The 70,575-nt window shown below is 51.1% G+C and overlaps 1 protein-coding gene across 1 annotated transcript; it reads right to left on the reverse strand.

The window, feature by feature from the left end:
• Positions 1-2,235: 2,235 nt before the first annotated feature.
• WNT4 (Wnt family member 4) lies at positions 2,236-27,324 on the reverse strand. Its single transcript, XM_039854633.1, has 5 exons — positions 27,035-27,324; positions 12,702-12,937; positions 3,736-3,867; positions 3,505-3,647; positions 2,236-2,780 (listed from the first exon to the last, which is right to left on the reverse strand). The coding sequence occupies exons 1-5, from the start codon at positions 27,109-27,111 to the stop codon at positions 2,313-2,315; spliced, it is 1,056 nt and encodes a 351-aa protein (XP_039710567.1). The 5' UTR covers positions 27,112-27,324; the 3' UTR covers positions 2,236-2,312.
• Between the last annotated feature and the right edge of the window lie 43,251 nt (positions 27,325-70,575).

Below are 70,575 nucleotides of genomic sequence, written 5' to 3' on the forward strand. Positions count from 1 at the left end.
TGGGCTATGTCAGGCCTATTGGTTCTTCCTTTTTATTTGAGAGAACTTGGAGGAGGGCGCGTCCAAGGAAGCTCCATTTTCCTGCAGCTGTGGATCCTTTGGCCTTTGGGTTGCTGGTGATAGTGGTGGTAGGGCTGGGCTGAGGTTCCTAGAATCTAGTTAGCTTCACTGAGGTCACACCCTTCAGAACCCCAAGGGGATCAACTTTGAGAAGCCCCCTGGCAGGTGGAACAGTGAAGCCTGTGAAAGGGCACAGACGCTCTCACTTCTTACTGGGGGCAGTGCCCATAACGCCAGCACCTAGCTTGGACCTACTATTCCCCTGATTCTAGGGATAGGACTTGGGGTGGGGGAGAGTGGCTCAGCCCTGTCTCTGGAAGGGGAGAGGTCTCCACTGCTTCCTGTTTCTGGGTCTGGCCTCTGCCAGTGAGGGATAGTATTTTCCCTGGCGCTGAGCGGACAGCTGAACAGAGCCCGCCAGGAGAGCAGTGAGCCCAGCTGGGCAGCTGTGGGGACACTTAGTCGGCTCAGCTTTCATCCACATCAGAGCCTGCCTGCCCCAAGATTATCCCCACATTCAAATATGGCTCCAGCATCTCACTTGGTTTTGGCCTTCTTGGATGGACATTGAGCAGAGCGCTTGGCTGGAGGCCAAGGGTGTTGACTTCTTCGTGAAGGAGCCAACACCAGGAGGCACAAACCACAAGGCCTGAAGGAGAGCTTCAGGCCGGAGCCTGTATTCTGAATCTGGTACTTTGAATTCAGATGCAGAGCTCTGGAGCCAAGAGCTTGGGTCTGAGAACCTTCAATGGGGATCCCAGAGCTCGAGACCTCAAACCAGCAGCCTAGAGCCCCAATGTGGGGGCAGTTTGGAGACGGCTGACAGCGAGAACCTCTGGTGCTTGGGAGTCCACCCTAGAAGCAGTTGGGTTAGGCTGGATCTCGTATACTCGTCTTGCTCCCAGAAGTTTGGGCTGGGCTCCTGATGGCTGGTTCACAGGGCCAGGGCCGGGTGCTGGTGCTGACTCTTCAGTACCCACGGTACCCCGGGGGCAGGGGCGCCTCAGCTACCTCTCCTCGTCAGCCTTTCAGCAGTCCCTTGTCCCTCAGAGCCCGTTCTGCCCTCAGGAACTGTGTGGACTCTAGCTCAGCCTGTGGTCTGTGCCTCTGGTTGCCTCACAGCTCTTCTTCTAGCCAGAGCCCCTTCCCCAAGGCTCAAACCCAAGATGACCAGAAGTTCCTGGGTCTTTGGGTACAGGAGCCCAGGAGGAGCCTGGCTGGAGGGCTCTCTTGGCTCTGCCTCTGTCTGCATCTAGTTCGCTCCGGGACCCGGCTGGGCATTGCCCTCTCTGCTGTAAAATGGGCATAAAACATCCCTGTCTTGTCCATCATCCAGTGAGATGGCCCAGTGCAGGGCCTAGAACATAGTATTTGTTCAGTAAATTTGGCTGAGTGAAATAATGGTTGGGAGAAGGTGTTTTTACACAGCCCTTTCCTTGGTGTGTGTGTGAGTGATTACCATTCTTAGTCTTATGGAGGAGCAGCACTGTGACTCACGGGGCCATCACCGCAAAGGCCCAGCTGGGATCTCTGATCCAGGGTGACAGCCTATGCTCCCACCTGGGAGGGACCAGGGAATGGGGGGTTTCCCTCGGCGAGGGGGAGGCCAGGCAGGCTGGGCTCTGGGGTGGGACTGTAGTCTTCTCTTGCCTTCATCTCACCTGCTCTTCCTGCCTGGAAGGTCCCACAGAAATTCAGCTTCCAGCTGCTCATGGAGGCTGAAATTAACCCTTTGCCTCTGACCTGGTAGCTAGCTGCCCATTCCTTTTCCAGGGGATTTGAGAAGACAAGGCTACCAGGCTGAAGCTGCCAGGGGTCCATACATATGTGTGGAGGTGTGCCTTCCATCAAAATGGCACCAGCTTTCCCCTGCCATAGGGCCACCTCTTTCCCTAGATGGCAGGGTCAGTAGGCACATGGCCGTAACACTCCTGTTGCCCACCTGAAGCCTACAAGTAGAAAAACAGATACAGATAACAAATGAGTGGTCAGCAGCAGCCACATGTGGACAGAAGCATGAGAAAGGTCCCTTTGGTCAGTGGCAGCCACAAAGGCCCAGGCTTCAGGGAGACCCCAGTTGGTGCCCTTGGGGTCACCTGCCTGGTTTCAGTAATAAATAACATGAGGACCCAAAAACCAAACCAAAACAAAAAATATAACCAGTATCTTTTGGGGTAGGTGGTGGGGGACTGTTTAAATTATCGGCCTTCCCCGGGCCACTAGGTGGTTGCTGGGCGCAGGCTGGGCGGCAGTCACCGGCATGTGTGTAGCTCCACCAGCCGCTGGCACTGCCGGCACTTGACAAAGCAGCACCAGTGGAATTTGCAGCTGCAGCGCTCAGCCAGCTCCACCTGTGCTGTGTGGAAGCCGCGGCCACAGCACAGCAGCTCACAGCCGTCAATGGCCTTGGACGTCTTGTTGCATGTGCGGCCCCTTGTGCCCAGCACGCCGCTGCGCATGTCCTGCTCGCAGAAGTCGGGGCTGGGCTCCAAGTACACCAGGTCCTCATCTGTATGCGGCTTGAACTGTGCGTTGCGCGGCACCAGCGCCCTGGAGGACCCCACACGGCGTGGCTCCACCTCGGTGGCGCCATCAAACTTTTCCTTCAGTGCGTGGCCCACCTGACGGAAGGGTGGCACGGCTCGCCAGCATGTCTTTACCTCGCAGGAGCCTGATACCCCATGGCACTTGCACTCCACCCGCATATGTGTCAGGATGGCCTGCAGGGACAGGGAGGAAATGGGCCATCAGGAGATGCCGGAGGTGGCTGGGGAGGGACCACTGGGGCTAGATGGTGGGGGCCTGGGTGGGGGCATGCCGCAGAATTGCAGAAAATGTACTGTCATGCTTCCTCTGTATTAAGCACCGACGGTATGTCGTGGTAAGCTGGTAAGCTGTGTTGAGTGAGGACTGTCAAAGATATTGTCCCTGCCTTTGGAGCACTTGCAGTTGATGGAGGAGAGACATTTTAAAACGCAGTGTCATGAAACTGAGTGACAAGTGACATGATGGGGAAGGACATGGTTGCACTGAATCTGCACAGGAACCTTGAAGGGCAGATATTGAGAAGGCAGATGGTATCATAGTTAAGCACGTGATCTTCACGGTGACGCAGAAGGGTTCAAGTCCTAGCTCTGCTGCCTGTTAGGGGTGTGTATGTGTGTGACGGAAGGATGGAGACCCATAAATATGCATGGGTCGGGGTGCTGTGTTGGGGGTTGTGTGTGCTGTGTTGGAGGGGCACTCATTGTCCTGTGACACCTGCTCCCATTTGTTTCTCCGTCCTGCCATCTTGTACCCCACCGGCCGACAGGAGGTGCCTAGTGCTGGTGAGAGCCTGAACAATGCTTGCTGGGCAGCGTGTGGCTGGGCGAGTGTTTCGGGGACCTTTCCGAGCCCGCCTCCGCCCCGGTGGCGATGGTGGTGGAAGAAGCGCCACATTACCTTCCTGCCGGCCTCGTTGTTGTGGAGGTTCATGAGGGCCCGGCTGGACGAGGCACCCTTGCTTCTCTCCCGCACGTCCACGAATGACTGGGAGAAGGCCACGCCGTAGGCGATATTGTCTGAGCATCCTGACCACTGGAAGCCTGAAGCGCGGTGGGCACAGGGAGCTGCGGATGAGTGAGGGCCAGGCCCCTGCCCTCCCGCTCACGCTTCCCCACCGCCCGCACTTACCCTGTGGGCTGACCCCGTGTACCGTCCGGTCACAGCCACACTTTTCTAGCTCCCCACTGCTGCACGCCCGTGTCACCGCAAAGGCCACACCTGCTGAAGAGATGGCGTACACGAAGGCCGCCTCCCGAGTCCCTGTGGGAGGCAGAGGGAGGGCAGGGCTGGGTCCCAGTGCTCCTCCCTGCACCCTTCTTTTCAGAGGGGGAGGGACCTAAACGATGGAGGACCGCAGAGAGAGCAAGGCAAGCTAACTCCCGTGGGCCAAGAGTGACACTGTGCTGGTGCTTATTGCCGCCACCCGGATGCTGAATACACATACTACATGCCAGGCACTGCCTTACGTCTTCACATATGCTGAGCGTTTTATCCTCAGAGCATCCGAGAGGTCAGTACTATTGTCCCCATTTCACAGAGAGCTTAGTCTGCTTATTCCCGGTCACAGTATGTATTTGAGCAGGCAGATAGGTAGGCAGAGGGGCCACAGGTGAGTGCTCTTACCTTCAGTGCTATTAGCAACCATGGGCACTGTTCTTATACAACCTCTAGAAGGTTAGTGATGTTCACGTCATTTTTGAGAGACAAGGCAGGCTCGGAGAGGTGAATTGACTTACCAATACTGTGAAGCAGCAGGGCTGAGCTGCCAGACGAGGTCTGGCTTCCCTTAAACCCAGTGTTCTTACCTATTCTTCAGCCAGCCCTCCTGGGCTCTGAGGGTTCCCTGTACCTTAGAATCCTGCCCTGGCCCTTCCTGCTGAGGCTGGGCCTGTTGTCTTGCTTCCTTATCCCTTTAAAAATGAATTGTAATCACAATGGCCTCTACAGTTTACCACTACTACTGCTGATGGCATGCCATCTGCCGCTGGGAGCTTTTATCTGTGCCCATTTCACAGATGGCGCATATGCAGTATGGGTTTGTGGAGGGGAAGTGATTTGGTCCCAGAGAGCCAGCCAGGAATTAATAGAACAGGACTCAAACACAGGTCTGTCTGCCTCTGGGTCTGTTCTTTCCCTGCCACGACTTCTCAGTGGTGCTATTTTGGTGCCTGCCCCCGTCCTCTGCCTGAATGGGTGTTTTTATCCTCCTAGGAACTGTGCCTCAGGGGGTGTAGCTTCTGTGGAGCCTCTTTCTGGGGGTGTGGGTGGGTAGGGGAGAGAGCGAGAGAGAGAGAGTGTGTGTGTGTAGTGTGGTGCATGTGTGCATGGCTGGCTGGGAGTGTGACCAGACAGGCCCTGCTCCTCTCCTGGGTCCTGTGAGGGCCTCTGTGTGCCCGTGACTGTCCTTCTGTCTCTTGCTGGAGTGTCCGTGTCCACAGGAGTGAAGGGGGCAGGATTTGGCCCCGTGGTTGGCAATTACCTCTGCGACACCCAGGCCTGTGCTCTCGGCTGCCCTGGGGAGCAGTCACCGTGGTCAGAGAGAAACAATCACCTCCTCTGTGCCCGTGTCTGTGGACAGGCAGCAGAAAAAGCTGAGTGCTGGAGTGGGGGCAGCTCAGGCCCTGATGGCTCAGGACACCCTGTTCTTGCTTCGGCACTTGAGCTGGAGATACAGCCTGCCACCCACTCTCCACTGGCCGCCCTCTGCCCCGGCCTGGCCCTTTTGGGCCGGCGTCAGGGGGCTTGGCTGGGGCCGTGAGGGCCTTGACAGCCTGAGATGGAACCCTCTCCAAGTTAATGGAGGTTAATAGCAGGATCCTGTTGGTTGGTTTTGTGCTGTGGCCGCCCGAAGAGAGACGACTTCAGTTTCTGGTATTTATGGTATTTCCAGGCCTGAACCAGCACAATTCTTTGCCCCAAAGACCAAGGGGGAAGGGAAAGCAGGAGATGGGGCTATGGGCCCCAGCTCCTGGCCTGGCGCGGCCCTTCCTTCCCTGCTCTCCAGGCTCTCAGGCAGCTCCGGCCCACCCCGAGCTCTGGCCTCATCTCTCCCCTGAGCTCTCTCCTGGCCCTGGGGTACAGGAAGCCCTGTACAGTTGCTCAGGGAGACCCCCGCTTCATTCCCTGAGCCAATACCCATCTGCCAGGACTCCAGGTCCTCCTTGCCCTGGCCTTGGGAACAAGGTTGCTGTGGTTTTCTCACCTCGGGGCTGGGCCTGAAGGAATAGATTCTGGAAGGCAGATAATAATAAAAAGAGCTAAAGCTTACAGAGCACTTTACACTGTGCTGGGCACCGTCTAAGCACTTTACGTAATTTAGATATTCCTCACAACAACCCTATGAAGTACAGACTTTTAACCTTCATTTTACAGATGAGGAAACTGAGGCACTGAGTGGTGAAGCGACTTGTCTAACAATACCTGGCCAGGATGCAGTGGGACGGGAATTTGAACTCAGGCAGCCTGGCATCAGAGCTTTCAACCTTGATGTTATCCCACCGCACAGAGCCCGGCGCACCCAGGAATACACACGCAGTCCATCTTTTCCCACCTCGTGTGTGAAGCCAAGAAAGGCTTCCTTAGGTGTACTCTAAATCTCACGTGCTCTGGGATAAGCCCAGTTCCTTTTGTGGGTTCTTTACTGGGGGATGGTGAGCAGTTGGCCTCTGTGCTCAGCACACAAGGCCCCAGAAGGCCTGGATAATGTGGCTAAGCCACTGTGCCCCTAAAGCCGATGGCAGCGGCTCCTCCAGTCCTTTCTAACTGGCCCCGGGTCCCAGCCCTTTGACTCCAGTGCTGTGGCCCCTCCCAGATTCTCCTCTTTGCCTGGGTGCCCAGGCTGGAGCCTTGCTCACTAGTGGGGTAACTGGCAGAAACCATTGAGAGAAAAAGGACTGTGGTATGCCTGCGAGTGGAGCAGAAGGGAGTTCCCCAGCAACATGGTAGAAAACTGCTCCCTGGTCGGGGACTTGCCTGCTCCAGCCACAGGAGGAAGACAGTTCTGGCTTTGTCCTCCTGGGACAGCAGAGCCGGCCCAGGGTGAGGCAGGACTCTCTAAAGTGCCAGCAGCTGCCCTGCAACCTTCTGCCTTCTCCACAAAGACGTCTGCCCGTCCCACACCCAACTCCTTTCTTCCGGCTTTTCCTCCTTCCCAGGGTACCTCCTACCCCAGCTCCACTGGCCTAAATCCTGTGTGTCCTCTGGATCCCATCTCGATGCCGTCTTTTCCAAGGTGCTAAGGGTGCCTGGGGCTGGGAATTCAGCTCCCCTTTCTGAGGATGCCAGGGCCTTTGCATATGTTGTCCAAGGCTCACGACAACCTTACCAACCAGCTCTCTCCAGCTCTGCTCTATGGAGGGAAAAGTGAAGCTTGGTGGCTTGCCTGGGGTCCCTCAGCCAGTCCGTGGCCAAGAGGGAATTGGAACAAGGCCTGTCTGACTCAAGGCCTGTGCTCTTCTGAGCACATCATGTGTGATGTCTCTCCCAGATGTTGGAAAGACAGACATGTTTGGGAAGGGGTGTTTAAAGGAGAACCGGCTGAAGCTGAGTTGGGCTGGAAAGGAAGCCATGGACATGGCGATCTCCTGGGCACCAGGTGGGTGTCCTGGTGGAAGTGCCATTCCCAGCATAACTCGCATGTTTCCAAAGCAGACTCAGCAGGTGTCCTAGGGAGGTGGGGCAGGATAGGCACTGGTCTCGAGAAAGACATTACTCCCAGTCCCCTCCTCATCTCTGCCCCCAGCCTGCCTTTCCAGTTTCCTTTGCTCTCATCTGTGAAAGCTCACCTTTTATTGAAACCACTTCCAGGAAGCCTCTTTGGATTTAAGAGATGATGTAGGATAGGACAGGGGGAAGAGTAAAGGCTTTGGAGCTGGACAACACTGTGCTAAGACTTTTACTAGTGGTGTGATCTTCCTCTCAGAGCCTCATTTTCCCAAGTCGAACGTGGGGAGAATCCCGCTGCCCGGCAGGCCAGACCCTCACACTCCTGCATTCCCCTCCCACCATTACAGATTTGCTTTCACTGGCCTGACTGCCCCTCGCAATCAGAATCCGGCTGCAGCCTGTTTTATCTTCTAAGTATCCTGTGTTTGTCTGGCCTCTGCAGCCGGATGGGAAGTCCCTGGGGCCAGGCTGTCCCTTGAACTTCTCCTCTGGCCCCCTAGCCCAGGGCTGGGCACAGAGCAGGCCCCTCACAGCTACTTGGAGACAGGGGTCGGTGTTGGGAAAGTGTGGACGCGCGCTAGGCAGGTCTGAGTTCTAATCATGACACTGCCACCTCCTAGATGTGTGATTTCAGCTTTCTTGTCCATAAAAAGGGGCTGATAATAGAACCGACCTCATCAGGTGGTTCTGGAAATCTACTGAGGTCAAATATGGAATGGGCTTAGTCTAGGCCCTGGCACACAGTAGGCACTTGAGACATAGTAGCTGTTGTGAGAATTAGTGCAGGGTGATTAATGCCATTTTATTCATTTGCTAACAAACACTGGTCTGGCATATATACTCTGAGGGCCAGTCAGTTGACCATATCTTCGTGATTTGGGCTCAAACTTCCTTAGGGCAGACTCTCCCTCCCTGGCTGCCTCGCCAAATGTTTACTGATCACCTGATGTGAGTAGGCCCTATGCCATGCTCTAGGAATACCCAGGTGAGTTCATCCTCAAGGAACTCTCAGTGGCAGTGTCTCTGGGGTACCCCCCGACCTTGTAAATTATCTGATGGCACCACAAGGCTGGCCTGAGGGGTCACTCCGAAGGAAGGCATCTCCTCACCCTCATTGGCTCCAACATGATGCCAATGTTGAGGACAAAGATGAGAACACAAGTTTTATAGTGAGTCACAGCCCAAGACTGAAGAGCATTTGCTTTTTAAATCCAGGCCGAAGTTACAGTCAGTAAGGTGTCCTCGGTGATGTTAGACACATAGGGAGTGGAGAGGTGGGCCTGGTTTTGAAGCCTCACTTTGCTGTGGCCAGTGCACCACATCCCCTCCCAACCATGGCAGCCAGAGTCTGAAGGGGCCTAAGGGCTTACGGAGTCCCCTTTCTTAGGACAGGAAGTTGATCAAGGTCATAGAGTGAGATACAAAGAGGCAGAGGGAGGCCCAGTGTTGTTTAGAGATGGAGAGAAGCAGGAGAATGGGAGTCTGCACTGCCTTTCCTGCCTCTCTTCGTCCTGCTCAGGCCAGCCTGCTCTAAGACCCCAGTACATGTGCTCACGGCAACCTCTGTCAGACGCTATGGCCTCTCCCTCCCATCCTCAATCCCTTTTCATTCATTCAACAAGCATTTATCAGTTATCTACTATGTGCAGGTGCTGCTCTAGGCACTGTTTTCAGGCAGTGACTGAAATGCACAGATGCCATCCCATATCTGGCCCTTAATGACTGCTCCTTAGTCAAGAACTGCCACCTGCCCCCATTCCTGGCTTCCCAGATACCAATTTTACCAAATTTTTGGTAGTTTTTCAGCTGAGAACACACAATTTCGCCTTAACTTACACAAGACCCTCATCGGTCACCATTTTTTCACTGTCCATCTTGCCTCAGTGGGCCAAAAGCAGGGCGGCCTCCACTGCTTAGTGTGGGAGCGCAGAGTTGGAGGCTGGGGAGGCGTGGGCAATGCCAGCAGTAAGAGAGCTGGCCTCCTCTTGCGGGGTGTAGGGGGGTCTGTTAGAGTCAGTTAGTTCTTCAGAGGCATTGTCTCTGAGTCCTGATGGTAGTCCCAGGAGAATGGTCCTGGGGTTGTCCCCACTTTATAGGGAGCAGGATGCTGAGGCTAGGAGAGGGAAGAACCTTGCCCGAGATCTCACAGCCAAGAGTTGGCAGGCCCCAGACTTGGGTGTGTTACCACCCTCTGCTTGCTGAGCCCCTTCCTCAGCTGCGAGATGGAAATAATACTACACGCTCTCAGAATTGTCATCAGGGTGATCTGATGTGGGCAGCACACAGGAGGCCTTCGACAAATGAGGGTTCCTGGCTCTGCGGGGGATCTGTTAACTTTGGCCTCCTCCGTGTCTGTGGTCATGACCCCAGCCAGGCAGCTCATGAATGCAGGTACTGGCCCAGCCCCCCGACCCCAAAAGCTGGGGGCCATGAGATAGGCCTGCCCAGACCGGCACTGCTGCCATCACTGCCGCCAAAAATGACAGCAGCTGGTGATGACAGATAGCTCTTCTTGGGTCAGGGTCTACACTAAGTGCTGCCACGAATTATGTCACTAATCTTCATGACAACCTTATGAGGTAAGCACACCTGCCAGTCTGACAGGTGAGGACACCATGGCTCAAAGGAGTGAAGTCACTTGCTCCAGGCCATGCTTGCCCATGTTCTCCCTCCAGCCACCTCATGAACCCCTGCACCTTCTGAGAGCAGCACGTTGCCTTGAGATGGACAAGTCTCTTCTCTTCTTGTTCAATGGAGACAAATTAAGAATTTTACAAGAAGAATTTTACTAGGGGAGAAAATGAAAAATATAAAAATGAGGAGATGGATGGATGGGAAGATCTCAGACTCCTCCAAACAGGACTGCCTGGTGTGGAGGACCTGGGGAGAGGGCACCTTGACTTAGCTCCAAGAGGACTGGTGCTTGACCAGGCCACTCGGACTGTAGCCTGTAACAGGTTCCAGCCAAGCTGGGTAGGATTCCCGGTGTCTTCCCAAACTTGCTGAGCCGGGGCTGGGCCCCCCTGTTTAGTTCCTGCCACGCACATGGGTGAGGAAGGCCTTTCTTGATGGGGTCCACCTTCAGGCCAGCACCGGCTCACGCCTGCCTCTCTTTGCCCCTTCCGGTCTGCACTCTGGCTTGCTTCCTGTCATTGGAAGGCATCAACTGACTGTCTCCTCCACGCCAAGGCTCTGCCATGTGCTGTGACATCACCCTTCCCTTGGAAGAGCTCAGGGTTTAGGGATAGCAGGGTGGGGTGGGAGAGACAGGCATCAGAGTTCAATCTAAAAGGTGTAATAAAAGCCGTGTGAACACCAGCAATTTAGATGATAATGTGCATGTGTGAATTGAGAGAGAAACAGAAGAGGCCAATGGGTTAAAATGTGATCTGTTGGTGAATCTAGATAAAGAGTATATGGCAATTCCTTGTACTAGCTTTGCAAATTTTCTGTAAGTTTCAAATTTTTTCAAAACAAAAAAAATTACAAAAAAAAAAAGAAAGAAAAGAAAAAAGAAAAAGAAAAGGGAAAAAACTCCAGCATGAACAAAGAGCTTTGGATCTCAGAGGAAAAAGCGGCTACCTGCTCGTGGGAGCTGGGAAGACTGTGGACGAGGGTCCCACTAGGTTGGCCGAGAAAGTGGGTTGAGTATTTGGGGTAGGGGACGCAGCCCGTGTAAAGGCGTGGGGGTGTGAAAAGGCCTGGCACGTGAAACCTGCTGATCTCGCCACCAGTCCATCCAAAACACCGAACATCTACTGTGTGTGAAGAACGTCCTGTGCTCAGGGGCTGTTGTCTCAGCCTAGTATCTGGGCCTCATCAAACAGGCCCTGGCCTTTGGCAGTGGCATCATTGTCCCAGGAGATCCTTCACTACCAGACCGCTCACTGGGTCTCTGCTTCTTTTCTGGAGCAGCAGTGCTCAGTCATGCCAAGCATGATCATGCCTTTTTGGCCTCTGCCAGCTCCCAGGAGAATGGCTTCCAAATTTCTATCACAGTTGGTTTCCAACAACATCCAAATGGTTTGCCACAAGCCCAGCAGCCCTAGACGTCCAGGATCACAGGTGCCAAGACAAAGGTTGGCCCAGGCAATGCTTTCCTGCTGCCTGAGCAAGTCAAAGGGCCCCTGTAGACTGTTGGTGGCTTGGGAGTGTCAGTTTCATGCTCAGGAAGTAGAAAAAGAGGCAGCTGGTTTAGAACACTTCCTCGAGGGCAGAGGCTTGACCCGGTGACCTCTCAAGGAGCCTTCCAGTTGCATGGAACATTCTCTATGCCCTGGCCCACCATCCTTTGGCTTAATGCATTCTCACATTTCTGGTCTTGCCTAAGGGTTTACCTTCTTGGAAAAGCTTTCTTTGAGCCCCAGCCCTGGCCAGGGGAGGGGTCCACCCTTGTGGTCCCAAGACGCCCATGTCCTCTCCATCACAGGGTGGGTAAGACCCTGGAACTGGGTTGCCTGGGTTCGAGCCCTGGCTCTGTCACTTTCTAGTTCTGTGACCTTGGGCAAGTCACTTAAACTCTCTGTGCCTCAGTTTCTTCTCCTGTAACATGGAGGCCTATCCCCGAGGGCCAGATGAGTTAAAACACTTTGCAGTGTCCAGTTCCTAGTTAGTGCTATTGGTGCGCTAGCCACTATGCCTACTGAGCTGCGACAGAGCCTGGGAGGGTAGGAGCTGGGGCTGTTTGTCTCTGGGTCTCAGGGCTGGGCGCAGTGAGGCTCTCAACAGAGTTCATCAGAGGACCAGACGCGGAGTGAGATGGGCTCACGTAGGAGAGGCTGAGTGCTGAGGTAAGACAGCATGGGGGCCTGGAGCCCAGGTCTGAACTCTCTTTTTTTTTTAATTCATTTTTTTTAATGGTGACATTGGTTAACGACATCCAGTAAGTTTCAGCTGTACACTTTAACAATAAGGCATATATATATTTACACTGTGTGCTCACTTCTCATATTTAGATTTCTTTCTGTCACCACGTATTTGACCCCCTTTACCCCGGCTACCTCCCCACTCCCTCCACCCCCAGGTCTGAATTCTGATTCTGCTGTCCACTCTCTGAGGAGCCTGGGGTAACTCCATCTTTTCCCCTTTCTGGGCCGCACTTTCTTCCTCTGTAACATGGGATGGCAGCTCCAGGACTGAAGATGCTGCACACTGTAGAGTGCTGCACAGCACATAGACAGGCAGCCTCCTCTGACCGCCCTCCCACCCGGAACTCCCGCCCGCCTGGATCACGCCGCTCTCACGGAGCCTCCACCTGCGTGCGCCTTATGCCCTCGCTGGAGCTGGGTGCTGTGTCCATCTGATAAGTGACTGAATAGCCTGGCCACTCACGAGCATAGGAAGTGGTGGTCTCTTCTGGGGTCCCCTGGCCGAGGGCCCACCCTCGGGCACGGCTGGGTCCCCGGCCCCCCCACGAGCCCCTCCCTCACCTTGCGTCACCACTTTGCCGAAGACCGGCAGGGAGTCGAGCGTGGAGCAGTTCCAGCGCCGGTTCCGGAACTGGTACTGGCACTCCTCGATGGCCAGCTGGGCGCCGCGGCGCACCGAGTCCATCACCTCCAGGTTCCGCTTGCACATTTGCACCTGCCTCTGGATCAGGCCCTTGAGCTTCTCGCACGTCTCCTCCTCCGAGATGCTCCCCACCGAGGACAGCTTGGCCAGGTACCTGGGGAGAGGATGGTGGGGGTGGAGTGCGGTGCAGAGCCCCTTTCCTCCTCTTTCCACTCCCAGGACGAGGCTGTGCCCAGCCCAGGTCTCTGGGAACCGACTTGTCCCAGCGTGGGTCCCGGCTGTCAGCTTCTGTCTGGACCCAGAGACAGGCTCTCTTGCCCAGTGCTCAGGGCAAGAGGGGAAAGTGCTGTCTCACATAAGAAGGCCTCACATAAGGCAGCCAAAGCAGGTGGAGACCCCGTGGGATCCCTCCCTGCTCTGGGTGGCCCCTGCACCAGTGTCTGTGCCCTGATGTTACCCTAGCCCCAGCCCCTGGGCTCCAACCCCTTCATGTTGACATGCCCTCTAGCTGGGAGTCACTGTCTGCCCTGGCATCTCTCTCCACCCCCAGGTAGGGACCCCAGTGACCTAAGCCTACCTTCTGGCTGCAAAGCCAAGATCCTCACTGCTAGCCACATCCCAAGGCCACCAGATGGAGACCGGCATCAGTGCTGCAGCATTTGGGGCTGGGACGATGAGGGCAGTGAAGAGCTGGGGGGCTGGGGATGGTTGACACATGGGTGGTAGTGGGAGAGGGGGGGTCTTCAAAAACAAAGTGCGCCATGCTTTCTCCCTAGCTCCTTGAGTTTTTATAGCCTGAAGATGGGGTGACAATACTGGCTCCACCTCATAGGGTCATGGTGAGGATCACAATCTAGATGAGATAATTTATGTCAAGAAGCTCTGGGACTAGGCACATGTGGGGAGAAGGGGCTTTAACACATCCATTTCAGTGGAGGACAAGAGAGCGCTGCTGTTCACTGAATACCTACTATGTGCTGCACAGTAGTAGGCACTTCATCCCGTTGCATCCTCACCCCAGATCTATGAGGTGATAATTATTATGCCCATTTTATGGATTCCAAAATGAAGGCTAAGAGGGTGACATGCCCAAGGTGACACAGATAGCAAGTGCCAGAGCCAAGCCTCTAACCCCTTCAGACCCCAAGGACCTTCCTTCTGCCTGTCCTCCACAGCAGGTTGAGGAGCCCAGGAAGGCTCTGCTTCATCTAATGACAGACACTTTGTGAGGTGAGAGGAGGCAAGGGGCCCGGGAGCAAGATGCAAAAATGCTCACTAAGACAAGGAAAGGTCCTGGGGAGAAGCAGCCCTTCTCTCAAGGGAAGGAGGTGCATTCACTGAGCACCTGCTAAGTGCCAGGTATGTTTCAGAGAGGTGAAGTGACTGGCTCAACCCGGTTTGTTGGACAGATCTGGATTGGAGCCCAGGTCTGGATGTCCCTATGACTCGTGCTGTAACTGCTGCCCCTCCGCCGGGCCCCCACCCCCATCTTAAGTCCCCAGCACGTAACAGGTGCACAAGTGGCAGCCTAATGTGGGAGGAGAGCTGAGTGGTGCCTTGGAAGGCCTCCTCTTCTCTCCCTGCCTCCCTTTCCCACCTGCTCTGTGAGCGATGCATCTGCTTACCTCCCTGGGCAGGGCTGCCTGGGGCTGCCTTCCAGGTTCCTGGGGGGCAGCAGAGCACAGAAAACCATAGACTTAAGGAACGTTCCCTGACAGGTGGTCTGGTCCAGACTCTTCATTTTATAGGTGAGCACAGACTGAGAAAGGGGCCTTCCCACCGCCTCCCAGGAGGAGACTCAGACCCAGGCTGTACCCTCAGATCTTGTTCAGATCAGGGGCTCGGCACAAGACAGCAAGGGTCCTGCTGCCCCCGACTTTACAGTGACCTAGGACCCCATACCCCAAGGGGCTTCGCCAGCAAACTCATTGGTGGGGGGGCTTTCTGGGGAGTGGCGGTGAAGATGCTGTTGCTTCCTATAAGGGAAACCACACAGATTTCTTGCTGGAAGAAGGGTCACAGGAAAAGGTCACTATCTCTAGGTCTCAATTTTCTCATCTGTAATGTGGGGAAGATACCAGTTCCGGCTAAGTCAAGAACTATTGTCAGAGGCAAAAGGAATGCTATGTGTGAAAGGTGGTCTGACATAAGCCTGAGGCAATGGGGCAGGAACTCAACCTTTGTTTGCTAACTGAAGGAGCGCATGAATGAACGGGGACCAAAAAGAAAGGTACAGAAAGCCCTATTAAAATATAGAACATTTATATGACAATGATAATAAAAACAGTGAACTGTTATGGAACTTAGAAAGGACTGGGCTAAGTACTTTACTTACATTATTGCGTTTATCCTCTCAGCAAGCCAGTGAACTCTTATTTTATAGAGGAGGAAACTGAGGCACAGACAGGTTCAGCAATTTGCCTTATGCACAAGGTCACACAGCTACCAAGAGGTGGAGCCAGGACTTGAACCTGGCTTTGCCTGACTTCAAAGCCTTTGGTAGAGAGAATGTGGCTGGAGGACTAGAACTGACACCAGTGGGCAGAAGCTGCTGGGAGCTGGGTTCGTTCAAGCTAAGGATGACAGGCAAGGTGCAGTCAAGCGGGCTGCCTGCTGGTCACCGAACCCTCCATCCCCGGAGATGTGCGAGCAGCAGCTGGATTCTATTTGTCAGGCGTGTGAGTTGGACCAGACTGATGGTTCTCCAATCTGGCTGTGCTTCGAAACATTTGTGGGTTTGTCGAAAGTGCAGGTGCCTGGGCCCTGCTCCAGGTGGGCATCTGTGCTTTTAACACGTTCCTAGGAGCAGCTGTGAATCGGGCTGGCGCTGGCCTGCAGGATGTTTTAGGGGAGCTCTCGGGTAACCACTGGGTGGTGTTTCCTTCTAAGCCTGGGGGAGATCTGATTCTGAGACCCACTCTCCTCGCCCATCGCAGAGTCGGTCCCTGGCAGCGGGCCCTGTCTGTATCTGGCTTTCTTTATTTCTATTTAGAAATAGAGATATGGTTCCTATCTTATAGGGCTGCTGTGAGAAATTAATGTGACTCATTGTGGCTGGTGCATCTGGCTCTGAGCTGGGCACGTTGTGGGTGCCCCATAGCTGCGAGGATCTCTGCCTTCCCTGCAGTGTGGGCGAGTGAAGGAATGAAATGTAGGGAGCTGGGACACTCCCCTCAGTCCTTGCCTCCCAGAGGCTCCCTGTCTTCTCTACCAGGTTCTACCAAGGGGATGCTCAGAGACTAGTAATATCCGGGCAGAAGCCTGAGCCTGTCAGAGGCAGACAGGGCAGGAAGATAGTTTAAGGGACAGGGGGAGAGTGAATCGAGAAGGCGAGGGGGCCACTGGGCTCCTCAGTCCTGCCTGGGTGCTCCCCACCTCTGCCAATGGAGAGAAGGGGTCCTCTATAGAGTTAGTCCACCTGGTGCTCTTGGCCTGCAGGGGGCGCCAAGAGCCCAGCTACTGGCTGTGGGCCAGGTCCATGTTTGGGAGGCCAAGAGTGAGGGGACAAGAAGTTGGGCCTCAAGTTGGATCCTTTCCGGCTTAGACTCAGGGTTGGCCTCTTGGAGAAGGGTGGTGACCCCTATGGCCTCTGTGACATGAGGGCACAGAGCTGGCCTGTCTCCATCTCAGCCTATGCTTCCTCTGCGCCCAGCCAGCCAAGGGGGGCCAGGTAGGGCTGTGCTGGGTCCTGGCTTCTGGTGAAGGTGTTCAAAGGCAGGGGTTCTCTGGGCAGGAGGAACAGGCTGGGGAGGCCTGGCTAAGCCACCAACCCTCTGTGTGACCTTGGGCAAGTCCTTGCCTGTCTCATGGGTACAATAAACCAGGAGACCCGTGTAGCCTTTCCCACTGTCAAAGTTGGCAGCCTTCCTTCTACAGACTGGGATGGGTGGGGAGTCCAAGCCTCAAAGGCTTCCTGACCCTACGCCAGGCTGATAGATGGAGTTCCTGCCATTGGACAAGGAATGAGATGGACCATAGGGGCTGCCCACCCCCTCTGCCCTTGGCTCAGAGCTCGACAAAGGGAGATGGACTGAATAACGGTAGTAGGGATTTAGGGGTGAGCTGCTGGGCTGCCACGGCCGTGAGTCACTGGGACAGCTTCCAGGAAGCTGAGAAACCTCTTCCGCTGAGGAGTGGCCCTGCCCCCACGGCTGGCACCAATGCCCACCACCCCCAACCCCTGCCTTCATCTGGGCCAGCAGCTGTCCCCTTCCATGCCACAGAAGGCATGGCCCCACCCCCACCCAAGTTCTCCGAGAGCCAAGGACCTTGCTGGGAAGAGCTGGGTGCCAGAACTAGAAATGGAACTAGAAATGGGGTGAAAAGAGTTAGGACCCCAGGCATCACAGGCTGTCCTCCGTCAAGCACTGCTTGATCGTTCTGGTATCCTTGGGGTGTCTGGCCTCATTTTACAGATGAGCAAACTGAGCCCTGAAAAGGCAGAGTGACTAGCCCAAAGTCACACAGCTAGTGAGTGGCAGAGTCGGAATGCAAACCCAGCTCTGACTAGGAACTCTCTTCTTGCTGTATCCTGGTTGTGGATCTGCCTTCTCTGACAGCTGAGGGGTCTGAAGCCACCTTCAGTGTCACGTCCAGCCTGGGGCCTCCTCAGTGCCTAGCAGAGTGTGCTGCACAGAGAAAGTGTTTAATAAAAACTTACAGCATGAACAGGGGACTCTGTCCTGACTAGGTCTCCTCTGCTCACCTCCTGGCAGAGTACTCAGGATAGGGAAGGCCGGTGGGATGGGTGAGGGAGGGAAATGGGGGCTGCCTTTGCCTTTCGGTCTGCTGAGGGCTTAGAGGCTCTTAGGGGTTAGGCCCGACTGGTCCTGGGGACCTTGGGTACCCTCTCTCTGCACCCTAAGGTGGCTCGGCCTTTCCTCCAAAGACATGTGTGCCTCTTGCTGACTCTGGAGCCAGGCTGGGCTCAAATATCGACTGCATAAGCCATTTCTGGGGGAGACAGAGAGCCTGGACGTGATCGGTGTGGGGCTGGCCTGTGGAGGGCCTCCACCGTCACCGCTTCTTCTCCCATTCTGGTTGCATTGCCCCAGTTTAGGCTTCTTCCTGCCACTGCTGAGTATAGCCTTAGCAATTTGCCACCTGCTGCCTTGGCCACCTACGACTCTAGCCACAGCCGTGCCATCGATCAGGTTATCCCACCAGCCCAGGCTGCCCTGGCTGCTGCTGCCAGCCAGCTCGTGCCCCATCTTCTCAAACGGGGGCTGCAGGTCCTTCAGGCTCCTCCCAGGGGGCCCTCCCCACGCTCCTGCCCGTGCCTGCAGCCTGCGAGGCTGGAGGGCCCTGGCCCTGCCAGGGAGATCAGATCCTCTCGGCCACCTGCTGTTTTCATTAGAAACTAAAATTAGCTGGGCTTGTCCCAAGCTTTTCCAGGTTTGCTTGCCTTTTTTTTTTTTTTTTTAAAAAATATACAAATTCCTAGAGGAAAATCCGCACCTCTTACTCCTCCTGGGCTCTTACTCCGCGAGTCCGGAGGAGAGGGGACGGGAAATAGCGGGAGCGTTTGGGAAGCCAAGCAGATCAGTGTCATGGGTCCTGGCCCTGTGGGTGTCCAGGTGGGGGCTGGGACGCCGGCCCAGGCCTCTCTGCCCCCTCCCTCTGGCCTCTCTGCTTGGGCCACATTTAGAGCCTCCTCAGGAGCGGTCCTGCCCGTGACACCAGGGAGGAAGGAGGCCAAGAGGGTGGGAGGAGGAGCCTGAAAGAAACGGAGTGCCTGTCTGCTCAACAGTGAGCTACTCTGGGAGACGCGGGGCTGGGAGCAAGCAAGAGTCGCACAGAGCCCATCCGGAGGGTGTTCTCGTGGGGGACGGGGAGGACCTGGTCCTCCAGGACCGGACACCAACTGTCCAGACCTTCGAACGTTTCTGTACCCACGGTCTCACTATCTTGCTGTCCTCTCCCCTGGGGAGCCCTTGTCCCCGAGACTCACCATCAGCATGGAGGTGGTGTGGCATACTTCAAGGGAGATGGACAGCGTCAGAACCCCATCTCTGTGTTATCTGAGGCAAGTTAGTGAGCATGGCTGAACCTCAGTGTCTTCATCTACGCAATAGGTAGAATAGTAATTCTTACCTCAGGAAGCTTAACTGAATTAAATGTTCCCATAGTAGGCACTCTTCCCCCATTGGTGACATTATGATGTTATCATGACTAAATGTTTACCATCATGGTAATCAGCATCGCTGCCATCTCAAAGCCTCTTCACAGCCCCTTGAGCTGGACCCCCCGCTGGACCCGACCAATTCTGCTCATTCATCTTCTTTGCTTGCTTCCGTCAGCTCTCTTAGACCTGGGTTCCCAGCCCTTTTCTTCAGTTGAGTACACCTAGGGGAGGACACGCTCCCATAGGGAACAGTGAGTCGCTTCGGCCTCAACCGCAGCTGCAGACTTTTGATGGAATCTCCAGATGGAGTATGTGGAGTTAGAGAATGTGTTTCTGGTGCTTCTGGCCCATATGATGGATCCTCCAAGGACCAGAGTATGAAGAGATGGGGTCGGGGAGATCAGTTGCTGGGGACACTGGGGTGAGGAGGGCAGGGACAGCAGACATCCCGAACAAGCTCAGTTGTGTCCAGGGGGTTGGAAACCATTTGTGGGACTAGATGACTGGAAGAGAGGGACCTTATGGCCTCTGTCACCTGCGCTCTTTACAGAACAGAGCTTTCATTTATCCTTCCTGCAACCATACAGGGTTGGTCAGGTGAGTGTCATCCCCTCCATTTTACAGATGAAGAAAATGAGGCTCAGAGACATGTGTGCAAGGCCATAGAGCCAGTCAGGGGTGACCAAGATTTGAAAACAGGTCACTCTGGGTCCTAAGCCCAGGCTGGCTGATTAGGTTCCAAAGGTGGCCCTGGGTATTAAGGGCATGATGGTTCGGCATCAATGAACAGTGACTTGAGGAAAGTGGCTTCCTTCTTCCACTGATGAGTCTTCCCAGAGCTCCATATCTTTCTGAAGTACAGTGAAGGCATCTGGGCTGCTTTTAGGAGTGAGGGGTTTTGGGGAGGGAGACGTCTCAGTGGTTATGCAGTTGCCTGGACAGTGTCTGGGTCTGTGGTCTCGGCAGCTTCTGAGGCCGTGGAAAGAGTTATTGCCGCTGGCCTGAAGCCCCTGCAGGGGCAGCCAGTGAGGAGGGGCCAGCCTTGGAGACATGAACAGTGGCTGTGGGGTAAGTGGGTGCTGCTCCTTTTCCACATTCTTCCCGGTCTTAGCATAACTCTAGACTTCTCAATGCCCAGGTCCAGTTCCCTTTGCTCCAAGTGCATTCCTCAGCTGGGGGAAATGATTGCCTCCTCTGGAGACCAAGTCCCCACTCTTGCACCATAGGGTGCTAGTGCCCCTCTTCCTGTCTCCTGGGATTCCCTAGCTCGTTTACTCCCCATCCTCAGAAGGTTCAGCACCCATTTTCTGTCTCTTGACGTCTCGGTTTCCATTACTTTCAGTACCCTCGTGTCTCAGCTTCCTACATTTCATTCCTGAGGGCTCTGTGTCCCCCACTTTCTGTTTGGAAGCCCCCACCTCCCATTTCCCACATTGGAGTGTTTGTTCCCAGGGGAGCTGGTGGCTGACTCAGGGCCAGGAAGTGGCCACTCAGACCTGAGCCTGGATAGCCCCAGAGCTGTGCCAGAAGGCAAGACGTTTCCTTCTCTTTCTGGGGCAGGTATGGTTGTGGGGTGAATGGGTGTCAAATTTAGGGTACTTCTTGACCTTGCCTTGTCCCCTAATTTGCCAGCAGGGAGCTCCTCCCTCTTAAAGACCCACTCAACCCATGTTCCCAGAGTGCTTTTCTTGTCCTTATAGACATTGAACCATTGAACCGTCCTCCCTAGTTCCACTGAGGAAGCCCTGGGCGGGGGTGGGGGGAGCGAGGAGGGATGGGTGAAACCCCAGCTGAGCTGTCCAGCTCCTGCGCTGGCTTCCTGGAATGAGGCTCATGTTCTAGTGGCTCCAGGTTTGTAGTGAGCTCCTTGGTGGATTCCTTCTAAAGGCCCGATCCTGGGGAGAGCCTCTGGCCAAACCCACATCCCACACCAACAGGCACAGAACTGGACCTTGTTTCCTTCCTTGCTCCAATTACTCATCACCTCAAGCAGAGAATGACTGGCTGATGGTCTGCTCTCATCTGCTACAGAGAGGGTTCTGGGAAGATAGGAGACCTGGGATGGAGTTCCAGCACTACCATAATATGCTGTGCGACCCACAGTGCCTCGCACAGGGCCTGATGGAGTAGGTCTTGACAAGTGTTTTACATGACTGAATGGGGCTTATCAGGCACTCCCCTGCTTGGAGGTGCAATGTCCCGCGATGGGGTTGAGCTGATAATCTCTGGGAGCCCTGCTCACTCTGATGGCCATGATTCAGTACTCTATGCCTGGGATGCCAAGACCCTTGGGTGCCCCCTACTCAGAGGAATAGAATAGCCTTTGGTTTCCAGCCTTTGGAGAAGAGTTCCTGGGACCCAATTCTGCATGATAGGACTTGTGTGTGAACACAGTGAAAAACAGGGTCTGAAAGGACCATTCAGCGTCTCAGCAGGAAAGAGGCCCATCCAGTCTCATCGGCAATTTCCTGCTGCTTCCAATGGGCCTCTCCAAGGTTGCCTTTTGAGCTGTGAGCTGTGGGGTGGTCCCTTCCCAGCCCTGACCCATCACCCGCTCCTTCCACCCACCTCCCTCCCCTTCTCTTCTCAGACCAGGTCCCCTCCACTTCAGGGTTCTGACTTGGCCGAGGAACTTTTAAAACAAAGTTTGGTTTCAAGTTTGCTAGGAGATGGGGGGAGGTGGAGAGGGGTTTGGATGGGGAAGTGAAGCTGGTGGGGTCTCGGCAGGGACCGAGCCTTCTCTTGGGTTTGGCTGAATCACAGAAGAAGCAGTTCAGGACTCAGAGATAAAACCTGGCAACTCCTGCGGAAATCTGGACAGCAACCACGGGGTTGCAGCTTGGCCTTCCAGGCGGGTTTGCCCAGCAAACCAGCATGGGCTCTTTCAAGCTGGTTTGGTATTAGGGTGACTGAAGGGAGGGGCCAATAGCAGGAAGCTGTCGCCCCCATCAGTGGCTCTTTCTCTGGCTAACTGTGTCTGGCTGGCTCAGGGAAAGCCCTTCTTCCCAGAGGGAGAAACGAGAAAAGGAGGCTCGGTGCAAACACTCAGCTTTCCAAATGCACCCACAGGGCCCGAGTTGGGCGAGTTTCAACAGGTTTGGGGAGCACTGTCTTGTCAGATGCTTGCTGAGTTGCTCAATTGCTAATCCAGGGTTGAGGGAAGAAAGTCAAGCCATAGCAGACAGCTGGGTCGTGACTGCCGCCTGAACAAACCCCTCGGGCAGGGCCTGGTCCAGTGCCCTGCAATGGAGGGTGAGGGGGAGAAAGCACTTAGCCTGCCTCTGAGTGGTGTGCCTAGCTGGGGAGCTGAGCCCAGAGCAGCAGATCTGCTGGGTGACAGCTACATTTCCTGACATGCACTTTGGCACATCTTAGCATCATCACCTGAGACTCGGCAGGGGAGCAGAGCCTCCCTCCTACTTGAGGACTCTGAAGATAGGGCACCATTTGACCACAACTTTGAACCCTCTGGAGCGAACAAGCCCTTCCTTCCTTCATCCGTTACATACTGACTGAGCACCTACTGCATGTCAGACATGTGCCAGACGCTCAGAAGATGCTGAGAGGTGTTTATAACCCTGTAGAAGAAGTAAGAAGCCACGCTCCTTATATATAATATGAAATAGATCTATAGGCAGGGGATAAAAACCATGAGATCTCGACATGTGAGAGCAAGTCAAGTTCAGGTCCTGCTTCTGATTTGCAGAGTGCCCTTGGGGAAGCCACTACACCTTTGGGCCTGTGAAGTGGGAGGGGAAGAGTTATGTGGTTCTAATACGGTGATGGGTGCTTTGTAAACCATTGATTCTCAACCAGGGGGGATTTTACCCCTCTGGGGATGTTTGGCAATGTCTGGAGACGTTTTTTGGTTGTCACCTGGTGGGGGAGGGGGAAGTCCTACTGGCATCTAGTGGGTAGAGGCCAGGGATGCTGCTAAATATCCTACAATGCACAGGACAGGTCCAAAATATCAACAGAGTGATTTAGAAATCCTGGTATAAACTGTGAAGGACTGTGGGTGTGCTACTGATTGTGATTCAATGCTCATAGCTGTGGGGGCAGGTCCAAGGGAATGGGTTTTTACTATTTAGAAGAGAGGGAAGGATCCTTTTTATCTGGAGACTAGGGGGACGCTTCTTGGGGGAGACAGGCCACACTTTTACCTGTGCGACTGGCACTGCCAGCTGAGCTGGTTCTGTGTACACCTGGCCCAGTGAGCTGCACCCAGAGTGCCAGGCCTCACCCTGCCCAAGGCCAAGGGAGTTACATACCCTGCTGGGTGACCAGGCGTATAGGAGCTTGGCCGGGAGACACATACCCGTGGGAAGTCAGATCCAGTGAGGAATGTGATGCCTCCTCCCGGTGGCATCGACGGGCTCTCCCAGCAACAACTCCTCAGGCCAGCAGAATTTGCCTGTGAGCCAGGCTGGGCCTCCCTGGCTCTATGAAGCTCTCTCGTAGGGGCCCTGGTTAAAGAATAAGGAGGTGGCAGCCTAGGGATCCTACCTGTGTGGCCTGTGTAGGTTCACAGGATCTGGACAGAATAGTTTGGGGTAAATACGGTTTGGGAGCAGCAGCAGCCCGAAGGCTTGTTCTCTCCATCATCCCTGTAAACAAGGACATGACTCCCCTATCTCACTGACAGGAGCCCTCAGCTTCCAGCAGCAGCCATGGCTGCCATTTCCCTTGGTGTGCCTGGCACTGTGCTCAGATGCTACATGTGTATGAGGCCTCACAACCCAAAAAGGGCGTGATGAGGAGCCTGAAGTTCAGAGAGGTTAACTAAGCTATCCAAGGTCACTCATCTGGTCAGTGGAAGAATTAGGAAGGAACCGTGGACTGTCATCCTGGAGATCCAGTTCTTAGCCTCTCTGCCAGGCTGTCTTTGAGAGCAGCACAGGCTCCCTGCCCTTGCCCAGTGGGCCTCTGCTGGGACCCCTGCTCCATGTACCACTGCCTCCCCCCAGGAAATCCACAGCGGTGAAACCTTAGCTTATCTGTTCCCTAACTCTTCTCAGTATTTCCATTTGGGGTTCAGAGCAATCTGTTGAGGACCATGGCCCAGAACATGGAAGAGGCCCAACCAAGGCCATCCAACATGTGGGACGGAGCAGGGGCTGGAACTCCAGTCTCCCGACTCCCTGTACAGCCCCAGTGCCAGGGGGAACATTCAGAGACAGTTCGGAGCCCAAGTCTGTAGCAGAGTCCAGGCCTTCCACTGATGGACTGTTTTTATCCACCCATCCATCCCTGCCTTGGTGGTGGGAGCTGCCACAAGCTGTCAACTCACTCTGGGTGCCAGACACAAGTCTAATCAACAGCTTCCAGCTTCTCTGGGCTTGCCCAGGCCTCAGGCTGCGGAGCCCTCCCAGCTCCAGGCTCCGTCCTGTCCAACAGCTGCACGCAGCGGGACACCTGGCCTGCCTGCCAGGCCACCCGCCCTTCTGAGACAACAGACAGCACCGGCTCTTGCAACCGGCCAACCAGCCATCCCTGGACTAAAGCCTGACTCTAGGTACTAGAAGGGGAATGGATAGCCAGGCCTTGCCCCTCTGAGAGTGCTGCCAGCCATCCTCCTGGGGCCAGACCTCCAGTGTGGCTCACACTTGAAAAGACACAGTGCCAGCCAGCATACCTGCCTGCCTGAAGCTTTTCCTTCTAGAGGCAGCTTTTGGGTCAGATCTTTCTGCCACTTACTAGGTGACTTTGGACGATTGTCTTTGTGATCCCCAATCTTCTCATCTGTGAAATGGGAGTCAGATGTTGTCAGTGGGAGCTATTGTAATTATTCTTTTTGTCATGATTCTACATCCTCCAGGCCAAATGCCCCCTCTGTGACTGCTCCAGCTCACACTTAACTCTTTCCTCTGATAGCAGCAGCATGTGCACCGCCCCACCCATTTGTGGTTTTGCTTTTATTTTGTCTTTCTCCATAGACCCCAAGCTCCTTGAAGACCAGGCTGTGACACTGGTTTACCCAAGAGCTGTTTCAGTCTCTGGCCTGGGGATGGAGCGTGATGAATACAAGGCAAATGACCCAGTCTTGGATGTGCCCAGAGATCTCTTCTCCATCACGGCCTCTCTGGTTGGGAAGGGTCCTGGGAGTCCCTGTTCTTACGACTGCCTTGGGCTGAGCAGAGACCCTTGGCTCGAAGCCCAGGGTGGAGCAGGAGTGAGCGGGGTCATCCAGAGACTGCTCCGTGGCAACCTGAACCATCACCGTCATAGAGAACAGGTTTGCCAACCTTGCTTCTCCCTCTAGGCCGCCCTCCTCACCCCACCCCCCACGGCGCCAGCACAAGAGAAGCGAGCTGTTGGAATTCCCCATGGTTTGCGTGACCCAAAGCTGGGGTTGCCACCCTGGCTAGGATTTTGGGCTGAGGGTGGGTGGTGACACCACCTGTGCCACACTGGCTTAACTTTGGGACAGCTCCAGGGATGGGGGTATGTCACTGCCTAGAGTCAGAGCACCTAGATTCAGTTCTTAGCTCTGAGTTTGGGCAAGTAGCTTCCCCTCTTTGGGCCTCAGTTTTCCCATCTGTAAATTGAGCCCAAACACTAGACACTCTTGAAGTACTTTCTACTGAGGATGTTCTCTTCCCTGAAGGCCTGGATCAGACCCCGGAATTGCCGCTTCTCTCTCTGCCTTTTCATAGCCCTCCGTGCCAGGCAGGTCAGACTCTGCTCTTCCTCATGCTCACACTTACCGTGGAGACCCTGGCTCTGAACCAATGCTTTCAAGGGTCAGCTGCAGGGACCCCAGGCTCCCCCAAGTCTAAATCAGCTCTCCTCCTCGGCTCTGAGCTCCGTGCCCCACTCCAGGGGCTGGTCTGCAGGGCGGCAGTGGGAGGAGGTGGTGGTGCCCCGGTTTCTGTACACTGTGCCCCTGCCCCTGAAGTGTTAATCAAATTAAGGCTCCAAGAAAAACAAGAGCTCTGCAGCCACTTCGGGAGGCCTCAGAGTCCTCAATCTGAACAGCTGGGGGAATTCCACATCACCTCCGTCCCCCAAGCCCTGGGTGGCTCAGACCCCAAAGAACGCTCTCCTTCCAGCCTGCAGGGCCCTGACTGGCCGCAATGACCTCATAGCAACAGCCATTGGACACTCGGGGCAATTTCATGGGAGATATTTGTTCTTTGGTCTTGATGCAGAGAGAATTTTTTCCTCTCCCGCTGTCTCCATGGAAACCCCAGCTACACTGTTGGCTATCCCCCTTCCCACCTCATGCTTTTCAGATCAATATTGAAGCTTGGCTCCCCACTGGCTGCCCACATCAGATGGGGGCAGCTCTCAGGGCCAGGGGTAAGCCTGGGGCCTGGGGAGTCGTCACTGGAAGGGATGGAGAAGGAGTCCAGGGTTCTCTAGCTTCCCTGTTGACTCACTCACCCAAGCTCATCTCTTTAGAATCCCTCCCTCCCGCTCCCCATAGCGAACCTTCGGTCCCTTCACAGGGAGTCCCCGTAAGTCAGGCTCTCTTCAAGGAGAAACAAGACAGGTCACCAGTGGTCACCGCCCCTCCCTCCTTAGGCGAGACACAGAGAGGTGGTGGTGGTGGGGTGCTGTTGTCCTCTTTAAGAGCTGGACAGAGTTTCTTCCTGCCCCAGGGAGAACCAAGGCCGGCTAGCGCCAGCCGAAGCAGAAACAGGTCCCTGCACGCCTCCAGCCTAGCCCGAAGCGCAGCACAGCTTTGCGCAGGGAGCTTGCTCAGGGACTTCTCAGGATTAACCTGCTACTATGACCCAGAGCCCTTCCTCATAACGGGCTTCCTTGGTGACCTGTCAGTTTAGCCTGGGCTGCGCCCCGCGCCCGGTACCCCACCCCGAGCAGCCGTCCAGCGCTCGCACCCCTAGCGCTCTCGGGCGCCCCAGGCCGCCTATGGGTGCGGACGCCGCCGTCTCCCCTGCCGCCTCTGGACTGGGAGCCGGCCCCGGACAGGAGGGCTGTCCAGAGGGAGGCCCGGGTAGCGGATAGCGCGATCGAGTCTCGCGTCCCGCAGCCAAGACACCTGCCGGGCGCCCCCGCACCCGCTGCCCCGCGCCGCCTGGCACCGGTCGCTGCCCCCAGGGCCTGCCCCGCCCCGCCCCGCCCGGCCCCCGCCCGACTCAGCCGGGTCCCGGCCCGACTTACAGCCAGTTGCTCGCGGCGGCGGAGAAGACGGCGAAGACGAGGAGGCGCAGCGAACGCAGGCACGAGCGGGGACTCATGGTGTGGCCGCGGGCGCCCGGCCCCGGGCAGCGGCTGCGGCCGCGGGGGGCCTCCCGTCGGGGCAGCAGGTGGGCGCCCCACGGGCGGGCTGGCGCGCGGCGCCGGGCGCGGGCCGGGGCGCGCGCGGGGGGGCTCTGCCTCCGTGCCTGCCGGTAGCCCTGCCCGCTGCTGCGCCCGCTGCCCGGCGCGGACCAGACTGTCAGCGCCGCCCCAGAGCCGGGATGCGGCGGCGGCGGCGGCGGCGGCGGAGGCGGGCGGCCGGCCGGGGGGGCGGGTCGGGGGCGGGCCGAGGATGGGGTTACCTGGGCGGGCCCAGCGGCCCGGGACACCCCCCGGGGGCGGGCCGCAGCGGCGGCGGTAGCGGCCGCACTGGCCCGCGGGACTGGGCTTCTTCGAGGGCCTCCCCGGCCGGACGCCCGGGAGGACTTGGGGCCCGAGCCCGCTCCAGGCACGCCCCGCTGCGCGCCGCTTAGCCTGGCCAGGCTAGAGGCGCGGCGACCCAGCTGCCGGGGCCCCGCCCGGGCCTTTGGGGACAGGCGGGCACAGCTCCCCCAGCCCGCCGCTGTGGGCACTGCACCGCCGCCCTCGCTGCCCCGCCTCGCCCCCCGCCGGCGCCTCGGAGCCGGACCCGGGCCGGACCGTGGCGGACCGACCTGAGCGCGGCTGCCACTTGCGCGCACCCAACGGCTTGCGCTCCGGGCGCCCGGGGCTGCGCACCCGGGAGTTTGGGGCCGCCCGGCAGCCTCCCGCCAGGCCCCTCCCTGCCTCCCGGCCAGCGCGTCCTCTGGCACAGCCCCTCCCTGGCGCTCACCTCCCTCAGCCTTCCGGGAGCTGGACGGGGCCTCTCCAGCTTCGGGTAGCTTGGGACGGTGGCCCGAGACTGCGGGAATCTGAAACCTCGCTTCTGGCTAGCCACAGGATCAGGGCGCGCCCTAAGCAGCAGGGTCTTGATCAAGTCCCTTACCTCTCGGGGCCTCCGTTTTCTCATTCGAGAAATGGACGTAACACCCCGGGGGTTTGTGAGGATGGAAGGAGCTTAGGGAAGGTCTCTTTTTAGCACACTCACCAAGTCTTGCTTTGCGTTTCGGTTTTCGGGGTGCTTGTTTTATTTATCCTCTTATATCCATCAGATTCAGGCCCTAGCTCAGTGCCTGGCACAGAGTTAGGTGGCTGCTATGTTAGTGGAATGAATGAAATAGAATGGGCTGCAGCCTGTGCATCGCTGGTGCAGAATGCTCAATTCCACACCACAATAACTGGTAAGAGTTATCTGCCCGTCCCCAGGTCACAACCTCACCAGCTCCCTGATCTAATTTTGTGTTCCTTCTCATCCTGCCTCAGCCTGCGTCCCACAGCTACTCATAGCGGAAAGGACCTCTTGTCTACATGGAGAAACTAAGGTCCAGAGGGGCAGGTTGTTGCCTCACCTCACTAGGGGTTGGGGACAGAGCCATAGACCAGGCCTGTGCCCTCAGCCCTGACTCGGTGCTCTTCACTGTTTTAAGAACATGAGGTTTGATCCCTTGTGGATGGTCTTGTTTGGGTGCTTGGATGGTGCCCTTCACCCCATGGAGTCCCTGGGGCTCAGCACAGTAAAGGAGCTCAGTAAACATTTGATGTCGAGAGTGGGCAGAAGGTGGCAGCGATTTGTGGGGCCGAGCAAGAGTGCAGATGGAGGCTCACATACCATATGTCTAAATATTTGAAAGTTATAAATCAAGCTAACAAAACGTGAAATAAAATATGTTCTATTCTCCTCTCTCGACAAGTACATTTTCATAACAACTTGGAAGACGAGCTTTGAATGTCGAATTCTCAGACTCCTCGGACGCTGCCCTGGAGCATGGTGGCACAGGGAGAGGAGACCCCTTTGTTCCCCACCTCTGACCCTGGCCTGCCCTGCAAGGGGCCTTGTGCATACACATGTGAATGTCTCAGCCTGCACGAGCATGGTCCACACTGCCCCTCCCCCCCCGGAGAGCTGCCCAGGGCTGGGCATCCCAGGGGTACAGTCTGTCCTCAGGGGATGGATCTCAGAAGACCCACCCAGGTGCTGCAAGGAGGCTTAGGGCCATCTGGGCAGAGAATCCCAGGGTCCTGGGTACCTGGAGTGTCATCTAGAGGAGGGGGCACAGGCTCCAGGCGGGCATGTCCCGTAGGCCCCATGGTTTCTTCTCCCTGTGATGAGATCTTAGCTGGAGGAGGACCAGAGTGTGGGGACCGGTGCAGGGGCCACTTGCAGCTAAGTGTGGTACTGAATTGGTGAACTGTTTTGAGCCAATGTATCGGCTTCTTGGAATTTTAGTGTGGTAAAGGTGGAAAATAATAATAATAGTAATAATAATTTAAACAGCAACAGGAAATTATTTTAGGGTGGCCGTAAAATTTTCTTCCAAACCATTTTTGAGAGTAATTGGGGACTGTAACTGGAAGATTTGCTGGGCTATCAGGCATGAAGCAGGGCTCTGCCAGGCAAAGTAGGATGTTTTGTTCTGCTAAAATATCGAGCCCTCATATGCCAGGCATTATTCTAACTGCTTTACATGCTGTCACTCATTTAATCCTCACAACAAACCTCACAAGTAGGTGTTGTTATTTTTTCCACTTTACAAATGAGGAAATGAAGGTTAGAGAAGTGAGTGACTTGCCCAAGGAAAGTGGTGGACCCAGGACTCCAGAGCCATGTCCTCAGGCCCCATGCTGCCCTATGCCTGGGGCTCAGGTGTTTGGGCTTGAGCCCCTGTCCCACAGCACACGTCTCCTGACCTTTGGGGAGCTGCTGGACCTCCAGCGTCGTATCCATCAGTTGGGGATGTTACCTGACTCACCTTCTGCAGGGGCTGCTGGGTGACACACATGAAGCAGTGGGTGTGAGTTCTGTGAGCTGGAATGAACTGAGAGAGGAGGGAGGGAGGGAACTGAGGCCCATGGCCAGAAAGGCCCGCCCTGCTCGTGATAAGGACGAGGAGGAGTCCTTTGGTCTGAGTCAGTGGAAAGTCTTAATGTGAAAGTCTCTTTGAGGAAATGTCCTTCTAACTTTAAAGAACAGTTCAATTGTGACAATATAAATGCAAATTAATTAAAACGTTCAATTGTCAATAGTTCTTTCATATATAATTACATAGGACAGTGAACAGGTATCTAGTGCTTCTGCTGTGCCAGCCATTGTTCCAGATACTTTGCTTATCCTAACTCATTTAATCCTGATCACAGCCCTAGGAGGTAGATTCTGTTATTATTCCCATGTACAGGTGCTGAAGCCCAGGTGTTGCTCTAAAGTGCTTTCAGGTATATCAACAACCCTAGGTCATAGGCGCTTCTATTATCTCCATTTTACATATGCAGAAACTGAGGCACAGAGGGTTTAAACTGGATTGCCCACAGTCATACAGCTAGTAAGTGGCACAGCCAGGGTTGAGATGTAGGAAGTCTGGATGCTGAATCGCTCACTATACTGTTCACTAGACAAGAGATGGGGAAGTCATGGAATTTTCCCAGGCTTCTCCTGGAAGTTCCTGTAAACCCTCGACCCTCTCCCCTCTGTACCCCCTCTACGTGCCTAGAGCACTGAGTGCCTCACACATAATGGAGTCTGAATACATCTTGACTATTTCCTATTCCTAAGTTGAAGGAAACAATCCTTGACTTTCTAAGTGGCCCACTTTTGGAGTGAGTTCTCCTTTCTTACTAGTAAAACTTTGAAAATTCACCAAGGAAGGGAAACCTGGCCAAGTTTTTAATCGGAAAGAACCACATACAGCGGGTCTAAGTTATCGCCAGCTCTTGGTGAATGGGTCCAGAGCAATGTGCTTGGATGTACTTTCAGCCCAGTCTTAGAAGCACCCAGTAATGGAGTGTCTGGGCAGTCGGGGTCTGGGGTTTCCAATCCAACTTCCCAGATTGTTGAGATACAGAAACCGAGGGCATAGACTTGAGGTCTAGAACATTCTTAAGCCTATACATGCATTGTTCAAGGAAATGAAAAGTAGAGGATTTCTCTCTTGCCACCATAGCTCACACAATCTTGGACTTGGCTGGACGGATGTGCATAGTCCTCTCCTCTAGAGCTGTCTACCCTGGGGCCCTGATCAAGAAGGGAACAGGAACCTGACCCTTCACAGCCTCTCATGAATGTTTGTGTGGCCCTGGGTAGCACCCTGCCCTCTCAGGGCCTGGCATTTGCTCCTAAAGACGCTTCTAGGAGTCTAGAGATGGGATAAAGTGGAATGTCAGGTTGTCGGAAAAACCTGTTTGTTCTCTTCTCTGTCAGATCTTTTTGCCTCTCTAAGCCTCAGTTTTCTCATCTGTGCAATGGGGATTATAAGAGATAGCGTGAGGAATCAATGCGATAATATGTGTAAAGCCTTCTAAGCCTGGGTCCAGCTTCAGAGGTTGTTAGCGCTTCCTTTTGGTCTATGGTTTAAACCAGAAGTCACGCTCTGGTGGTCTGCAGGTGTGTTTTGCTTGGCCCGCCCGGTGTTTTTAAATATATGATTTTGTTGACAACATTTCAAGTTTGGGAGAGTCACACAAGAAGCTTGATCCCCAGTTCCTCTTGAAAAATGGGAATATTTTTGGCAGCAGGGCACCCGGATTCTCAAATGAAGAGGAGTGACGTCCACACATCTTTAACACCTCAGTCATGGCCCTGCACCCCCAGCAAAGCCCTTCGGGAAGGAAGGAAGCCGGTATTTCCTGAGCATCCTACTGTGTGTCAGGGACCCTATCAGCAGCTGTGCCTACATATAGCATTTAATCCTCACCATAAATTATTAATAGCTTTACTTTGCCAATGAGGAAATAGAGGCTCAGAGATTTGTGATGAGTTGCTCAAGCTCACAGCGTTAGCGGAAGGTACAGCCAGCACTTCTAATCAGGACCCGTGTCACTTTTCTCTTTTTGGGCTCTTTCCACCCTCAGCCTTGCACAGGGTCCATGGAGAAACCCTGGTTATGACTTGTTGATGGGTTGATAGATGGGTTTGGGCATGTGATGTCAATGCCTGTGGTTCTCATTCTTTTACTTCAGATCCCCCGGGGGGGCTGTGGAGTTAGGGTAGGGGTCCAGGAATCAATGTGTACACCTAGAATTCTTGGAATAAAACTCTCCTACCTACATATAAGATGATTGTAGTTTTAAATTTTTTATTATGAAAATGTTCAAATCTACACAATTGAAGAAAGTAATAGTATAATAAACCCCCATGTATGTGTCACCCAGATTCAGCAATTATCAACATTTTGTCCTATTTTCATCTACTCTTTTTTGTTTGCTTCTTTTTCTTTATTGCATTATTTCAAAATGCAATCCAGATATCTCGCCACCTGTATATCTCGCCATCAGTACAGATTTTTAAAACTAGCTGGTTTTGACTGCTAAGAGCTGATTGTGCTCATTTCTTTTAAATTCCTAGTTCAGTGATGTCATGTTGGTAGTTTGAAATCGGCCATGGTGAGAGTATTTACACCGTGGAAATCAGTACGCGTGACAAACCAGGCTCCGTTCTCACCTCCACCCCAGAGTACCGGTTGTTAAATGTTTACACCGCTGTCTAAAACACACAGACGTTTTCTTACATAAGCACCATGCTATTATCTCACCTAATGAAATTAATGGTAATATTCTAATCGAATGTCCCCAATAGTTTCCAAAGTGTCCGTTTACAGGTGGCTTGTCTAATCAGGACCCAAACAAGGTCCACCTATGACATTCAATTGTCACGTCTCTTAATTTTTCTTAATCTAGGGCATGCCCTGCTCTCTCCCTCACCTGTGGCTTTTTTTATACCCTTGATCATTGCAGACGCCAGGTTAGTTGATCTGCAGAGGGTCCCCATTGTTATTGGCTATTTGTGCTGTAAGTTATCATGTTCCTCTGTCCCTGTAGTTTCTGTTTTTAAAGTTTGAATAGATTAATCTAAACTTTTTTGTTTTTGATTTTTTTTTTTTTTTTTGCAGGGGGCCAGAAGACTTCATAGATGGTGCTGGGTTGTACAATTAATTTTTCAATGCCTGTAGATGGTTTATGATGCATGAAATGCAAAGTTATTGAAAGCATTTTAAAATTTATGGCGGCTTTTTGTTATTTTACCATCAATGTCTATATTACAAACACACCCACTATGGAATCTTTTGCTATGAAGGAGGGGTTGTCAGGCTCAGGAAAGCTGGGCCCCTCTGATTGGGCCTCACCAGTCTGGGCAGGTCTTTCTACATTCCGGTCTCAGGGATGAAGAACTGTTTTTGGGAGTTCATTCCAGGATGCTGTCACTTGGATGGTCAGATAGTCCTACCTCATGTCTAACTGCAGTCTTTCCTGCTTTAGGTGCAGCCCATTTTCTCTACCTGGAACCTTGGAATTTAATTTCCCCTTTCTCAAGTCTCTTCTAGCACTGAGGAGAAAAGCAACCCCAAGTATCCTGTGATTCTAGGATTCTAAATCCCGTACTTGAAGTGGTAATCCTTTCACCCCAAGGCGTTTCTAACCTCGTTGTGTCCCCAGCCCCAGGAGAAGTGGTACGTACCTTCTCCACCCACCCGAAGGATGGGGGGCCTCATGGGTCAGGGCAGAGGGATTTGCCTTTGCCTACTGTCCTGGAACCCCCCTGTGTGCCCTGGCTAGCAGGTCTAGGGTCTTGTCCACAACACCCAGCCTCATGTCTTGGTTCTGGTCCCCAATAGAGTTCCTGTCCTTGCTTTCTCTTCCCCTCTGGATCAAATCCTGGAAACTGACTCCTCTCCGCCTTCATCCTCTTGTCTGCTCTTTGGGCTCTGACCCCACCTCACTGAGTCAGCTGGGAGATTGCTCTTTCCTTCCAGAAACAGGGAGCTGTGGTGAAAACACTTCTTGTGGCTGAGCTTTCTGCTTGAATCTTGAAAATGGCTTGAGCTAGAAGTGATGCTGGCTCCTTCGGGGAACAGGACAGCGTTGTTAACGCTATGCCTTGAGCCAGAAGTTTGAATCCGAGCCGTGTTGAACCTGCTCTTAGGTCCCAATCTAGGTAACAAGCTCTTCAGGTGCAGGGAGGCCCTGTGAGACCCATCCCTTTGCACATGGCAGAATTCCAAAGCAGCTCATTGGCCTGAAGGGAACTTGAGGGGGTGGGCGGTATGAACTTGACTTTTTCTCAAAGGTAATTCACATTACCTATAAGGCCTTGGACACATGTAATCTTGGAGTCTCGGAAAAAAGGTCTGACTTGTAAAGAAATATTTAAGGTAAGTTAGAAAAGGCATTCTAATAAGTTCATGGAAACAGGGAATTTAATCGACAGCTAAGGATTACTGCATAAGGTGCCAAATTGCTTTTGAATGTCTAGTTCGTTGACTTGTTTTTATTAGAACCTTTAAAAAAATGGATTGCTAAGATATTTTAGTAGAGGGCTTAATTTTCTTAAACATTAGAAAAGTAGAATGAGTGATGTTAACCTGTTTGTCATGCTTATATCTGAAATCCAATTTTCTGGACAAGAGGCAGTGATGGAGGCAGCTCCCAGGATTGTTTTCCTTTAGCAGCAACCTGCCCTCATATTGAAGGAGCACAAGCAAAGGCCCTGGGGTCAGCTAACCTTGGGCTCACTGGCTGCGTGGCTTTCAGGAAATCATCAGTTGTGTCCCTCCATCTCCCCTCCATCTGCCCTCCATCTCCCCTTCATCTCCCCTCCACCTCCCCTTCATCTTCCTTCCATCTCCCCCCATCTCCCTCCACCTTCCCTCCATCTCCCCTCCAGGCCTTTGCTATTTCTCTGCCAGGAATGCCCCTGACCTGCCTTTTACTGGGCTAATTCCTGTCAGGGCTCAGCTTATATGTCATGTCCCGGAAGATTTCCTTGGGCTCCTGGTTACATATTCTCTCTTAGCTCCCTGGACTTTTCCTTTGCAGACCTATCAACCTAATTAAAATATTTGTTAAATAGTTATTTGTAAAAGTGGTCTCCGAGAGGGCGGGGATCATGCCTGTCTTGTTCACTGTTCCTGGTGATCCTGGTGCCACCGCGTGCCCAGCACATAGTGCTAGATGAATAAATGAAGTGCAATTCTCTAAGCCTCAGTTTCTTCATCCAAAAAGTTGGCCTATAAGTATATTTTCTTTTAAGTGAGAACAGATTTACCCATTAGTTTCTTTCTTATCCTCACTCTCGGCAAAAGGTTCAAAAGAAGTAAATGGTCTTTTGAATTGTTAGCCTGAAAACCCCACAACTCAAGGGAACAAACACAAAGTTGGAATTATAATTCTGGAATGATTGCGATGTCCCCGGTTTCTGCCACAGGGAGATGGACTAAATAACTCTGTCAGATCCTAAGGTGTAGAAATACTTTCTCCTGGGGATGAGAGAGGTGGCTGGCCTGTGTATGCAGGGCTCAGGGCTGGGCTGAGAAATTCTTGGAGAATTGTGGGGACTCCATTCCACCCTGGGTGTGACTTCTAAACTTGTTTGGCCTTTGATGTGGAAGATGCTGGAGAGACTGCCCGGTGAGTCAGGGGAGACTTCCTGGCAGAGGTGATATCTAAGTTCAGTGCTGAAGGATTAGTAAGGTTAGCTCAGCAAATGGTTTGAGAGGAAAAGTACAAATTCTAGGCTAAGAGAATAGCATGTGCAAATGCCTGGAGATGAGATGGCATGGCGTGAGTGGGAAAGGAAAGAAATTCAGAGTGGCAGGTAGAGATGAAGGAGTTGGTGGGTCCTGTGATGAAACCGGAAGAGGTCAGTCAGCAGGAGCCAGGACGGGCAAGAGCGAAAAAGAGGACTGCCCTGGACGAGACTGAAGCTGGGATGCTGTGTGCACGTGTGTGTGTGTGTGTGTGTGTGTGTGTAATACTTGTAGCCTTATCGCGTCGCATCGCGCGCATGTGCCTGCATATGTGTGGATATGTATGAAGACGCAGTTGGGAGGGCAGGGGGCAGCACCCTGGGCCTCCAGCCAGGAACCATGCACACAGATGCGCAGCCAACATCGCCACGGATGCAGACGCCCCGGCACTGGAGTGTCAGAAGCCTGCCGGGGCAGGAGCAGCTGCTTCTAAATCAAGGCCGAAGGCAGCCGAGGGGCCGGGTTGGGTTTGGTGGCTCTGCCCTATGGGATGATGTGGGGGCTGGGGCCGAAGGGGGCTCTTCGTTAGGGATTCTGGGCCAGAATGAGCCCGGCTGGTTTGGAGAAGTTTATTTTGGAAGCTGGGATGATGCAAAATTAAGTGGGGAGGAAAAAATAGATGAGGCGGCGGTGAGGGTCTGTCTGTGGCTGGCGGGGCTGAAAGTGTCCCACTAGAAGAAGGTCGTTGGGTAAACAGATGGGGGTGGCAGCTTTTCTGCATGTCCGCTATAAATACCCCACAGCTCCGCAGGCCCTGCTGGGGTTTCCTGGCATCGTGGGTGTGGAGATCAAGGTGCACACGCAGGGCACTTCCGGGAGCAACTGAGGGTGGCCAGGGCACTGTTCAGATCCCGGCCTCCCCAGCGGGTGGAGTGGGCACTGCGGTCTGAGGCTGAGGCCTTGGGCAGGGGCGGGAGGGGCTCCTCTACTAACTGGCTGGGATTTCAGGCAAGGTTGATGACATTTGTCAGCCTGTTTCGTCACCTGTAAGATGAGGTTGATAAAACAAGGCAAAAGAAGTGTCAGTCCTAGTACAGTGATGGGCATACTGTAGACACTCAGGAAATGCTCTTTCCCATGGACAAACTTCGTAAGTTCTGTGTGAGCTGGGTGAGTTCTCTCATGTCTCTGAGTCTCAATTTCTTTATAAAAAATGTTTAGGGGTTGGGGGAGAGGGAAGCGTGGATCCCCAAGGGATCTCTGAGAGAGCTCCCCCTTCTCTTTAGTCATGATAATGGGGATAACAGCCATGGTTACTGCTGGCCTGTGATGATCCGAGGATTTTGCAAACGAGGTTATCTAAGTGCATTGTTATTTCAGGTTATTTTCCCAACCTGCCCGTCTTACAGTTAAAGGACCCGAGGCTTAGAGAGAAGGAACTGCCCAAAGGAACAGATCAGTGATCTAGAAGATCTTTCCTCCAGTCAATAAATATTCAGTGAAGATCAGCTATGTGCCAGGCCCTGGGACAGTCGCTGGGGACTTAGCAGGTCCCGGTGTCCATGGAGCTTACAACCAGTAGGAAAAATGGGCGACAAATTGGTGCAGGAGTGACAGACACACAGACAGGCATCTAGCGTCCAGCATGGCCTGGGACCTCCTGTTCTCCTGCACCTTTAGTGGATGTGTTTGGACTCCTCCTAGGACTGACGGATTTTGTCATCCAGGTTCCCACAATGCTGGCCCCAGAGTCGGCAAGTATTTGATGAAATGAATCAAGAACAAATCATTTTGGTTCATCAGGACATCATCCGAATACTACTCTGTGCAGGACTTGTGTTGGCCTCTGGGGATCCAGGGCTGATTGGTTGATTGGGGAGAAGGGATAAAAGCACCTTTTTGTACACACACCTGCATGACATGTTGTGATGGAAGAAACATCCCCATGCCTTCCCAGAGCCAAGCAAATGAGGCAGAGCAGCTATAATTGCCTCTATTTTACAGATTGGGAAACGGGCTCAGTGAGGTGAAGTGACTTGCCCAAGGACACTCAGCTGGGACGTGGTGGGACAGGGCCTGGAATATGTCTGATTTCAGTATTTCCTTTGCAAATATGAAGGAGCCCTGGGCTAGTGAGAGGCCTTAAGGGCCCCCAGCTGCCCTCCAAGGACCACGTTTCCATGTCAAGATCAGCAGTTAAGCTCTGGCCAGGGGAAAGGCAGGCATTTCTTGCTCCCTTGTTTCACAATATGAAGGTGCCTACTGGCAGTTTGAGGGCCAAAGGGACTCTGGACAGAGTTTCTGGAGACCCAGCTCTGCCCTTCATAAGCTGGGCCATGGGAATCACTTACTCTCTCTGAGCCTCAGTTTCTCTCTGTAAATGGTGAACTCCAAGGAACATTTCAGCTTGGATGCCCCATATTTCTCTTCCAGGGTACCTCATGGCCTGTCCTTGGGCTCAGGAGGGCACAGTTGGGAGCAAGATCCATCTGAGACAGGACCAGGACAGAGTTTATGATCCAGCCCCCAGAAAGACTGATCCTGAGGCCTCCACCCATAGCACACGGGGCTGGGGAGCGGAGGAGTGAACATGTCCCCTTAGACCTCCGGGACCCCTGGATGGAAGAGGCAGGGCCAGGGCCTTTATTCTGTTTTCCTCCCACCCAGTCCCCATCCCACTGATTCTGGGGACAATGCCCCCAGGGCACAACCTGGGTGTCAGCATTAGGGCTGTTCACAAATACACACGTTCTCCTCATCCCAGATCCATGGTAGGAACGGACTGCCCACTCTCTTGAAATTAGGGGTGGCCACGTGACTGGTTTTGGCCAATGAAATGTGACAGCAATTAGCAATAACAGGACGGTGGTGGCTTGGGTCCTGAGTGAGGAGAACGTGGAGCAGAGACCCAGCCAACCCACAAGCATGTAGTGTGAACAAGAACTAAACCTTTGCTCTTTAGAGCTACAGAGGTTTTGGAGTTGTTTGTTAGGGGAGGGGCAAATGGGACAGCAAGAGGGACTGTAGCCTCGGGGTTAACTAATTGATTCTTCCTTCTTTTATTTTTTTATATATTATCCATCCATCCATCCATCTATCCATCCACTCCCTCCCTCCCTCCCTCCCCATCTGTCCATCTGTCTGTTCATCCACCCTACCCATCATCCATCCACCTAACTCTCCATCCATCCATCCATCCATCCATCCATCCATGCGTCCGTTCGTCCATTCATCCATTTGTCCATTTGTCCGTCTATCTGTCCATCCATCTGTCCATTCAAGGATTCAAATCTAGGTCAGCTTGACCATGAAGACCAACTTCCTTTGTTGTGCCAGGATGTCTCTTTGGAGAAGACATAAACTTCTCTCTGCCTGCCTGAATCCTCTCTGTTCACAGGGCTTGCCCAACCCTCCCTCCTTCAGGAAGACTTCCCTGACCAGCTCCCAGCTCTAGCCAGGGTGTCCAGGGGGCTAGAGAGGCCCACAGAACTCTGATCACCATGGCTGGCCCAAAAATGTGTTGACTGAATCACAGCCTATAGGCACAATTACACTTTTCCAGGGAGAGCTGAGACATCATGGGAATTTGCCAGCAGTGGTTCCAGGAACTTGATTGCCACAAATGGCCCCCAAATCACGTATCTGGGGATCCTTGTTTTTGGCAAGCCCCACATGTCCATTTTGGGCTTGGCAAATGTGATCAACTTTAGAATTGTGCTCCCAGCATCTCAACCCCACTCTTGGCTCCTCCAGAGTTCAGAGCACCTGTGGGGTCCACCTTGAAACCCAGGTCTTATTCTGAAAAAAAAAAGGAAGAGTAGCCTTAATGTAGGGGAAATTGAGTTTTAGTTAAATTGTTAAATGCTGGTTGGTTAGGCCTCTGCTATTTCTTCTGGGGTCTCCCCAGTAGCTGTTGCTGAAGTACCGAGAGAGCAAAGACTTCCCTGAGCCTTGGCAGGCAGGGTCGCCTAGTGGTGAATCCTGGGCTTGAGTTCTTTTCTGCCTCTGTGTGGTCCCCGAGCAGACACTTCACATCCATGAGCCTCGGTTATCACATCTGTAAAATGGGAGTTTTCTCAGCTTGAAGGGTTGTTGTGAGAATGTGACAGGATAGTGAAAGTGTGATGTGCCTGGCACATAGTAGATGTGTAATAAACTGTAGCTCCTATCGATGGTGGTAATGTCGTACACTGGACAGGACGTCATTCAGTAACAAATGTGCAGAGATTTTTGTGGCAAGAGTGGCGGTGATGGTGGTGACTGCATTTTTGAACTGATTAAGTCCAGTTCCTCTTGTGGAGGAAGCTTAGCTCCTGGGTTATATGTTGGGACCAGGATCAAGGGCACAATTCAATTTACATTTATTAGGGGAGGGGTTCTAAAGAGTTCTAAAACTCTTACTGTATGAGAAAGTGGGTCCATGATTTCTTGGGAGCCTCGCATGGGCTCTAAGAGGGACAATTAGCCCCATTCTACAGATGGCCCAACTGAGGCTCAGAGAGGTCAAGGGACTGGTCAAGGGCATACAGTGAATAAAAGATGGAGCAGAGATTCCAGCCCAGGTCCCCGTCTGCCCCCACTCCTGTGCTCTTTCTTGAACAGACAGTGCTCAGGGCTCTGCGCTGCTCACTTTCTCCACTGCCAGCTAAGGTCGCGTGACAGCCCAAGCAGCTTTGGCGAAGCCTTTCCCCAGTCCCACAGGAGACTGGCCTTGCCCTGGGGCTTGGCTTTAGCTGTCATCATGCTGGAGTGTGGGCTCAGGTCTGCTCTGGGGCAACTGGGTCAAGTTCCCTGGGGGCCCAAGGGCCAAAGGAAGGAGGCAGGAAGTAGGCTTGTAGGTAGCAGGTGGTGGTGGCACTGGGGAGTCAGCAGATCGCTTCCCAACACCTCATCCTTCCTCCCAGGGCCCTTTACTTCCCTTTCAGCCCTTTACCAGGTCCACCACTACCTTTTCTGGAACCCACCCTCCTTCCTTAGTCCCTACTATAAAGAAAGGCCCAGAGACAGGAAGGGAGATTTGCCAAGCGACAGAGCCAGAACCAAGAACCTGGGCTCCAGATTCCCTGCCCAGGGCCACTTCCTCTGAATAACCGCTAGAATGATCCTATTTCCCAACAAGACACTAGTTGGTTCCATGGGAAATGAGAACAGATGATCTGAATTCCGAATTGTCAAGGAAAATTTGGGACACACAGTCAGCACAACTAAACCACACAGAGCCCCTCCTCTTTCACCCTTCCCCCACCCCCCTGTGTTAGGGACTAAATGCATTGCTTCCTCCAGGAGTGAGGACACAGGGCGATGTCTAACCTAAATCTTTAATTCTCATGGTGCAATTCAGGCACGGTGGCACTTGGGCAGGGTAGAGATTTTGGAGCAAGGGGACAGTCCTGACTTCCCTCCTTCCTACTCTATGACTGGCTTCGGGAAGGCTGACCAGAGCCTTTGCGCCAGGCCGGGCCTCTTCAGAAGACTGTTTCTGTGCCTTCCTGTTGCGGTTTTGACTTTGGAGAAATGCTCCGGCCTTGAACTCATCGAGGGCCGGCCCCATGTGAAGCTCGAAGTTTGTTCAGCCGTTTTGGGCTCCTGGTGGCAGGGAGCTCGGCCTTAAGCAAAGTCCAAATTGACCGCAGGTTTCCAGGGCGACCCTGGAAAGGATGGGCTTATTTATATGTGGTGGGCATTATATCACCACTTCCCTCCACGCTTAGTTTGTGAAGGTTTTTCTCTGGGGGGGAAGGAAGCATGGCTTTCTTTCCACTATTACCTTCGCTTTTCCTGGCCCCTCAGAATCAGGAGGCTGACCGGTAAGGGAGGCAGTGCCGCAGTGATTAGGGTACAGATGCAGAGAGATTTGGGTCTCAGCTTAAAAGTCACCTCCTCCAGGAGGCCTTCCCTGACCACTCTGCCCCTGTTTCATTTTCTTAACAGTATTTACCACAGTCTGAATAATCTCGTCATAGATTTATTTGCCTCCCTCCCCACCTCCCCGAGGATGTCAACTCTGAGGTCAGGGATTGTGTTCACAGATATGTCCTCAGTGCTTAGAATAGTGTCAGGCACACAGTAGACAATCAATAAAAGGCTGCTGAATAAATGCCCAAACGGTGTTCCCTCCAACAGCGGTTCTCAAACATTAAGGCACATCAGATCCCCAGGGTGCTTGCTGACTATACTGACTTGGGGCTTTACCCTAGAGGATCTGATTCAGTGGGTCTGGGGTGGGCAGGAATCTGTAGCTGGTCCTGGGGCCATCCCTTGTGAAACATTGGCCCAGGGACCCTGGGCCTCAGTGGACCAATAGCAGAACAGGTGCTAAGCCGTGGGTTTGGCTCCTTGAACACATTGCCTCAGAGGTCTTGGGAAGGAGCCATGCAGTAAGAGGGGCCTTAAGGGCCTCAGTTTGGGGTGCCAGAAGATGGAACCCTTCCCAGGTGAATCTAGTTTCCCTTCCCCACAGGCATTTGTATCACGGATTTCACTTTCTTATAATTCTTTGTTTAATGTCTATTCTCTCTGCTAGACTCTAAGCATTCCGAGGGCAGGGATTCAGTCAGTTTCTCACTGCCCTTAGATGTAGGCAATCGAGGCCCTAACCTTGACCCTAGACCCTTTTCTCGTCCTCTTTTACTTGCACTCCATCTCACAGGGTGAGGGGTTAAAGGGATGTGTCCCCCACAGCCCATACCACACCCCCCCAACAGACTACACCCGGCCCCCCACAGACCACCCTGCAGACGCCAGAACACCCTGCCCCAGAGGCCTGAGCCCGCTTCCAGGGTTTGTGTGGGCCTCATTCTCTGGGCCCATTCTCCTGAGGGTAGACTGACTGCAGGCATGAGCACTGACAGGTTGAGGCGGTCATGCAGCAGATGTTAGAAGAAGGGGCATGGACAGAGTTTGGACATGCATGTGGGCTAGGGTATCTGCACACTGAGCCCGAGGTGGGAAGGGAAGAGGACAGGCCATTGCTAGGGCCTTCATATGCTCTCTTGCTGGGAAGCTGTACAATTTACACTTGTTTCCAGCGGGTATTCCCAGGGCTGCTCAGGGCTTGGTGCCTGGCTCACCCTCTCCTTTCTTCTTGTCCGGTTTCTTTGCTTTAAGTCTGCACCCTCTTTAGCAAGCAAGCAAGGGAAGGGGTGGGAAGAATGTAAACGTGTCATTTCCTTGCCATGTATGCTCATCGTTTATTTAGGGCTTGTTGGCGTGTCCAGAGCTTTCTCAAGTTTCCATGTTTAATCCTCATGGTGTCCAGTGGTTAGGTAATGTTTTCCCCTTCCTATGATGCTCGGGGAGGTGAGGCGACTCATCCAAGGCCACACAGCCAGTAGAACACCCTTGATCATGGACTCAGGAGCCAGTGCTCACAGGTTTGGTGAACCTATTTTTAGGAATTAGCAAAACTGGGGAATTGGCTGGATGCATGTGTTGATGGAGGCCTGTGTCTATAGCTGTGAAGGGGTGATGAAGGAGAGGGGTGGGTGTAGCTCCAAAGTGTCCTGAAGAGGTCAAAGACAGGTCCCAGTCACACAGGAGGACTGGGGCCACAATGGTGTCAGCAGTGTCCAGGGACAGCTTGGGAGTTCTTCAGACCCAAAGCCACCATTGGACCTTCCAAATAACCACCAGTCATATTAATACAGGCTGCTGGCTATGCAAATACAACATCAAATCTCCTGGCTCCCTTCCAACTAGGTGACTAAGAGCAGGTGGCCCCTAAAAGCAGGACTTATTACTGGGTGAAGTAGAGTCTCTCAGGCCTGTGTTCCCTCAGGAAAGAAGTGAGATCTCAGTGTCCCCTCAGGAAAGGAGTGAGACAATCAGTGCCCCTCCTGCCCTCCTGCAGTGAGCCTACGGCCAGCACTCCTTAAGTTGGTCAGTGTTTACATACGTGCCAGGCACCATGCTAATTTCACTGTCCTAACAGCCCATGGGTGGTTAGAGTTAGTATCTGATGCTATGTATGTAAAAACTGAGGCTCGAAGAGATGTAATGTGCCTTGCTTGAGGTCACAGAGCTGCATGTGGAGAGGGGGAGTTGGACCCAGGTTTCTGTCCAGAGCCCAAAGTCTTGTCCTTTACTATCCACCTGGTGTTTGCTGAAGCCTTGGGCAGTGGGCCTGGAGGAGCAGGAAGAGTTGAGTCCTCATTCCCGCTCCTCTTGCCTCCTAGGCAGACCAGAAGGTGAATGTGTGGCACGCTGGGGCTGTGGGGAGCTGGGGTGGATAGGGAACATTGAAAGGTTAGTGCGGAGGGGGTAGGAAAGCCAGCCTAGCGATGCCAACCCCTAGCAGGAAACACCTTTGCTTGTTTGGCACAGCTGTGGGCAGAGGGCAGCTGTGTAGGGTGCCCACTGCCACAAACCAGAGATGGTTTCTAAGGGCAGAGGGTAAACAGTTGCCTTGGCTACTTGGGTGTGCACCTGGAGTGATGGGTCAGCTCTGGAATATTCCGGGAAGTGAAGGAGGGGAACCAGAGGCCTCAGGTTCTGAGTGTGAGGTGAAGGGCACCAGCTGGACAGCCCAAGAGGAGCCTGCTGTCACAGAAGCTGGCCCCTGTTGGGCAACTGGGATTGTCTCCTCCCCAGGGAAGGGGTTCTGAAGTTGGGACACCAGGGAGGCTTCTTCCTTGGTCAAGCTGGCAGCACCTGTGTGACAGGGGAGGGAGAAGGCATCATATTTCTTAATAATCGTGACTCTTTTTGGATCCCATACTGGATTGTCTACTTTCCATCTCATTTGTTTATTTAACAGATAGTAATGGAGCAGGTTCTGAGCTGGGCCTGGAGGTACAGCTCCAATGAAGACAAACTCATAGTCATCACTGTGGAGCTTCACTCCAGAAAAGTTGTATTGGCCTCCCCTAATCTGTTGTTTACAAGATTCTACATTCTCTGTCTGGGGGCTTCATTCTCATCTGGGCATTCTCCATGGAGCACTGAGGATACCTGCCCCAACCAGTGTCCCCACAGCTCCCCCGCTTCTACCAACATCCAGATATCCCATCTTAATCCGAGCTCGCCTCTGGGACCATTAGGTGTGTACATGTGCGTGTGCGTGTGTGTGTGTGTGTGTGTGTGTGATCCTCCTCCTGAGGAAGAGGCAAAAACAATGTGTCCATGACTGAGAAGAAGGAGATATCCAAGGACCAATTCAATCAAGACTATGTAAATGTAATTGTGATTTATTTACTGCTACAAAGGAGAAGTACAAGCCAAGGTGAGATCAATAAATGAGGGAATCTGATCTGGTCTGAGAAATCAAGAAAGGCTTCCCTGAAGAAGTGGACTTCGAACAGAGATTTGAAACATAAGCAGAAATTAATTGGCTTAGGATGGGGAAGAGTGTTACTGGCAGAGGGAACAGAGTAGCCATGAGGTGGGATGCAGAGAGCCCTAGGCAGAGGTCAGGAGATGATTGGATAGGGTAGCAGTGTCAGCCAACATGAGCCTGTAGCGATGACAGAAAGAATTTTGGAGATTCCTTGAGAGCAATAGGAAGCCATTGGAGAGTTGTAACTGAGCGGCGGCATTATCGGATATATGTTCTATAAAGATCTTTCTGGCTGCACTATGGAGAATGGATTGAAGAGGCTAATAGGCACCAAGAGATCAGTTGGTTTACTACAGTAGTAGTTCAGGCAGGAGATGATAGTGATTCGAATGTAGGAAGTGACATAGGAGACACAGAGAGATGGATGAATTTGAAATGTATTTTGGAGATAAAATTAATAGAATTTGATACCGTACTGGGGGAAAGGTGAAAAGAGAAAAACACTCGAAGAACAGCTTCCAGGTTTCTGGCTTGCATAGCAACCTATGGAATGGGAATTATTGGCTCGCGTTTAACTGAGGCTCAGAAACAGGAGATGACTTGCCCAAGGTCACACAGCATGTGAGTGGCTGGGGCCAGATTCAAATGCAGGTCTGCTTGTCTTCAAAACTTATGTCCTTCTCCATGGTTCTTTCTCTGTCTTTATCTTCTCCATTAAGTCTTTAAGAATGAGTGGCAGACTTAGAGAGGCTCAGGAAACCCAGCTCCCCACTGAAGGAACGCCCACAACCAGTTGCCTGAAGGTTCTAGAAAGTCCACATCTGGAAGTCCAAGACAGAGGGCTGGTTAGAGAGAAGCTGAAGGAGGGTGACTCAGGAAGGGTGTGTGTGACCTGGGGAATTTCAGTGTCTGCAGACAAGCGAGAACTCTGGAGTCGGGCCTAGAGGTTGAATCCTGGCCTCGTGACCTCTGAATTCTGTCCTTAAGACTCAGTTTCCTTGCTTGTAAAATTATGTCTACAATTTCTACCGTGCAGTATGATAGCAAAGCTGAGATGAAGCTTTGGCACTAAGGAAGGACCTACAAATTGTAGCTGTTAAAATTCTCTTATGCTAACCTGGGGTTTTTGAGTAATACCAAAAAAATCAATTAGATTTCTCTGTTTGGGATTCTGGGATGGGAATTCCCAGAGGTAGGAATCTTTGCAAAGACAAATCCCAGGCACCTTAAATTTGTACTTTACTCTCCATGGCTCAGCAAAATTTGAAGACTTCTCAGTCCACCCTAATCCACAGTGTACCTTCCCTCCTCCAGGCTTTGAATTCTTGGTGGACCTGTACTTTACATTGCTGTCTTCTTGCTGATTTGACCTTCACGAATGGCCCCTCAGCTCCCAGGAAGTGAGACCAAGTAGAGTTGCCCAAACGACTGAGTGAACTGGAGCAACTAACGTTCACTGTATCTCCCTTAACTCAGGAATCCAGAAGAGATAAGACCAATTTTTTTCCAAGAGTGTGTTTAAGAATTCAATGAGATAATGTATGTGAAGTGCCCAACACAGCAATAAATTGTACTTCCCTTGGGTTGTCATTGTAGGTTTGTGCCTGTTTCTTTTTCTAAGCCATGACGAGCCTCACGGAATGTAGATATTGCACCTCAATGACCTCTGAATCCTCAGAGCCTGATAGGATGCCCGACATGTAGTAGACACTCAGTTAAGGCCTGTTATATCAATGTGCTCCCTTTCTCGGTGTCCCTAGCAGTGCCTTGCACATGGTTGAAAGGCAGGATGAGGTAGAGGTTAGGAGAATGGGTTTTGGGATCAGGTAATTTGGGTTTCATATCCTGCCTCTGACTCACAACAGCTTTGATGCTTCAAGTCACTTCAATTAACCTGCTTCCTTCTCTGCAAATAAGATTAAAGGGCCACCTCCCAGGGTTCTGTGATGATTTGTTAAATCACATTAACTCATGCATGTGAAATGCTTAATGCAGTTCATGGTGGGAGCTGCAATTATGATGATTAATCAACTAACTCCCATGTATGTGGCTGCCTAATGCAGTGGGCCTGTGTGGGTGGCTTTCCCAGTATCCCCCTGGCCTCCTAGATAGCCTCGGTTTTAGTTTGGAGAGTCGCAGAGTTCCAGGGACTGACTCTGCTTCTGGTGCCAGGCAGGAGTGGGGCTAAATGCATTTCAACTCCCTGGCTCAGTGATTGTTTAGGGTTGGGTATGTGACCCAAACCTGTCACATCAGAATGAACCTGAGGACTCCTGTTGGGAATTCTGGGACAAAGATGCTTCTCTGATACACCACTGAGCATGAATGAGGTGATCTTTGTTTTAAGAACTGCTCCAGGTGTTTTGGGACTATACAGGGGATCAGTCTTGAAAAAGGAAAGCAAAGTAAGAGACAGAAACTGGGTCCTTGTTGGCATTGTTAAGCTGCTGGATCAAACTTTTCCTGAAGGACTTTTCAAAAAATGCGAGCCAATAAATTGACTTTATTATTTATGGCTGTTTGAATTGGGTTTTCTGTTCCTAGTAACAAAAATCATTCTTACGGATACAACCCATACATTTCTCCACCTTGTGTAGCTGTCACTTCCTTTCCATGGGTGGGGTGACATCGGCTCAGGCCACATTTCCTCCATGAGCACATGGACTCTGTGAGAACCAGCTGACGCTGCTGCCTGTCGGAAACCAGACCACCCAGGAGCCGAAAGATTATGGAAACATAAAGAAAACCAGAGCAGGGAAAAATCGAAGTGAATGCTTCCAGAATAACCCAAAAGAAAAAAAGTGGTGGCAACTCTAATAGCAAAATAATTGACCACCACACTCCTGATTGAAGAGGGTGTACCTCCATCTAAACTACCTGAAGGGTATATAATCTTTGCGGGGAATTTTCGTTGCTTCTGGCTGCCGGCATTCACTCCCCTGCAGGCCAGGACTTTGATTTCTTTCCCTGGAATTACCTCAAGGGTCCCACCTTCCCTAGCTAATGGTGGGCAAACAGAAGCTCCTTTACTGGAATCGAATCTTGAGCTAAAGAGGCTGATCCATCCATCCTTGAGTCGGGATCCTTACCATACCGTTCTGGTTGTGAACCTAATATTGTCCCTTCTGCTATCTAACCTCTGCAGTGTCTTTGGTTCCCAAGCCTGTGAGCTCCCAGCAGCTGAAGCTAGCAAGGCTCCTTTCTGTTGCTTGCCATCAAAGAGTCCTCAGTGATACAACTGTTGAAGAGGCTGTGACAAGTTGGGCAAGAGGTCAGTCATTTATTAAGAGCTTGTCAAATGCAGTCTGGGTGATTTTTCCACTAGATTCAGGCTATGCATTTGATGGTTCCATTCTCAGGAAGATAGACTAGGTAATTGTGAAGGGTCCTTGAAGTCATTGTCAGACATCAGGTGGGCATTGTCTATAGGGTGAATACATACATATACAAGATGCTGAAGTGATTAATAGAACGTAAATCAATTTCAAGGAATTCCTAAATTCATATTTTAAAAAATCATTAGGTAGTTTATCATCTAATCACTACTAAATATAAAATCTGGGAAAATGTTCACATGGAGAAGGGGTGCTACTCTTGAAAATGTAAGCATCATAGCTGTGAGGGTACGAGAAGCAAAGGTGTGTTTTGCAGGACCATTGTGGTCATCTGTCCTTGATTCCCAGACCCCACTTCTCAAGGACTAGTTTCTGAGAGAGCTCTGGGGACTGGCTCCTCCCACTGGCTCCAGAAGTATCATGTGACTCAGATCTGGCCAATTAGAGCATTGGGTTTCCTTGGTCACAGTGATTGGTTCACGGATGGGGAAATGACCCAATTAGAGCCAATAAGAAGCAATGAGAGTTTTACTGGGGCTGCTGGGAAGATGCTGCTCTCGAAACTTAGAAGGTTTAGACCTGAGGAGGCCCAAAGGTCAGGAATGACTGAAGGTGCTGCACTCTGAGGGAAAATCTGTTTGTGAAGGAAGTCAGCACAGAGGGGATGCTGAGTTGGAGAGAGAGAAGCTGGGTTCTGGTAAGGCAGGTTTGGACCTCTTTAGGCCTTGCAGAGCCATCCCAGCCCTGGACTCTCCTCAGTGACGGGAGCCAAAGAATCTCCTTTTTCTTAAGCCACTCGAGAATCCTAATTACACATGGGAGAAGAGGTCCTGGAATTCTGAGACATTTAGAAAACCATCCTGTTGTCATCATCCCAGAGAGACCTGTATCTCGGGAAAGGTATATTCAGTGTAATTCAACCAAGATCTATCACGGGACCTGCTTTCTTTGTGGGGTATGCATTCCATTGGGACCCACCTCACTGAGGAGACTCATTTTAGAGTTGCCAGATTTAGCAAATAAAAATATAGGACATTTAGTTAAATTTGAAGCTCAAATACACAGTGAGTAGTGTTTTAGTATGTCCCCTTCAATATCTGGGATATACTAAATAATTGTTCACTGAGCGTCTGAACTTCAAATTTAATTGAGCATCCTGTATTTTTTTGGCAACCCTATACCAGACTTCCTCAGAAGTCACTCTGGACAGTTTTGTTCCTCAGATAAGGAGGAGGAGGCACGCATGGTACACGTGAGCTGACACTGGATGGAGCGGGAGCCTGGAGATGTGAGCAGTGACTGGGGAGGAGCTGAAGAAGGGGAGAGGGAAGAGAGCAGAGGGGAGTGGGGTCATTGAGGGTGTCACCAGATGGGGACTCTGATCTAAGCGGGGGACGTGTACTCAGCATGGCAATCACTGTGCCTGCAGTGGTTGCAACTCCCTTGAAGAGGAAGCTTTCCCATTTTTCCCCCTGCCCAAGTCTATGTTTTCACCTCAGGACCTTCCAGCTACAGATGACTGGACAAGGACGGACTTACCCAAGGGCAGCCAAACCAGGGCCAGACTTTCACTGTTACTCAGTGAGAAGAGTTGAAGTGGCCTGGTCAGATCTCATGCCTGAACTTAGAGATGAGGAGAGGCCAAGGCAGCTGGCAGTGGAGACTGAAGACTGATGGAGATATGGAGAGAGGCTGAGAGACCACGAGGGGCCTGTGCAAAGGGCAGTCATAAGGAGAGGGAAGCTGTGCCAATGCAGTCTGCGAGGTCAAGAAGCTAAATTAGGTCTTGGGGTTCCAGATATTACCTAACTCTAGAGAAGCTCCCAATCTCACAGGAAGCAGACACCCAAGAAATGAATACCATGTCTCGGTGTGAGGATAGGGAGATGTACAATATGCTCCTGGGACATAGAGGAGAAAGATGCCAGCTCTGCCTGGCAGGCTGAGAAGGGCTTCCTGAGAAAGTTGTTTTTGAGCAGGGCCATGGAGAATGAGTAGAAGTTTGCTGGAGAAGGCAGGAAAAACTATGGAGGAGAACGCACTGAGAAGCAAGAGTTTCTGATTTGTTCAGGAAGAGAGGAGGTTGGATTAGAGATGAAGACTTGGAAATTGACTGTCTTAAGGTGACATGTAGACGAGGCTGGCCAAAGAGAGGAGAGAGACCAGGGTCACAGGCTGCTGCTTTAGAGGGCCAGGTGGGTGCATAAATGAGCTAAATGAGTTGGACAGCTATGAGAGAGCTCCTGTAGTTTTCTGGGTCTGGCTTCTATTTCCCACTTTTGAAAGGGCAGGAATCCAAAAAATGTTCTCTAATTAACATAAACCACAATGAAATGATAAAGGGCAAACGTCACAATGGCCAACTGGAAAGTCCACAGTCTGTCGAAAGCCTTTGACCCTGACTACCCACTAGCATCACCAGAGGTACTTTTACGACACTGGATTGCCAGACTCCACCCCTGGAGAATCTGACTTAATTGGTCCAGGGTGGGGCCCAGGCAGCAAAATATTTTAATAGCTGCTCAGGTGATTCTAATTTGATTCTAAGGTACAGCTGAGGCTGAGAACCACTGGTCCAAAAGGAATACTATTTGGTATCTTGCAGGAATGTATCTTCCCAAATCTTCTGATTTTTCAAAGAAAGTCAGAAATCTGAATTTTTCTGTGAAAACTTCTTATTTAAAAATGTTGGCTCAGCTTTGAAAAAGAAGCAAAATTGGAGCGTGCTTACTATGGGCTGTTGTTCTAAGCTCCTTATCCTCACAACAACTTTATGAGGTATTTATGTCTATTTTGCAGATGAGGAAACAGAAGCATGGAGAGGCTATGTAACACCCCAGGACCCATAGCTAGAAAGTGCCAGGCCACGATGCATTCCCAGGCAGTCTGGCTCCAGAGCCCATGCTTTTCTCCACAGAACCCATCTGCAGTCTGGATCTGGCCCACGGCCCAGCAGTTTGTGACTTCTGACAGGTGAGTAAGAGAAGAGGACCTGGGGCGGAGAAAGAAGGATCAGGCAGAGGGTGGGTGAGCTGCACAACTGCTGTGATCACACTTGTTGAATGAATGGAAGAATGGAGCTCTTTGCCATCTGCAGTGGCCTCCAGCGTCTCTGAAGCCCCACATAGCCCTGCCCAGGGAGTGGAGCCCAGAGGTTCTGCTTCCTACAAGGCCTAGCAGGTTCAGACTTGGTCTTCATCAAGATGCTACAAATAAATGGGCTCACCTGGGGCTGGGGCCATTGCTGAGGGATGCTTCAGGTTTTGTTTGTTGCCATGACTCACGGAAGGTGGACAGCCATCACACCTTATGCCGTGGGCTGCAGGCTGGGTCCTGGAGGCATCTCCGTCTGAGGCTGGTGCGACCCACCCAGTGAGCACTGCTCCTATAGCCACCTTATAAGGGAATATTATCTTCCTGCAGGCTTTGGAGATGGGGCCGGGGTCATTCTGGGTAAGGCAAGAGAAAAGATTTAATCAATTGGTGGGATTGATTAAGGAGGGAAATGGCCATTTTTTTATGGGTCTCCTATGTGTGCTGCACTGTGCTAGGTGACTTTCATCCAATTTCTTAATTTGCACAATTCTGAGGGGTTAGTGTTAATTCTATTCTATAGATAAGGAAGTTGAGGCTTAGAGAAGTGAAGTAACTTGGCCAAGGTTTCATGGCTTGTAAATGGAGCTTTGATTTGAGTCCAGGTTGTTCTCTGGCCATTTATCTTCTCTAGATATATCCTAAGGCCCCTTCTTAAAATCCCACTCACCCTGGACACCAAGGCCTTACTGCCTTGCCCTAACAGGTCACAGCTGTACACAGGCTCAGTAGCACATTTATAGGTCATAGCCATCTTGGACAGATCAGACCAAGAGATGACAAGTCTACTGAGACATGTGGGTGTTTGTCCAGATCTGTTGCAGAGAGATTTGGGCCAGGCAGTTGTTAACACACCGATCATATAATGAATCTGTGGCCACCAGGTGAAAAATCATTTTAGTTGAATTAAGAACAGTTATGTGTTTTTATCCAGCTAAAAAAGCAGTGATTGTTTTCCAGCTTATTTTTAGCTTCATAAAAGTAGTTTAAAAATCAACATTCTTGTCTTTCATCTCTGCTAAGAACTCTTCTTCCTGCCGCTCTGCAGACAGGCTTACCAGGTGGCCTCCGTGCCTTTGTTTTTGTTGGTTGGCTTTTTTGTCTGTTCAACTCTGCTGGGATGGCATAGGCTGCATCCAGAGGAAGGCTCTACCCAGTCAGGGGTGTCTGAACTTGGGTGCTGGGGAGTCTCCTGCAAGAGCCCCAGGGGCCTAGGCAGAGGCATTTCTTAGGAGGGTCCCATTTTGTGGAGTAGTCTGGGTAGTAGGTGGCTGGAACCTGGGAGGAGGTGGCTGCCCAGTCTTTAGCAAGAGGCCAGTTTTTAAAAAAAAATTATTTATTTAAATTAATTTCAAAAATACAGTACATTGGTTAGACATCTATATAGTTCATAAAACGATGCCCCAGTTGCTCCCTCCCTCGGCCCTCCACCTGGCCATCATATTAATGCTAACTACATTCCCTATGAGGTGACCTTTTGACTCTGGTGCTCCAGGCCCTTCTCAGTCAAGCCCTGCTTGGTCCAGCCCTTCAGCCTCCTTTGCCCTGCTTCTCTTCCTTACAGACCCAAGCACTTAGCAATTTCACTTTGTCTCATGTACCTTTGCCTGGCCGTTTGCTCTTCTAGGATCACCTTTCCTTACTTGCATGGATAACCTGTGTGAAACAGCCCAGTGCTTGGTTAAAAAGCACACCTTTATTCCTTATTTGCTCACTTCTTCGGTATGTGAGAGCATTTCCCTTCCTGCTTTAGGGGAATTCTTAGATGCAGGAGGCACAATACCAAACCAGAGAAGTCTTTAGTCTGCATGCATGGAGGAAACAATATCTGAGGCCCATGGTAGAGGCAGTTGGTTGGGTTTTGACTTTCCGGCACCCAGAATCCCTCGGGATTCTCCCCTGCCCACCCCTAGTCCACTGTTTTGCATGAGACTCCTGCCTCTTAGAGGTGGAACACGTGACCCATCTAAGCCAGTCTGGTCATTGTGTTCCTTCAGCTACAGGGATTGATTTAGTCAGAGCCAGTGAGACATGCTGAGATATTGCTGAGGCTGCTGGACAAACCCAAGCCCTCCTTCTCCTGTACTTGAGTCTGGGCCTGATTCTTCAGCCTGCCCTCCACTCTGTGAGCTCTTCACAGCCTCCCTGTAAATGCCTCTTGAGCATAAGGAAGCCAAATTGGATTCAATTGCTGGCAGTCAGGGAGCTCGAGGGAAGGCATCCCTCAAATCTACAAATGTCCACCCCTAACTCCTGGGTTAGAGGAGCTCAATGCCTTTTCAGTTGCAGCTGGATGGAGCTAAAAGCCAGGGCCCCAGAGGAGAGAGGAGCGTTATGGTGAAGGTGCCTGGAGGAGGCGGATGCTTCATCTTGGCCTTGGATGGAACCACGGAAGTAGCTAGTTCAGTCCCTGAGTGAAATGCCAGTGAAGAGCAGGCTGGGCCCCCAGAGGGGCCTCCTAGCCCCAAACTTAATCCTTTTTGTTGAGACATGGGAGTGGGGATAAGAGTACAGGGGAAGGGAAGGAGGGACTGGCCCTTCTGGGCTGGCACTGTGACCAGAACCACATTCCAACTGCCCAGAAGTGATTCCAAGAGTGGGGGGTAGGGAAGATGGTAAGAGGTAGAGGAGAGAGGCAGGCACAGGCCTTGGTGCTCACACCTGTCGTTCCCAGCAGAAAGGGTTAGGGGGCCTTGGGGTAAAGGGAGTGGAAAGAACATTGGCTTGGAGCCAGGTGGATCTAGGTTGGGGTCTACCTCTGCCACTAATCAGCTGTGAGAGCTTGGGCAAATCACCTCACTTCTCAGAGCCTCAGGTTCCCTGCTGTAAAATAGGAATAATCCTACTTCCTGGGATTGTGATGAAGATTGAACAAGGGTGGATCATGTAAAATGCTCAAACTGGTGTTTGGCACAAGCAAACAGTCTACCAATCTTTGCTTTCATCGTTATGAAGAACAAGAGCCCCACTTCAGACCAAGTTGGGTAAATTCCTAAAAGAATTGGCCTAGGTTATGATTCTAGTTCTGAGCCAACAGGCCTTGGGTAATGGAACCTGGGCTTCCCCATTGGGTGTCAGTTTGCTCATCTATAAAATGGGGCTGTAAACTCCTATTTCAAGAGTCGACATGAAGATTAAATGACATAATTCACAAAAAATGCTTAGCACCATGCCTGGTGCATAGCAGGTGCTCAGTTAATGTCAGTTTCATCCTCACTGCTTCCCATCTTTGTACTGAGTGTGGAAGAGCAGATGGTGTGGAGAGTAGCGAAGCCCAGATCTGAAGTCAGAGAACTAAGTTCTGCCCCAGGCTTGGCACTAAATTGCTGGGCTTTCTTTGGGTGGTGTCCTGACCTCTGGGTCTCAGTTGAACTCTCATTTGTTAAATGATGACTTTGGACTTGATGGTCCCGCTTCTGACTCTAAAATTTCATTCCGCGAAAGCAAAAATATTGCTTTTAAATAAAGGGCTGAAGGTAGCTGCTCCTTGTTTGGGATGGGACTGTACAAGAAGGAGGCTGTACTTTCACTTTGGAAAACCCCCTGCAAGGCCCTTTTTGATTATGAAAGGTCAGGGTCTCCCCACCCCACCCTCTAGGGGCTTGGTCTGGAAGGAGAAGGTCATCACAAAGTGAAGGGCATGGTTCTGTGTAACGAGGAGGCGGAGTTTGGGAGTTATCTCTTGTCCGCTGGAGAGAGACATTGGAAGTCTCAGGACTTGGAACAGAGTGGAGATGAGCAAGGGGTTCCTCAGTAGAGAGGAGATTGGGACATAGGGGCAGCCAGAGGTAGGGAGCAGCTGGCAGAGAGGGCCCCAGAAACTTCTGCACAGTAGGTGAAATATTCACTTTGACATTGCTGCTGGAAATGTTCACTCTGATATTGCTGCTGGTTAGGTCCAGAAATCTCTCTCCTTTCCCCAAATCTTTAGTAAGGTCTGCTGCACACACTGCCTTGTGTTTTGGGATTTTGGGGATGAGGCAGTCCGGGTAGAGGCTGCACACAAGAGCAGAGAGTGGCTGGCAGATGCAATGGAGATGTGGCTCAGGCCATGAGCAGAGCTAAGAGTGAAGAGACTGAAATTGGAATCTTCTGTAGGAGGTCTCAGAGACATCATGGAGGGCATTGGACTTCCTGGAGTATAGGGCATGGGGTTTTGAATGATTTTATTTTCAAATGAAGGCCACAATGAGCCTAGAGGACATGGAGACTTTGGGTTCTGGTTTTATGTTTGTACAATGTGATCAGCATTGAGGAAAGGGCATCCCCATTGGATGGGAGTGGGTAGGGGAGTGGCATGACCCAGGCCTGGAGATGAGAAGCATGAGACTGGAGTGGAGGACTGGTGGATGGTGTCGCTGCAGATGGCAATGGGTTTGGGTCACAAAGGACCTGGCATAGGAGCGGGGATGGCAGGGTACAGGTAAGAACTTGACTTTTTTCTATAGGAAATGGGGAGCCGTGGAAGACTTTATAGCATGAGATGGACAAGGAGCAGTGGCATGTAGTGAATGGACTGGGATGGGATGGGATGGAGACAGGCAAGGAAGTGGGGCATGAGCATTTGGTGTTGAGGACCATTCACTCTAGAGGGTTTGTTGTGGCCAAATCAACACAGGCAGGTTACCAAGGGCAGATGTGAGGCAGCCTCTTGTGAAAAAAGGACACCTGTATAATGGCCATGGAGGCAGCCTGATTTCACCTGCATCAATCACCCGCTTCCTCCCAGTCTCCACCTTTTCTGTGACTCAGCCCCTCTGAGGACTTAACTCAGAGTTGGGGGGAATTTTTAGTTTGTTGGTTTGGAAGTGACTTAGTTAAAAGGTCATGGTCAGGAGGAGAGGATCTCTTACCCAAGAACTTTTGTATAGTCCCCAAATCTACATGGGACAGAGCTAAGGCCCAGCTACCATGGCAGCTGAAACTAGGTCTAGAGAGGGAAAGGGACCAGTGCAGGCTTGAGTGGTTGGAGCAAAGGCCTGGGTTCAGTTCAAGTTCAGTCGTTCTGTGTGACCCTGGGTGAGTTTCTTCTCCCTGGGCCTCTCTTTTCTCATCTGTAAAATGGGGTAACCAAGTCTGCACTGAAAACTCAAATTTCTCCCATCCTCTTACTTCCTGGCCTTCCTTTCCCTTCCCATAGACCCCATCCTTGTCCAGGCCTTTGGTCACACGTAAGGTCCTGGATGTCTTTACAGCTCACAGGTGCTCTGCCACCTCTTCAGGCGGCTCTGACACTGGCTCTCCAACCCTCCTAGGGCCCTGATTTCCTTGAGGACACTCCTTCTTAACATCACCATGCTCCACCAGGCTGTCCTCCTTGTTGCTGTCCCCTATAGACCTCCACATTCCTTAAAGACTGGCTCACATTCTTCCCTCCACCTGTTCCCACCATCATTCAGGGTGACTTTTGTGACCTCATGGATGACATGTATAGCACCCTGGCCACTTAGTTCCTGGAACTTCTCATCTCTAGTGACTCTACTCTCTTTAGTTGCCCACTGTTGTAGCCATTCGGACCTTGTCATCCCCAGGACTGCCATTTTGAAACCCTATCTCCTAACCCTCCTCCTTGGTGGTGACCACTTCCTGCCCTCCTGGACCCTCTACACCTGCACTGAGACCCCTGGTGCAGTTTTTCCAAGCACCCCTTTTCCCTCTCCCTGTGCTCTATCTGCCCCCAAAGCCTCCAGTCCTGATCCCTCCACCTTCTTCTCTCTGATGCTTGCTCACTTGATCATCACTGAAGAAAATTGTTGCTCAGTGGGACATGGCCACTGCAGATCCATGGTTTCCGGTCTCAGCACTTCCCTTCAAGCCCTTTTCTTGCTGTGGGTTGTCCCCTCTCCAGGCCCTCATTACCTAGCCTGGCCTTCACCATCCTCCTTAGGGCCCCTAGCTGCTTCCTACCCCTCACACAGACAAGGTGACCTTGCCTGTGACCTCATCGAGACCCCCAGGCCTTAGTGGGAACACCCTTGGTTTCTCGCCCCTACTCATCCACCCCTGTCACTCCATCTTTGCCTTCTGTCCTCTGGTCTCCAGGTTGAGGTCTCCTGCCTGGTGCACGGCTGCTCTCTCCACTCTCTTCTGGACCCTGTTCTCTCCCATCTCTCCTGGGACTTTGCATCTTCAATAATCTCCTTTCTTTCTAAGACCTTCACCTCCCTTCTCTGTCTCAGCCCTCACAGCCTATTGTGTCTAAGTCTTCACATCTCAAAATAAAGGATCCCAACGCCCCCATCCCCTTGAACCAGCATCTTTTCTCTAGGTACCAAGCTCATCCTTTGGCTGGGGACCTCCCAGGTGTGGTCAGCTAACATGTTTTCATTTCCCCACTTCGTTGCCATCTCCACTTCTCATCATACTGCAGAAGGATACCAGTGACCTCATTGCTAAGTTCAACGGTTAACCCATTACACCTTAGCTTATGCCTCCTACGATTTTTTTCTTTTTGGAAAGTTCTTCTCTCTTCTGTGTTAGAGCCTTCCAGTGGCCTCCCCTACTGTCATTCTTCCCTGGTTTGTTTTTAAAAGAACCCAGATCTTCTTCAGGAAATTAATGTGCTCTGCTAAGAGGCCACATTTCCCAATTTCCCTTGTACCTGGGGGTGGCCAGTGAGGTGTAAGTGAAAGCTATGGGGAAGGGTGAGAAAGCTTCCAGAAAAGCTCTTTAAAAGAGTCTCGGCAATCTCAGCCAGGAGGCAAATCTATTTTTGCTTCTTTCTTTTTCTTGATGTTGGAACATCAACGTGATGGCTAGAGCCACAGCAATAATCTTGTCATCATGAAATGACCTTGAATGTGGAAATCAGGTTTAAGAATAGCAGAGCAAGAGATAGAAAAGCCTGAGTCTCTGATGATGGGCTCCCTCCCTCCATATTTCTTTTATGTAGGAGAAAACAAAAACTGTATTTTGATTAAGCCACTGAATTGGATTCTCTGTTGCTTGTAGCAGAATCCAATTCTAGACTATGTAATTTCAGAATCATTTCCTGTCTTTCCTCCTACAGGGTGCTTCTTCTCTGTCTCCATTAGTCCTCAATTTCCTGCTTCTAAAATATAGGGACCCCCAGGCTTCTGTTCTGGGTCTCCCATTTGTTTCTGTATCCCTTACTTCCTGTGTAATTTTGTCCTTGCTTGTGACCTCACTTCATATGCTTGTGACTTCCAATTTGCAGAACAGACTCTCTAAGACCCACATACTCCAATATCGAACCAGGATGTTTCACAGAACCCTCAAGCTCAGTGGCCTGCAAGTTTTTCCTCATGTGATCACCCCCTCCCAGATCCCTCAGCTCAGCTGGTGAATTTTCATCCACTTAGTTGGCCAAGATGCAAACCCAGGAGTCATTTTCCTCTTTTTCTTCATCCTCTTACCTCTGACTTTTCATGTGCAATAATTCATCAGGATTGAGAAATTTACCATTTTACATCGTTAGGATGATGGTCATTACCAAAAACCAAAATGATAAGGATTGGCAAAGATGTGGATACATTGGGACCCTAGTGCATTACTAGGTGGGAATGTGAAATGGTGCAGCCATTGTGGAAGGCAGTATGGCGGTTCCTCAAAAAGTTAAGCACAGAATTACCATATCATCCAGCAGTACCACTTCTAAGTATACATCCCAAAGAATTGAAAGCAGAGTCTCAATAATGAGATAGTTGTATACCCATGTTCATAGTAGCATTATTCACAATAGCCAAAAGCCACCCAAATGTCCATTGACAGATGAATAGATGAAGTGTGGTATACACATACAATGGAATATTTTTTAGCCTTAAGAAGGAAGGAGATTTTGACACATGCTACAACATTGATGAACCTCGAAGACATCATGCTAAGTGAAATAAGCCAGTCAAAAAAAGAATAAGTGGAATTCTAGGACTCCACTTAAATGAGGTACAGTAAGTCTTCACTTAACGTCATGGATAAGTTCTTAGAAACTGCAACTTTAAGCAAAACAAGAATAATGAAATTAATTTTACCATAAGCTAATTGATATAAACAAGAGTTAAGTTTCTACAGCGTGTTTCTGGTCACAGATACATCACCAAACTTCTAAACAAAGCTGCAAAACAATTCTAATATTAAAGATTGAAATAAATGTAAGAATACATTTAAGAAAGATTAATAAAAACAATTAAGATCATCATTTTCCAATCCTCTTATTCCAAAGTTATGGGTGGCCAGAGCCTATCCAGCAGGATAGATGGCGAGATCTGTCCTAGATACATGGCGAGATTTGTCCTAGACCAGACATCCTTCCATCACAGGGTGTGGGAGGAAATCGGAGTCCCCAGAGGAAACCGGAGTACCCAGAGAAAATCCGCACAGATGTGGGGAGAACATGCAAACTTCACACAGTCAGTGGTCTTGGCCTGGAATCAATTTTTTTTCTCATCAACATAATAATGAAATGGCATTGAACAAAATGATATTATTCAAGGACCTGCTGTGCTAGAATACTCAAAAGCATAGAGACAGAAAGTAGAATGGTGGCTGCCAGTGGCTGGGGAGTGGGAACGGGGAGTTAGCATTTAATGGGTACAGAGTTTCAGTTGTGGAAGACAGGCAAGTTCTGGAGATGGATGGTGATGATGGTCGCACAACAATATAAATATACTTAATGCCACAAAACTGTACACTTAAAACGGTTACAATGTAAATTTTCTGTTATATATATTTTACCGCAATTGAAAAAAAAAAAAGATCTACATTATCACTTCCTAAATCGTCTCAGAACCATTCTTTGTTTCCTTCGTAGCTTTCGATTCTCAATGGGATCACTGCAGAACCTTCTCACTGATGTCTCTGCCTTCAGTTTTGCTCTCAGCCTTCACAGCCCAATCCCCTCTTAATCAGAGTGTTTTTTATAAACCGCAAATGCGTTCATGTCATTTCCTCCCACAGAACCCTCCAGGACTCCCAGTTGCCAATGTGACTAATTCTAAGCCTGGCTTCAAGTCCCTGATCTGCTGCATCTATCTTTTCAGCCTACATCTCCCTCTTTTTGGTCCAGAAATTCCTTAAGTGCCCTGGGATGTTTCACACCTCTCTGCCTTTGCAGATGCTGTTCCCTGTGCCTGCAAGCTCACAACGATACCTCTGCCTTCTCTCCTCAGCACAGCCCATTCATCCTTTAAAAGGCTGCTCTAGAGTCTTTTCCTCTGTGACATACTCTTTCAGCGTTTGATTGGATCCTGTCTTGTCTTCAGTTCTGTTATAAGGATTAGTCTTTCCTCTTCCATGTGTTAGTGAAAAAGTTCCTTGGTGGCAGAGACTATGGCCTCAGTTCTTCTGTTTCCCAGCCTGGAATCCAGGGCTGGCTGCCTGGAAGAAAGGCAGAAGTGGACATTTAGTGAGCAACTTTGTGCCAGGCCCTCTCACATCTGCCATGTCCTTTCATCCTCCTGATGACTCTGAAAAGCGCATTATCATTCCAATTCTATAGATGAAGTGGCTGCAGTTCAGAAGGTCAAGGTGCTGAGAGTGAGGGTTTGAACCCAGGCCAATCAGACTCTCAAACTCGTGCTCTGCTTCTGGCCAAAGCCTGGGCCCTAGAAAGACTCCGTGGGTTGGACTGGACTGAATGGACACATTCCCAGAGCATGTCTCCCTTACATGTGGCAGAGTTTGATTTTTCCAGCAAACTTGAGTACATGCAAGTTGGAGGTGGCAACGAGGGGAAATAGCTTGTGTTGGTCCTGGCACCGGGTCTGGGGAAGCGTCCAGGGCTGTGGAGGCTAGGTGGAGAGTTGGGCGTCATTGGGGCAGTAGGCGAGTCTCCCTGGTCATCCCAGGAAGCCCTGGGCTGTGCCGGCTGTCCCAAGGCCATGACTCTCTTCTGCAGTAACGAGTCACATGCTTTGAAAAAATTTAAAATCTAAGACAATTCCTGTCACCGTTTAGGCTCTCATTTTCCTCATCTAAAAAAATGGGAATTTACATAGTTATTGCTCAGATTTTTGGGGACAGATTCTTTGCAAGGATGGCTGCGACAGTGCCTCAATGACGAAAAAGTCCTGTTTCCTTTTGAGAGGCTTTGCATCTTCTCAGGGAGCCTGTGGCACAGAGTTGAGGAAGGATGATCCCTAGTCCCAGTTTACAGATAAGAAAGATGGAGCCTTTGGCCATGGATGGGTTTGCTCTCTTCTCAAGGCTAGTGAGAAAGGGAGCTGGGACCATTTGAGGTTTTAAACCAAGTCCAGCAGGCTTTCTATTTGACTTTAGCCAACAGATGGAAGCCAGCAGATAAGAGGCTAAAGAACTGGCATTTAGGGCTAAGGGATAGGGAGTTTAATGGTGAGGGAATGAGCATTGGGGGAAGATCATTGAAATATTAGTTTAGAGGACCAGAGAGGGAAAGCAGTTGCCCAACGTCACAGAGTAGATTGGTGGCAGAGCAAAGTCTAGAACTTAGCTGCAATGACCGGGCAATGAAAAAAAAGAGAAAAAAAAAGAAAAAAGAAAAAAGAAACTCCACTTGACACTATTCATTGCATCTACTCCGTATGTACTAATACAGTTAATTCTCCCAGCAGCCTAAAGAGGTAAGTACCTCTACGATCATTTTCAGATGTAGTAATGGAAGCTCACACAGGTGGCCCCACCTGTCCAGAGCTCACACTTGGTTAGTGGGAAGCCAACATTTGAACCCAGGTTTGACACCACAGTGGGTGTTCTTAGCCATTCTATCCCACCTCCGCACTTGCCCATGTGTGCATCAGTCTATAAATGTAGCATATTGATCATGGGCTTTGAAGCTCCAGGGAGCTGGGTCAGGGCAGATGGCCAGGCTGGTTGCCGGGTGCCAGCTGTCAGGCTCTCAGCCCATGGGCAGCCAGGTGTGCAAAGACTCCATCAAAAGGAGTGTGGGGTGTGGAGAATGTGCTGGCTGGGGGCGTCAGGAGGTGAATGCTCACCACCGAGACCTTGGTTTTCCCATCATGAAATATAGATGTTAACTGATTTCTAAGGTGCTTCCCAAACCCACATTCCTGGCCTCCCCACTTAAGGGGTTTCTGGGTTGAGGTTTGGTGGGGGTGCCAGCGGGCCCCTCCCCCTCCCCCAAGGTGTGAGCCACCCAGGGAACTGGGGCCGGCTGTCATGGCAACCCTGTGCTGTGAAATGACGTAATTGGAGTTCCAAACGTGTGAAATCAAATACAACATCCGCAAACACAGCCTGGGGGTCGGCATGGCAACCGTAGGGCACCAGGACGGGCAGGCGCTCCCCGCCCACAGCAGTCAGCCTGGCTTGGCCACCTGGGCGGGCACAGAAGGCAACTGCTCCCTCTCCTGGGGCATCTGCAAGACCCTCTTCTGCTACCTGCTTCTCTCCTCTTCTTCCTCCTTTTCTTGCTTCTCTGGGAGGCAGGGTACCCAGCTGGTTAGGGAATTGACTCTAGCATCAGACAGATCTGGGTTCATGTCTTGACACAGAGCAGCTGTGAGGTCTTGGGCAATCAGCTTTACTTCTCGAAACTTCCTTGCGTTTATGTGAGCTATCATCCTGTACTTTCTCTTCTTTCTTCCTCTCTGTGGTTCCTTTCCCTGCCTTTTACTCTTAGGGTACCTGCAGGCCCCAGGAGTGACAATGGCCTGGAGCTTAGACACCCAGGCTATCAGTCAGCCCTGTATGGTTTTGCCACGTGATCTCATTCTTAGGTCTTCCTTTCCTTGGACCTGGGTCCTTTCTGCTATAAAATAACATGGCCCATCCACCTCTTTCAGAGTGTGGCCCACAAGCCGTTTGTATCAACATCACCTAGGTGCCAGGTTAAAAGTGTAGATTTCAGGACTGTCCTCCTTGATATTTTGATTCAGTAGATCTGGGGTAGGATCCAGGAATCTGAGTTTTAACAGACTCTCCAGGTGAACCTAAGGGTCACCCCAGTGAGAAAATCCCTGGACTAGATGGTTCCTATGCCTGGCTCTGATTGGCCCCCAAGACCCAATGCCTGGCTCTGATTGGCTACCTTCTGGGTTCCCTCTTTATTCTGTAGCACTGTTGTCAACAGGCTAGGGCAACTTTCCTCTAGTTTCTATCTCTGTCTCTCCCATTCATTCAATCAATGGCTTGAATGTTACTTGTGCCAGACCCTAGGCCAGATACTTTCCCACCTCAGTGAAGAACTGGTGCTGTTCTATATGTTTGGGGGTGTGCGACTGAGAAGGTAGAGACTCGAAAGCCACTGTCTCTCTGTGATTCAGTTTCTCCCTGTATAAATGGAGAAAATTATGTGATAATGAGAATGTCCTGCCACTTCTGAGCTGGTGTGGGGCTCAGGTGAGAGGATGCTGGGCACTGTGCTGGATGCTTCGCATGGTTAACTCATGCTCCCAATAACTTTTAAGGTAGGGCTCTTCCCTTCCATTTTATAGTTGAGGAAACTGAGGCTCAGAGAGATGACTTGACTTATCTGAGGTCACTCAGTAAATAACCAGTTTGGAATTTACACTCTCCCTGGGCACCGCACTTCCTCCAACTACTGTTCTTCTTCTCCTTCTCCCCAACCCGTCCTTCTTCCCCCTGGAACTCCCCCTTCTCCCTCTTCCTCATCTATTTCCCATCGAAAGATCTAGAGAGACTTTTCTGTGCTTGCTATTTCTAGGCCTTCATTCTTTACCCCTCTGCTGTCTGTTTTCTCCACTCCCGAAACCCACCAAGCTTCCCAAGGACCTTCCCGAGGCAAAACCCAATGGTCTTGACCTCTGGGCAGTGTCGATGCTGGAGGTTGTTCCCTCTTCCTGCCAGTGCACTCTCCTCCTAGGCTTTACTTTTCCCACCTCTCCTGGGGTTCCTTAATCTTTTAATTGAAAGGATTTAAAAAAACCCAAACATTTGTTGAACAACTGCCATACATCCGCTCTGCTGAGTTGGAGGGATGCATGGGGAACAGATACTTGAAGTCCTTGTCCTCCTGAGTGGGGAGCACCGTGGGCTTTCCCTGGCTGCACCTCTCTCCTGCTCTCGGCTGGGGGATGCCGGCGTTCCCCCTCCTCACTCTTCTGTTGGCGGCTCCTCTTTGCTCGTGCCTTCTTGACAGTCTTGCTTCCGTGGCCTGGGCCCCCAGCCACAGCTTGAAGGATCCCCAGCCCCAGTCCAGAACACTCTTTAATGAGCTCCAGCCTGGGATGTCCATAGGTCACTTGGATTCCACCACCTGCCCCTCCAGGCATCCCCTCTAGTCTCTCTTCTATAAAGTTGCCACGGCGCTTTCTCTAAGTTACACTAGTCCAGCTGTGACTGCTCAGTGCCACAAGGTGGAATCTTTAATCTTTTACCTTCCTAACTCCTACTCATCCTGTGAGACTCAGTCCAGGCATCACTTCCTCCCGGAAATCCTCCAGGATTGATTAAGTGACTGCTCTGTGCGCCTCAGCACACAACGCTAGAGGATCTCCTCCAGCACTGCAGGATCCTTGAGCCCAGGGCCTGGCACAGAGTAAGGTACCTGTGAATATGCCTTGACCAGAGGCCAATGGCTGTAAGAGCTCTGCAAATACCTAGTCCAAACCTCTTGTTCTACCATTGGGACCATGGAGACCCATAGTCTCCAATGGAAATAGTGGCAGGTGCCTGGATTCCATTTCAGAGTCTGTCCCATCAAAGCACAAGGCCAGGATGGTGAGAGGCTACTGATGAAACACTGCTTGGGCACCCCGAATTATCCCGCTTATTTTCCTCTGAATGAATGCAGTCAGTTCTTTGCATTTGTCTGGGGAGATATTCCTCACAGCCAGTAGACAAATATTCACAGTGCCTACTGTGTGCCAAGCGCTTGGCCTAGTACTTTCATGTTTTCTTACTTCTGTTGTCTCGGGGGAGGAGCCAGGAGAGAGGTGGAGGCCAGAGGATTTCCTCGAAGGCAGAATCATGTGTGTGGCACCTTGGCCACTCCCCTGAGTGCGGGTGCCTGTTGAGGTTTGCACTGTATGGTGGATATGCTGGTTGGAGCCCAAGGTACTGAACTTGGTTATAGAGTAACTGGAGCCCCATGAGGGTGCAGAGCTGGGTAATTGGAGAGAGTATTTGGAGCACCAAAAGCACTTGATCTCAGACCACAGCTTCTTCTACTGCTGGGCCCAGCTACATAGGTGGGCCCAGCTTAGCCAAGGGATCAGGGGCCTGGGTTCTCTTGAGTCCCATGTGGGTGAGCATCTCCAGGATGGGATATGTTGCAGCAAGGTGCTCCAGTACCCAGCATGGTCCCCGGCACTAAGGAGGCCATCATATATGGATGTTGGGGGCTTCTACCACTTGTGTGACCTTGGAGATGGCCATGTCACTTGGACCTCAGTCTCCTAGTTGCAAAATGGGGGTCCTTGCTCTTTCCAGTGGACATGGCTTAAAGACTGTAAGGTTGAGCACTTATTGTCTGTCACGCCCTGCTCTAACACTTCACATGAACAAACTCATTCAGTCCTCACAACTACCCTTTGAGGTTGCTACTATTTCAAGCCCCACTTTACAGATGAGGAAATCGAGGCCCAGAGAGGTTAAATAGCTCACCAAAGGTCCTGCAGCGGGTGAGCAGTGGAGTCAGGATTTGAACCCAGGCCATCTAGCTTCATGCTCCTAACTGCTAGACTCTGTGGCCTTTTTCATTGCTTTCCCATTGCCATGGGATAAAATCTAACTTCCTTACCGTGGCCCATGAGTGCTCTGTGTTTTGGGCCTCCCATGGCCACCCAATACACCATCCCTACAAGCCTCGCTATCAATACTATTTGCTGGATGAATTAGTTAAGTGTACACATGATTTGAAGAAATTAGTTTTAAAAATTATTTAGGGTTTGCACACCTACTTTCAAAAGTTTTGGGGATTGCTTGCAAAGCAGAACATGAGGAAAGTAGATAATTAAAGGGGAAATTGCAGCAAAATACACTGAAGTCAGCAGAGGACCAGTATGTTAGGCTGTGTCACACAGGACTCTCAGCTGTCAAGACGCAACTAACAGCAATCACCAGGAGGGAAGTGAAAGAGTGGCTTTGCATCTGAGTTTCACTCTGCATCTGAGTTTCCTCGTCTATAAAATGGGGATATAATCATGTTTACCTTACAGATTTGTTGAGAGCATTAACTGAATTATTACGTGTTAACAGCTTAAAATAGTATCTGGCATGGAGTTGGTGCACTATATGAGAAAGCTGCTGCTGCTGTTATTATTTTTACCATTATTATTACATGTGTGGTTGGAGCTAGAACTTCATTTCTGGGACTCGATTGAAGGAAGGATGTCAATAGGGAATATCTTAGTTTGACCAAGGATATGCAAAGGGCAAATACGTTTAAGACATGAATCTAATTTAAAGGTGGTATTTATTCCTGTCTTGTCCTTTGATTTTCATCGGGCTCACTTCTTCTTCCCTATTCTTCTATGGGAGCGGTGGGAGCCAACCCACTTCCCAGGGCAGTGAGGACCTGCCCTTTCTGTTCAGACTGGAGAGCTGGGAGCCTCTCAGCTTCCCAGACAGGGCTCATGGCACCCCTCCCCCAGTCTTGGCAGCTGGCCCTGGGACAGTTGTGGGGCAGGAGCACTGAAATGGTAAAGGTTCAAGGCTGATCCATGGTGGCTGTGTTCCTGTCAGTTCCACCTGCTTGTTTGAGCAGAAGACATAATGGACACCTGGGCCAAGTCTCCTATAGAGCTTTCCTGGTGTTTGGGAGATGCTGAGTCCTGGGCCACTAGTGGGCTGGAGCAGGGGTTGGGAGAGTGGACGGTGGGATCAGGGAGGCAGGGGAAGGCTGGCCTGACCAAAGCTGTGGACTTGAGAGTCAGGTCTTATCCTGCTCCTGCCACTGACCTTGAAAAAGTCACTTCCCCACCCAGAACTCCGTTTCTTTGTTTCTAAGATGGAGATTATAATCCTGTCCTTGAAGGATCCTTGTGAATGAAATAGGACCATAGGTATATGAGTGAGTAAAAGGTCTGGACCATACAAAGCCTGGAATAAATAGTGATTGCTGTTATAATTAATACCAGGGACTGTCACCAACTGAATCAACATGCTGTGTCTACATCCCTAAGAAGTAGACACATGAGAAAGCCTAGCTTTCTATCTCTTGGACCACAGGGAATGGTTCAGGAATAGACATGAAACCCAAGCAGGGCTAATGAAACCAAGTTTTGGGACTTTTGTTGGAACCCTTGGGAAGGCAAGGTCCTCTTGCTGCTGGGATTGATAAGAGGATAAGTGGCCAGCTGGAGTTGCTGGTGGTCATCACGTCTCCATGAAGAGACAGACTATCCACCTGAGGATTAGGCTGGTCTGGAGGGAGAGAGAGGGAGACTGAAGTCTGAGGTAATGGTTTGATGTAATGCAGCCAGTCTTGCCTGAAGCCAAAGCAGACTCATGAATGTGAGTCAATATTCTTTCCTTTATTGTTTCTGTCACTTGTAATCAAAATGGTCCTGATTAATGAAGGTCAGTTCAGGGCCTTGACAAGCTTGGTAGATTTTGTTCTGAAATGCCTAATTCTGGAGCAGTGGAATAGACCCAGCCATTAGATGAGCCAAGAAATATGCTTCCTAGAATGCAGTTTGGCAAAAGGGAGGCTTCATGAGGGTTACATGATTGAGGAGACAGTGGTAGCCCTGGATATATCAATGGAATTTGTTCATTCATTTGACCGTTATAAAGGCCTTATTGAATACCTACTGTGTGCCAGAGAGTGGGCATGACATCATACCTGTCCTCATGGAACTTAGTGGGAAGATACACAAACATCAAGTGATAACCGGTGCCCTGGGTGAAACTGGTAGAAAAGGGCAGGTGGCTCTGGGTGGGTGTTGAGAAAGCTTTTCTGATGAAATGATATTCAAGCTGAATCTGAAGAAGGAGAAAAGTTGCCCGATGGGGGCGGGGGAGGAGGGTGTGCTAAGAAGGTGGGCTGAAGTGTTTAAGGAACTGGGAGAAAGGAAATGCCTCTCTCTGCAGTGGGGACAGTGGGTGGGAGGGAGGGAGGCAAAGTGGGGCCTGGAGACCACTGGGAGTCTTTAAAGAGAGAACGGTGGCAGAGATGGAGAGCAAGGAGTCCATGCTGGCCTGGGAAATTCAGGAAACAGGGAGGGGAGGAGAGAGTGGAGAGGAGGAACCAGGAAAGGGAACAAGGTGAAGGCACTGTTGAGGGTCACAGGAGTGTTTGAGGTGGCCTTCAGGTGGAGGCAGGGGTTAGAATCTTCCAGAAAGAAAGGCTGCCCAGGGAGAGGGCTATGGCTCAAGGGCGGGGAAGAGCACGGGGAAGGAGACTAGGTGAGAATGAGTATTCCCTTTTAAATTCCCAGCGTCCAGGTCAAGGACATCACTTACAACTCCAGGAGCCCACCTGTGCCTCGTTCCATTCTTTAGCCATCCCTCAAAAGAAATAGCTATCCTGACTTCTATCGACATAGATTAATTTTGCCTACTTTTGTATTTTATTAAATGTAATCACACAGCATGCATTCTTTTTGTGTCTGGCTTCTTTCTCTCAACCTCGTGTTCATGAGAGTCATCCATATTGTTATATGCATTTGTAGCTTGCTCATTCTCATTGCTAGGTAGAATTCATTGTATGACTATACCACAGGTTATATATCCATCTACTTTTAATGAACATGTGAGTTATTTCCAGTTTTGGGCTGTTAATGCTGCTGAATATTCCCATATATGCCGTTTGGGGCACATGGCCACTCATTTCTGTTGGATTCATACCTACAGGTGGGATTACTGGGTCATGGAGTATATATATGTTTGCTTTAGTAGGTTCTGCCAAGCAGTTTAACAAAGCGATTGTGTACTTTCACACTCCACCAGCAGTGAATGAGGTGCAGTTGTTCCACATCCTTACCTTGTCAGTCTTCATTTTTAGCCACTTATATGGGCTCGAAACAGTATCCTATTGTGATTTTAATATGGCCACTGGATAGCCTCTATGGTGAAGGATTTCTCCATTTCTTCTGCCTATTTCTGTATTGAGTCGCTGTCCTTTTAGAGTTCTTTAAATGCTCTCGATATAAGTTCTTCGTCAGATATATGTACTATAAATATTTTCTCCCACTCTTTAGCTTATCTTTCCACTCGGTGATATTTTTTGATGAACAGATGTTCTTAATATTAACGTACCCAGATTTATCAATTATTTTCCTTTATGGTTAGTGCTTTTTGTGTCCTATTTAAGGATTTTTTTGCCAGCCTGAAGATCATGAAGGTATTCTCTCATGTTTAGAAGCTTTGTCATTTTGTCTTTCACATTTAGATCTATACTTTATCTGGAATAATTGTGTGCGTGGTATGTCAGCAGGGGTAAATATTTTTTCCTCATATGGATTCGGTTGATCAGTTGATCCATTTAATGAAAAGACCTTTCTTTCCCCCACTGTGCTGCATGGTCACCCTCGTCCTATATCAAGTACCGCATATGTGGGTCTGTTCCTGGACTCTCTAATCTATTCTGTTGATCTGTCTATCCTGACATCAATACCATCCCGTCTTAATTGCTACAGCTTTACAACAGTAGTGGTATGTGGTAGTGTCTTAGTCCTTTCAGGCAACTTTAAAAAAAATATTCTAGCATGGATGGCTTATAAAATAGAAATTTATTTCTCACAGTTCTGGAGACTGGGAAGTCCGAGATCAGGTGCTAGCAGATTTTGGTATTTGATGAGGGCCTGCTTCCTAGTTCATAGATGCCTATCTGCTCACTGTGTCCTCACATGGTAGAAGGGAAGAGGGCCCTCCCTGGGGTCTCTTTTGTAAGGCTCCACTCTTATGACTTCATCACCTCCCAAAGGCCCCACCTCCAATACCATCACATTAGGGGTTAGGATTTCAACATGTGAGTTTTTGAGGGACATAGACATTCAGTCTATAGCAAGTAGTTTAAGTCCCCTAGCTTGTTCATCTTCGTATTTAACTTGGTTATTCTCAGTTCTCTACATTTCCAAACAAATTTTAGAATCAGCTTGTCACCTTACACACACACACACACACACACACACACATGGCTTGCTGAGACTTTTGTTGTGATTTCATTAAATTTCTACACCAATTTGAGAACTGGCATCTTTATGATATTGAATCTTCTGACTTAACATATTTTGTTTTAAAAATAAAGTTGATTTTGTATTTTCCTTTATAGAAATGATAAGGCAGAAAATTTGGAAATGCAGACGTGTTACATAGTAGTCATTTTCTTTTATATTTATTTCATGCCCATACCCATCAGTGTTAACTCTATCG

The sequence above is a fragment of the Pteropus medius genome, unplaced genomic scaffold, assembly GCF_902729225.1.
Source record: "Pteropus medius unplaced genomic scaffold, Ma_sr-lr_union100, whole genome shotgun sequence".
In the NCBI taxonomy this organism is placed as follows: Eukaryota; Metazoa; Chordata; class Mammalia; order Chiroptera; family Pteropodidae; genus Pteropus; species Pteropus medius.

Coding starts and splice junctions, on each gene's coding strand:
- WNT4 (XM_039854633.1), bottom strand. CDS start 27,111: ATGAGTCCCCGCTCGTGCCTGCGTTCGCTGCGCCTCCTCGTCTTCGCC. Junction 3,648..3,735: donor ACACGGGGTCAGCCCACAGG/GTAAGTGCGGGC, acceptor ACCGCGCTTCAG/GCTTCCAGTGGTCAGGATGC. Junction 2,781..3,504: donor ACAACGAGGCCGGCAGGAAG/GTAATGTGGCGC, acceptor CTGTCCCTGCAG/GCCATCCTGACACATATGCG.